At 40.9% G+C, this 58,721-nt stretch overlaps 1 protein-coding gene across 3 annotated transcripts; it reads right to left on the reverse strand.

Annotated features, from left to right (window-relative positions):
• Positions 1-27,577: 27,577 nt before the first annotated feature.
• Positions 27,578-57,093, reverse strand: LOC134226451 (tetratricopeptide repeat protein 1-like). 3 transcript variants are annotated; one of them, XM_062707229.1, is made up of 3 exons: positions 56,335-57,093; positions 55,692-55,876; positions 27,578-27,775 (listed from the first exon to the last, which is right to left on the reverse strand). In XM_062707229.1, exons 1-3 carry the CDS (start codon positions 56,913-56,915, stop codon positions 27,765-27,767), a joined length of 777 nt encoding a protein of 258 aa, XP_062563213.1. In that variant the 5' UTR covers positions 56,916-57,093; the 3' UTR covers positions 27,578-27,764. The 3 variants fall into 3 exon arrangements, with proteins under 3 accessions (XP_062563213.1, XP_062563211.1, XP_062563212.1); XM_062707227.1 differs by lacking the exon at positions 27,578-27,775 and having other exon boundaries at positions 55,441-55,876; positions 56,335-57,092; XM_062707228.1 differs by lacking the exon at positions 27,578-27,775 and having other exon boundaries at positions 55,441-55,855; positions 56,335-57,087.
• Positions 57,094-58,721: the final 1,628 nt, after the last annotated feature.

Below are 58,721 nucleotides of genomic sequence, written 5' to 3' on the forward strand. Positions count from 1 at the left end.
ATTCTATCCGAATCGGAGCGAGTTGGTGAAGATGATACTTGAATGAGCGAGTGGTTGATGGAAAACATAATTGAGCTTTGCCACCCTTGACGACCTAGAGGAGCATGTAAAAATTTTTCACGATGGATCTCCTACTATATGACCAATAGGAAGGATAACAGATATTCATGCTGGAGTATTTTTTATTTAAATCCTGTGTTAGTTTTAAATTTGATATATGTTGTTTTCATGATGATCCCACGTTGTACCTATTGAAAGTACTTCCAGAAGCAACTGATAATTAACTTTCTCTATAACAGTGCTTAGGAGAACAATTTAAATATTAACAGCAAAAATTTATCAATAATAACAAACAATTCATGCAATCACTTTGAAAAATACTGTATCCCAGTTTGTGTATGTACTACAATGTACATTATACATACATGCTTCTAAAATAGTAGCTGGTTTAACCCTTTCAAGACCAAATATTTATAAGCGGTATTACCCAGTAAATTTGATATATTCCATTTATTTTCTATATAATGGAGAAATGATAAATCAAGTTGAAAAATATTTTTTTTGGGATGCGCTAGGTCATCTAAACTATCGAACTTGCTATTTGCAGTTACCATGCTAGCTTTTTTCGTCACTCTAAGCTTGGATATGTATTCAATCATATCCATAACATATTCCTGAAGATCAAGGAACATGTTATTATGATTTTGGGTTATCCTGGCTCACACAAACCGTCCTTGATTCCAGAACTTGCGATCTACCGCCACGCAGAGGTGTGCGCCGCCGCCGACAGTTTTTGGCACGCCGCCGCCGCCGACATTTTTGCATCGGCGCGCCGCCGTTTAAAATTTGCAACGCCGCTGCACACTGGTTCAAAAGCCCCCAAAACGTGCGTTTTTTAGTTTTCGACCTGAAAACTACATTTTAGAGTCATGGTGTCTTCAGAAGAGTTGAACGATATTTCTTAGGCTTTCTTTTGATAAGAAAACATCAATGATCTATCCACCTTGAAGGGCGGTTTGGAATAAAAAATTTACGCAGATGTACAAAAGCAGTAGTTGTCCTCTGCAATGTTATAAAGAATGTGAATTGGAACATCTATTCTGAAGACACAATATTGGAATAACGGTTTTGTAACGAGTTAGAGCACGTTTTGTATGAATGACCCCCAAAAATCATATTTTGAGCATAACTTTTTTGAAAATGATTTTAGCAGTATGGTTTATTCTAGAAAGTTGTTCATAATGACAAAAAACATGTTTGTCTAGAAGACTACTTTGATCTATCTTGAAACCTGTCAAAAAAAACTTTGATCTATTTTTCTGAACCTGTCAAAGTTATTGAGCAATCTTTAGAAGAATAGTCAATTTTCACATCAACACACCATGAAGCCGAAAAGCTCTCCGTTAAAACTAAGTGAAAAAATTGCGAAGGAAATCCCGTTCAAATCCAAAAAAATCTTATAGAAATTGAACTTTTGAACGAATATTTCGCTCGGCAGAAAGCCACAAGTCTGGAAGTTGTTAGACCGAATATGTCGTTTAACCGAAAAGACCATTTTGTGGAACCCTACCTGAGCAAAGCTTGAGAGCAATTCAAATAACAAAACGTATAGCAGAAAAATCTTACTGTGACATCAAATCATAAACTATTCCTGCTGTCGATGAGAGCAAATTAAAAACTAATTTTGATATTGGTTTCCGATACCAAAATAAGTACACAGTTTGATGTCATATCATTCAATTTAGTAATCTACAACAAAATGAGATCAAAATATATAATCAATCATGATGATTCATGTTTGAAAGCAAATTATGAATCAGTTTGATGTCAAAATATGTTTTCCATATGCTCTCATTTGCTGAAAAACTCGTGAATATGTCCTTTGGCAGAAATATTAATTTTGTCGAAAGAGCCATTTGGCCGAAATGGACATTCGGTCGAAAGTGTTTTTCGGCTGAATTGGTCATTTTGGATATTTTCAAGACAATAACGGGAGAATCTCTTGAATTTCGCCTCTAAAATTTGATGAGCTTCCCCAGAAAGTTGTTCAAGCTTTTCCAGAACATATTTCGGACAGCAGAACAAAGGGAACCAAAGGGACAATCTTTATCTGGTGACTAAAATATCTTTCAAGTTTCGATAACTCTTTGGAATTACCAAGCGGAGCTCTTTGGATTTACCAAGGGAAATCGTTTGGGATTTACATGAGAATCTCTTTAGAGTTTTCATGGGGAGTTGTTCCAAATTTCTACAGGAAAATATTCAAAATATCCACGGAAAGTTTCTATTGAGTTTCTGTTTAATATTCTAGATTAATCTAGATTAATTAAAATGGTTAGTTTATTTAAATCATTTATTACAGTGATTATTTCGCAGAGAGAAGTTCATCACTAGACGGCTAGTTTGGCATAGCCAACTTTAAAACAACGGAAAAATGCTTTATTATTGAGGATTTTTTGGATTTCTTCAGAAAATTCTTTCTATTTTCGACTAGTCGACCCGGCAGACGTTGTCCTGCATAGTAGGCGAAAATGGGCCTTGCGAACTGCCCATACGAAATTCTCATACGATTCTTTATTTTAGTTTTTCACGATTTACTCAACTTCACTAATGATTCTCGACCGAGGAAATATCATATAAACCCGTCGGAAACGACAATGGTCATATTTGCTGAAGAAATGGAGAAAATCCATCCAACCGTTTTCGAGTTATGCGGATACGAACACAGACCATTTTATTTTTATTATATAGAAGATTAGTAACTCTAGGGAAATTCCATTGACCTGGTTATTTGGCCGAAAAAGCCGTTTTCCCTAACAGGTTGTCTGTCTGGAACGATCGTTGGCAAAAAAGGCCGTTTAGCAGAAATAGTTTTCGCTAAAATAAGCCATTTGGCCGAAAATATCATTTGGTCCATGACCCATGGTCAAAAACTGACCACTTGTTTGACGAAATGGCCTTTTTGTCAATTGACCATTGAACTAAATTCCGTAGTCTCTCTATTTTTTACTCGATACTGGCCTTTAGGCCAAAAGACATCTAGCCAGGTACCATTTAGCAACATTTGCCCTGACTTGTAAAAAGTTGTTTGTCATATGACCAAAAATGCCGTTTGGTAAGAATTGTCATTCGGCAGAATGACCTAAAAATGCCCTTTCTGCAACCTTATTGAAAAGTCTCGTTCCGCTGAATTGATCATTTTGCCAAAAAGACGTTAAGCCGAATAGGTCATTTGACAGAGAATGCCGTTCTACCGGAAGGGTTATTTTGCAAAAAGGACATTTTCGGGCCAAATTACCTTTCCTACCAAACGGCATTTTTGGTCAAATGATCTATTCGGTTGAACGATTTTTTTTCGGCCAAACTACCAGTTCGGTTGAATGTCCACTTCGGCTGTATGTCGTTTTTGGTCAAACTACATTTTTGGTCAAATCAGTTTTGACCTGATAACGGCTGCGGATAAACGTTCAATTCGGCTTAATGGGATCAAATAATTAGATGGCTTTTGGCTTAAATGCCAGTATCGACTTAAAAAATAGAGAGGTAACGAAATTCCGTTCGACGGTCGCTTGACAATAGGCCTTTTCAGCGTAAACGTCATTAGGCAAAACGGATGGATATTTAAGACTAAATTACCCGTTCAGTTTTTGACATTTGGCTGTATGACCTGTTGACCTAAACGATGTTTTAGGATAAATGGCCCATTGTGTCAAACGACCATTTCGGTCAAAAGTCATTTTGGTCTGATGAGATTTTTCGGCCAAATTACCGTCGCTTTCGGCCAACGAAATTTCTCAAGAATTTCTTATGGACGATACACTAGTCGTTCGATAATTGCAATATGTTATCGTTTCTGTTAGCGAATACCGTTCGATAAGTGCGACTCATTCTAGACGTTAAAAAATTATCAGACGACGTTAGAATAGAAGTGCACCTGGATTATGCAGCGCTTTGCAGTTATCATCGACTTTGACATTGTTTTGAAGCTCAGCTGTTCAATAACTCCAAAACTAATGTAATCGAACGTCTACTGTACAAAGAATTTCCTGTATAAATCCAATAATTTCGAACAATGTCCCGTTGAAGTCCAAAGATTTTTTTATAGAAATTTATATTTTGAATAACCTTCTTCTTCTTCTTCTTAGTGGCATTACATCCCCACACTGGAACAGAGCCGCCTCGCAGCTTAGTGTTCATTCAGCACTTCCACAGTTATTAACTGCGAGGTTTCTATGCCAGGTTACCATTTTTGCATTTGTATATCATGAGGCTAACACGATGCTACTTTTATGCCCAGGGAAGTCGAGACAATTTCCAATCCGAAAATTGCCTAGACCGGCACCGGGAATCGAACCCAGCCACCCTCAGCATGGTCTTGCTTTGTAGCCGCGTCTTATCGCACGGCTAAGGAGGGCCTCCGCGGAAATTCTAAAGAAGCTTCCGTTAAACTTACGGAGAATTTCTTGTGAACATTCCAGAGAATTTTCTTGAAAACTCCTTAGAGTCTCCCGCAGAAATTCTTAAGAATTTACTGTTTTAACGTTGGTCATGCCAAACGAGCCGTCTTTATTTAGAATAATAAAGCTGAGAAAGCCAACGGTAAAGCACCCATTCAACCAGCCGCGCTCCTTTAGAAGTTAAGAACATTCTTTTTTGTGAAAATCCTGAAGTTTCTCATGTAAATTACGACGAATTTTCTGCCGAAATTTCAAACAATTTTGTTTGGGAATTCCAAAGAGCTTCTCTTGGTAATTCCAAAGATTTCTAAAAACTTCAAAGTAGCTCCCGTGGAAACTCCGAAAATATTTTCCAAATTTAGGAAAAACTTATAGATGTTTCTGGAGAAATTCAATACATTTCTCATGCGGAATTCAAAAGATTCTTCCTTTAATGTCTTGAAAATATCCCAAAAAAATCAAAAAAACAAATCCTTGAAAAACGTTATGAAGAAATCGTCACACCGATTCACGCCGCCGCGCCGGCTAAATTGGCTTTCGGTGTGACGCCGAAAACGCTGCCGCCGCCGGCCAAAATTCGGACAAACGCCGCCGCCTATGAATACTTCTGAATTTCATTTCATTCATTTTCATTTATTTAGTTAACATCTAAACAGATAACACTGAATCAACAATTTGACGCCACAATGCACGGTTCGAGGCCGCATCTCTCCATCCTTGGATACGCCCCACGCTCGCCAAGTCGTTCTGCACCTGGTCTGCCCATCTCGCTCGCTGCGCTCCACGCCGTCTCGTACCTGCCGGATCGGAAGCGAACACCATCTTTGCAGGGTTGCTGTCCGGCATTCTTGCAACATGTCCTGCCCATCGTACCCTTCCGGCTTTAGCTACCTTCTGGATACTGGGTTCGCCGTAGAGTTGGGCGAGCTCATGGTTCATTCTTCGCCGCCACACACCGTCTTCTTGCACACCGCCAAAGATGGTCCTAAGCACCCGTCTCTCGAATACTCCGAGTGCTTGCAAGTCCTCCTCGAGCATTGTCCATGTTTCATGTCCGTAGAGGACAACCGGTCTTATAAGCGTCTTGTACATGACACATTTGGTGCGGTAGCGAATCTTTTTCGACCGCAGTTTCTTCTGGAGCCCGTAGTAGGCCCGACTTCCACAGATGATGCGCCTTCGTATTTCACGACTAACGTTGTTGTCAGCCGTTAGCAAGGATCCGAGGTAGACGAATTCCTCGACCACCTCGAAGGTATCCCCGTCTATCGTAACACTGCTTCCCAGGCGGGACCTGTCGCGCTCGGTTCCGCCCACAAGCATGTACTTTGTCTTTGACGCATTCACCACCAGTCCAACTTTTGTTGCTTCACGTTTCAGGCGGGTGTACAGTTCTGCCACCTTTGCAAATGTTCGGCCGACAATGTCCATGTCATCCGCGAAGCAAATAAATTAACTGGATCTGTTGAAAATCGTACCCCGGCTGTTACACCCGGCTCTCCGCATGACACCTTCTAGCGCAATGTTGAACAACAGGCACGAAAGTCCATCACCTTGTCTTAGTCCCCGGCGCGATTCGAACGAACTGGAGTGTTCGCCCGAAATCTTCACACAGTTTTGCACACCATCCACCGTTGCTTTGATCAGTCTGGTAAGCTTCCCAGGGAAGCTGTTCTCGTCCATAATTTTCCATAGCTCAACGCGGTCTATACTGTCGTATGCCGCCTTGAATCAACGAACAGATGGCGCGTTGGGACCTGGTATTCACGGCATTTTTGAAGGATTTGCCGTACAGTAAAGATATGGTCCGTTGTCGAGCGGCCGTCAACGAAGCCGGCTTGATAACTTCCCACGAACTCGTTCACTAATGGTGACAGACGACGGAAGATGATCTGGGATATCACTTTGTAGGCGGCATTAAGGATGGTGATCGCTCGAAAGTTCTCACACTCCAGCTTGTCGCCTTTCTTGTAGATGGGGCATATAACCCCTTCCTTCCACTCCTCCGGTAGCTGTTCGGTTTCCCAGATTCTGACTATCAGTTTGTGCAGGCAAGTGGCCAGCTTTTCCGGGCCCATCTTGATGAGCTCAGCTCCGATACCATCCTTACCAGCTGCTTTATTGGTCTTTAGCTGTTGAATGGCATCCTTAACTTCCCTCAAGGTGGGGGCTGGTTGGCTTCCATCGTCCGCTGAACTGACGTAGTCATCTCCTCCGCTGCCTTGACTTTCACTGCCTGTACTCTCAGCGCCATTCAGATGTTCCTCGTAGTGCTGCTTCCACCTTTCGATCACCACACGTTCGTCCGTCAAGATGCTCCCATCCTTATCCCGGCACATTTCGGCTCGCGGCATGAAGCCTTTGCGGGATGCGTTGAGCTTCTGATAGAACTTGCGTGTATCTTGAGAACGGCACAGCTGTTCCATCTCCTCGCACTCCGCTTCTTCCAGGCGGCGTTTCTTCTCCTGAAAAAGGCGGGTCTGCTGTCTCCGCTTCCGTCTATAACGTTCCACGTTCTGCCGGGTACCTTGCTGCAGCGCGACCGCCCGCGCTGCGTCCTTCTCCTCCAGAATCTGTCTGCACTCTTCGTCGAACCAATCGTTCCGTCGACTTCGACCCATATACCCGACGTTGTTCTCCGCTGCGTCGTTAATGGCTGCTTTAACTGTATTCCAGCAGTCCTCAAGGGCCCCATCGAGCTCACCCTTTTCCGGCAACGCTGCCTCGAGATGCTGCGCGTATGCAGTGGCGACATCAGGTTGCTTCAGTCGCTCTAGGTCGTACCGCGGCGGTCGTCGGTACCGAACATTGTTGATGACGGATAGTTTTGGGCGCAGTTTAACCATCACCAGATAGTGGTCAGAGTCGATGTTAGCGCCACGATATGTCCTGACGTCGATAATGTCGGAGAAGTGCCGTCCATCAATCAGAACGTGGTCGATTTGTGATTCTGTCTGCAGTGGTGATCTCCAGGTGTACCGATACGGGAGGCTGTGTTGGAAGTAGGTGCTACGAATGGCCATATTCTTGGAGGCGGCGAAATCAATTAGTCGTAGGCCGTTTTCGTTCGTCAGCCGGTGAGCGCTGAACTTTCCAATAGTCGGTCTAAACTCCTCCTCTTGGCCAACCTGAGCGTTCAAATCTCCTATGATGATTTTGACGTCGTGTCTTGGGCAGCTGTCGTACTCACGTTCCAGCTGCGCGTAGAATGCGTCCTTATCATCATCAGTGCTTCCGGAGTGTGGGCTATGGACGTTGATTATGCTGAAGTTGAAGAACCGGCCTTTGATCCTCAACCTGCACATTCTTTCATTGATCGGCCACCACCCGATCACGCGCCTTTGCATATCGCCCATCACTATGAAAGCTGTTCCCAGCTCGTGTGTGTTGCCGCAGCTCTGGTAGATGGTATGATTACCTCTAAACGTTCGCACCATTGATTCCTTCCAACAAACCTCCTGCAGCGCTACGATGCCGAATCCACGGTCCTTGAGCACATCGCCGAGTATGCGTGTGCTCCCGATGAAGTTGAGAGATTTGCAGTTCCACGAACCGAGTTTCCAATCGCTAGTCCCTTTTCGTCGCAGTGGTCTTCGCCGATGGTTCCGGTCCGTACTCTCTTGTTGATTGTTCGTTGCTTATGATTTTTTAAAGGCTGGCTTGCAGGGCCTGACACCAAACCCCCATAATTTCCGGAGGACCATTCCTCCTTATTTCCGGTGGACCATGGTGCACAGTTTCACTTAGAGTCCCTCGCTGCCACTCGGACGATGATCAGCCGCCCCTAACATGGAGAACAGACGCTGTTGTGAGCCGATCCTGACATGGAGAACAGACGCTCAATAAGATTTGCACCTCCGGAGAGGAGCAAATCCCCCCTTCCCTGTCAGCATACGACCATAGTTCCCACCGGGGTTGGTTACCCGATCTTCCCTAAGGTTGCTCGTATCCCGGCCAGCACCGCGGGGAGGTAGAGATAGGAGTTGCTGGGTAAGAGGCTAAGGACCGCGAGATGGGGTCTATTTTATTCCTTCAGGTACGCGAAGTACCAATGGTACGCTTTACCCAGCATTTGCCGTGCCGAATACCTCTGAATATACCTGCGAATACCTGCCGCGCATACCTCTACCGCCACGAGACTAGTTTTTTCGTCATTACAAGCTTTGATACGTATTCAACTATGGTAATAACGTATTTCTGAAGATCAAGAGACACGGCAAGATGCTGTTGGCATGACCTGGGTCATCCAAACCATCCTCAAGTCCAGAACTTGAGATCTACAGCCGCAAACCTAGCTTTTTTCGTCGCTCCAAGCTTGGATATGTATTCAACCATATCCATAAAATATTCCTGAAGATCAAAAGCCATGGTCAAATGGTTTTGGGATATCCTGGGCCATCCAAACCGTCCTTGAGTTTAGAGCTTGTGATCTACAGCCACGACGCTAGCTTTTTTCGTCTCCAGATGCTTGGATACACATTCAAACATTTCCATAATATATTTAAGAATATCAAGAGATATGCCAAAATAGTTTTAGGATATCCTGGGTCATCAAAACCATCCTTGAGTTCAGTACTTCTGATCTACAGCAACGACACTAGCTTTTTTCGTCATTCTAAGCTTGGATGTATTCAACTATGTTCATAACATATTTGTGAAAACAAAAAGATATGGTAAGTACAGAACTGGCTATTTATTTTACGATGTCTGTTGACCTCCCAGGAGATGTAATGCATACAATTGAATGCATGTTGAAGCTTTGAGTACAGAAAAACGATTTTCTTGCAGCTGTAGATCTCAAGTCCAGATCTCAAGAATATTTTGGATGACCCAGAATATCTCAAAACAATTTTACAATATCTGTTGACTTCTACGGAGATATAATGGATATAATTGAATGCATATCGAAGCTTTGATTACCGAAAAGAGCTTCTAAGCAGCTGTAAGTATCGAGTTCAAGGACAGTTTGGATGACTTAGAATATCTCAAAACAATCTTACGATATTCGTTTACCTCCCAGGAGGTGCAATGGATATAATTGAAAGCATATTAAAGCTTTGAGTATCAAAAAAGGATTTACTTGCAGCTGTAGATCTCAAGTTCCAAACTCAAGGACAGTTTGGATGACGCAAAATATCCCAGAACTATCTTACGAAACCTGTTGACCTCTCAGAAGATGTAATGGATATAAATGAATGCATACCGAAGCTTGGAGTACCGGAAAAAGCTTCTAAGCAGATGTAGATATCAAGTCCCGAACTCAAGAATAGTTTGGATAGCCCAGAATATCGCAGAACTACCTTGCGGTGTTTTTCTCATCATCTATAAGATGTAGTAATGAACACTGTTGATCACTCAAATAAACTTTAAGTAACGAATAAAAGCTTTTATGCAGTTGTAAATATCAAGTCCTGCACTCAAAGATAGTTTGGATGGCCTAGGACGTTCAAGGAAGATTGAAAATAGTTTATCGTATATCAAGGTAACTCTACGGATACTTTGAATAAAAATCTTATTTTGAAACAGTACAGATCGCTGTCAATATATCTAAGTATGTCTAGTATGTCATAAGGCCTTGATCGCCCATGCAATTTTGCTGAAGACACTGTTCACTTTTAACCATCGTGTGATTTTATTCATCCATTTTTCTGTTGGGTTCATATATGACCCCGTGGGCCTGAAAGGGTTAACGTGCTCATTATCTGGTGCATATAAATGGATATATTTCTGAAAATTCTTGAGATTCCTGGAAATTTTTTTTACAAATACCAGATTACTTCTACTACTATATCCTTTGACAGATTACGGTGGATATTTTTTCACCACTGTCCATTGTTGTGGAGTACTCTGAATGTAAAATTGTTTGCATTTCTTCGATAGCCAGATGGGGTGCGAAGAAATTTGCATTGAATAGGATCGTCCAGGGGATATATTTTGCCGAGCTTCAAGTGGATAAACCTTGGAATGAATTAAATATGATTCGTTTTATCGAAGAGATGAAGGCGGGGTTGGAGGTTATGGAAATTGTTTACCGCAATACCTAGCCATAAATTTGACTGCTGGACTTCTTTATCAACCACAGTCGCTGTGTCAACTCGAAAAGATTTTTAAAGTTTCGTTTCTTATGATTAATGCATTCAAAATGACGATTGCGGATGTTTACATAAATATTGGGTAGCAATCTGAATATCTGTTATCTGTAAAATCATACTCAAATGTCACTCATTGCTTTTCATGCAAAATCGTATCGTTTCACTCATTTACCATCCACACATGCAAGATTATTTATGGCTCTGTAAACAATTGCGAAAACATAAAAACCATGCAATGATCCAAACGGACAAGTCGAATAGTATACGATACCTTAGGCGATGCTACCGGCGACATTTGATTCGCGCTTATGTTTTGAAAAATTATTTTTTCGACACTGGTCATCAACTATCCTCCCGTTCTTCATCGGAAAAATCAAAAGCGATTGAATCGCTGCTGGCCGTGAATAAACTTCATAAGAAAAAATCGTGATGCGACCAGGTATACGATGAGTTTTGATAAGGAGTTTGAAATATTGGACGCACAAATGGCTCGTTGCTACTGATTATAATGTCGAATTCGTTTTTAAAAAGTTCCAACCTAGGTTGGAACCAGTTCCAACCTAAGTGCTGTCAAAGTGTTTTTTTATTCGCTCAGGTTGGAACTAGGTTCGCACTAGTTCCAACCCCAAAGCTGTCGGGTTCGCACTGTGTTGTTTCACGGTTTCGCACTGGGTTCACCAATACAACTGTACTTCAACTGTCAAAACCATATGAGTGGGTGGGACTGGGCGGAATAAACAAGCAGAAGGGAAAAACGAAACTATCTGTTATTCAAATAAAATGCGCGTTGAATTTTTTTTCTCAGCAATTTCGTTATATTTATTATTGTAGTTTTATATGAAATTAATCCGGTACTGTTGTCTAGATTCAGTTTAAAAAATAATTGTTATTATTACTAATTATTCATACGTTCATTCAGGGTTTTCCTCACAGATTGTGTCCTAAATTAGGTCGGTGGATGGAATTAGTTTGGAAATTCCCCTCGAAACCCGTTCACAAAATCTTAGCAGATTGTCAGACAAATATATTTGAGGAATACCGAATAGAATTCTTTCTTTAATAATATGCAGAATTTCTTTTGAAATTATTCCAAAAACTCTTTCGTGCGTTTCAGCATTTTATTCCAGTAATTCTTTCTTGAATTCTTGTCTTGATATCTTTCACGCATTCCTCCATATTTTTTTTCCAAGAGATCCCTTCGAGATGAATTCCTTTAAAAATCTTCTAGGAATATCTTTGAATACTGTTCCAGGATTTTCTTTGAAAGTTGCTCCAGGAATTAATTTGGAAAGTTCTTTGAGGAATTCCTCCGGAAGTTCCTTTAGGGATTCCTCCGGAAGATCCTTTAGGAACTCCTCTGGAAGTTTATGGAGGAATTCCTCCGGAAGGTCTTTAAGGAATTCCCCCGGAAGGTCTTTAAGGAATTTCTCCGGAAGTTCCTTGAAGAATTCCTCCGGAAGTTCCTTGAGGAATTCCTCCGGAAGTTCCTTGAGGAATTCCTCTGGAAGGGAAGTAGCTCTTTTGGAAGTTCTTGGAGGAGTTCTGCCGGAAGTTCTTCCAAGAAATCCTCCGCAAAATCCTCCAGGAATTCCCCCGATAGTCATTCACCAGTTTCACCCGAAGCTAAAACAGAAATTCTTACGGAAGCTCCTCCAGGAAGCAGGAAGTTTTTCGAAGAAATTCCTGAATGAATTAATGAAGAAATTCCTAATGAACTTTCGGATGAATTCCTGAAGGAACTTCCGGAGGAGTTCCTGATGGAGCTTCCGGAGGAACTTATTAGGATTTCCTGGAGCAACTTCCGGAGGAAATCCCGAAGGAACTTCTGGAGACAATCCTGAACGAACTTTCGGAGGAAATCCTGCAACCTTCGAATGAATCCTTCAAGGAACTTTCTGATGAATCCTTCATGGAACTTCCGGAAAAAATCCACAAGGAACTTTCGTAGGATTTCCTCAAGGAACATGTAGAGATGAAACCTGCGGGGGGGGGGGTTGTAGTGGGAAGTATTCCTGAAGGAACTTCCGGAGCAAAACGTTGTTATGTTTTCTATGTTGGACTATTGAAAGATAAGGAATTTCAGAAGGAAATCCTAGCATTAGGGTAGCTTCACAGCTCGGGAATTTGATCTGTGGATTTTCCCCCCCGTATTTTTACATATGTTTTCAGGATTTGGGCACGAAAAATCAAAATCCCGGCCCCATTGAAAATCCGGCGGAAAATATTCCCGAGGTGTGAGGCTACCTTTATCAGGAGGAATTTTTATTACATGCTTCTGAGTGTAAATAATTAAATACATATATCCGCCGCCCAAAAGTAAATTCCATTATCTGCAAAAACAGTTCACGCACTTGAACACTTTTATTTATCATGTACTGATAAGTCAAGGCCAACGCACTGCTAGTGCACTGGATGTCCTGGATCATATGTTTCAAATCAAAACAAACACGATGCTACGCACACCAACATAGCCAATGACAGATGGACCTGAAAATGTTTTTTTATTCAAGGTTCGGGTTGGCACTGACCCAGGTTTAAAAACGAATTCGACATAAGAAAACAATGCTTCTCCACCGAATTCTGATGCATCTCTTCCGTCTCGGTCATCTGTCTCAAGTTGACATTTGGCCTTAGTTTCGCGTACCCACTTGCAAATCGCAGATGGCGCTTCGAAATATCATCCTACACCGCCGCCACACCATGTTTTTTGTTGCAGCATTTATTGTCACCAAACAACGGACAGGAGCGTCATATGGATAGGGTTAATTGGTAATTGCAATCAATGAAAAGATTCCGAACAAAACATCCAATGCTTGAAATGTTGAAATTTTTCGCTTTGGAAAACGAAATTTGTTTAATAAACATTTTAGACAACGAGTTCCCACTGATCTATGCAATTTCAATAGTCGAATTTAAAAAGTTAAATTTAATAGATGAATAAATGATTATTCTTCGTCATAAAATGATAATATGTGAGAACAAAGGAACTTGCGGTTGATTTGATACTATCATCATGACTAGGTAGTTTCTTTTTAAAACACACGTAATGCTTCACATTTGGATCAGAATAAAACATGATTTCTTCGTGGTAATTTCTTAACGAAGGATAGTTTTGTAGAGTATTTAAATCGATGTGCCATTTTAATTAAATAAATAACCGCCACAGTTTATTTTCACTGCGCGTAATGATAAAATCAAACGGGTTTGTTAACTGCAGAAAATCGTCGGTGCATATTCTTAAATTAACCCCTCGATACGATAGTTTCAACTGCAACATCTTTTTTCTTTTATTATGCGATGTTGGGCACGAATTATTCGAAATTGGGCACGGAAAATCATAATCCCGGCCCCATTTAAAATACACGGGACGCGGGGACCAAAATCCGGCGGAAAGTTTTCCCGAGGTGTAAGGTTACTTTTACCTCAAAGAAAGCCTCTCGTTAGTCCGGCTAATTCAGATTTTTCCAGAATAAAAAGTACACTCATTTAAATATATTATCCTGTCTGTATTCGCAGTCCAGTTCACTCAATAATACTTCACATAAAATATTCTATCTGCGAAATCCTAATAAAGTTCCAAGCTATGCGACATTTGAGCGCTATCGATGAAAATGAACCGTCGGTAAAATTCGCTCCTTCGCTGGAGACGCGTAGTATATTGTAATGTTGGGGGAGAACAGTCTAACCTTTTTCGATCTTTTCACCAATATAAACAAGAATACCGAACCATTTCAACGTGCAGATACATAATTTCGGTCCTCACGTAGTGGATTGTGGCGTTAAATGCTTTGATGGCACGTGCTATTTGTACGGCGGATAAATTTTTTACATCTATGAAAGCCTTGTAAAATGATCACGAAAGTTGTCATTTTGTTGCTAGGCACAATATGTGATTAAGCGTAATGGCGTCTTCGAGACATTGTATCAGGAAGTCGATGCACTTTCTTGGAGGTATTCAGATTACTGATCAATCTCCTTAAAAGTGAGATGAAAAATTTATTTTTTTCACTTTACAACATGCAAGGTGTTCCTGAAAAATGTTGTCAAAGACACCAAGCTTGTAATTTCATTACTTTTGGAGATTCATTGCTTTAATGCCAACGAGCTTGTGATGGGAGATTGATTTCTGCTTTGCATAGTAGCATGCAGAAGAAGCATTTCTTACATTCGCCGACAAAAAAACGACATACCAAAACATGATCGATTTGAAAACGCGTATTTCCATTTGAATATCTCCAGGTCTGCTTTCGAATAATCTTTCGTGCAAAATTGATTTTTTTTTAGCTTAAAACAATGGCTAATAAATCCATAAGTAAACAAAGTATACGCCTCGTTTGCGTTTTGACGCTTCTTAAACCGAAATCATTTTTCGGCGAGTGAGCGAAGCGATGCGATTCTGTTCGAGAAACTCAAGCGCGATGCTCTCCCTACAGAATCGCAAGCGAGTTGGCTCGTGCATAGAGCCTCCATGATTGAGATTTGAGTATGATTCTACCAACACTGCTCGCTACCAATGTAGTAGATGTGATTCTTGAATTATGTTCCGCGAATCTGGTCAACTGCGAGGAATTTCAGCTCTCCTGTTCCTCGCGATCGGACCTCCGGAAGTGCTGCAATATCCACCCTTTTGCAGCTCTCGAGCAAGAAGGGCAACTCGTACAGGTTCCAACAGGGTAGTAACGTTTCAAATGTCAAGCTTCCAATCAGTTTCCGTTGAACATTACCGTGACCTTTGAAGATTGTTCCAATCCTGTATTTTCAATTACATTTTTCGGGATTGATTGTTGGTTGATATATCCTGACACATTTTTATACTGGGTAAGTGTAAAAGATAAAAACAATCAGCATTTTCTCTGCAAATCTCGGGTCACATATTATCAGGACTCTGTTTATTTCCATACAGCATTTCTGGTAGTGTGTTAAAAATGTTAAGAAGGCTCTCCTTCTCTTCTGTCTTTCACTTGTCCCTACTTAAATCTTAGCCGATCGTAGCAAAAAGTGTTTGATTAAAGAGAAGAATCTCCTAAACATTTGGCTGTGAAAACATTCAATACGTGCTACTAGAAGCGCTGTAAAACATACCAGTGCGTCCAGATATTCGGGTACTTGAGATTTATTACATTCATCTGACCTAAATTTCTTTGTTGTTTTAACCAAATAACACAACAAATAAGTTTCCACGGTAATTAAACCTCAGTAAGTAGCCTATTTCACCAGAAATGCTCATTAGGATGGTTCAGAAAATCTTTTTTTTTTCTACCATGTTCATCTTATTTTGGCTCATGTTCTGCGTGTCTTCCGTACAAGCACCAACCGTTTCAAGTTTGCATAGAAATTAGTATTGTTAGAAATTAGTATATCCGTCGAAATCTCGAAAATACTACCGTTGAAATTCTGAGTAAATTTTCTTAAAAATTTGGAAGATCTTTTTAGTTTTTGTAGAATTAAAAAAAAGGAAGACAGGATCACCGCCTTTGACCAGAGGTCGCACAGACTGAATACATAGCACTTAGCATTGACAACGGACAGGACATTCACACAGGACCCAGTGAGTCAGCGGAGCGTTTTCCGCTTCACGAAATGTTTTCTCCTTACTAGGACGGGAATCAAACTCACACTGGCTTGCAAATACGCTTAGACGACTGACGCCACTAACCACACGGGCACGAAGCCCAACAGGTGCAAATTCCACCTGCGGAAATTTCCAAACATTTCTTGTTGAAATCCACAGAATTTCACGTTGAAATCAAAGGTTTTGACGGGAAAGGGTCATTTATTGTTTGGCCGAATATGTCATTATTCTGAAACTCAACTGGCCGAAATAGACATATGGCCGATAATGTCGTTCGGCCGAACAGGTCATTTGGCTGAAAAGTCGTCTAATCGAATAGGTCATTTAGCCAAAAAGGCCTAGATGGTCGTTTGGCATAAAAGGGCCATTTGGCCGAAATGAACATATGGCCGAAAGTGTTGTTTGCCCGAGCTGCCGAAAAAATCGTTTGACCGAAAATGCTGCTTGGCCGGACGAGGTGACATAAGGTCGAAAACGGTTTGGCCAAAAATGTCATTTGGCTGAAAGCGACGTACGGGTGAAGATCATACGGCCGAACTGATAATTTGGCCGAAAAAGACGTTTACTCCTAAAGCATATCTGTTCCCCCATTCCGATTCCGGTAGAACTACAATATCCATGTATAATTTTTCGAATGGTTCACAAGCAGTGGTAGTAATTTTCATTGGTATTTTGTGTGATTTACCAATTTTATTCTTTTGACAAGAGGCACACTGCCGAACATAGTTGTCAATATCTCGTCTCATGTTTTGCCACACGAAAATTAATCCAATTCTTTTTCGCATCCGGCGTGCCCCGACGTGTCCTCCTAAGGGAGCATCATGTAATTCTACAAGTATTGTTTCAATCTCATTAGTATTAATTTGAATTCGTTCGGAATCTGCGTTATATAGGCTGAAAACTAAGCCATATTTGGTTGCTAGAAATTGTAATATTTCTAATATATCAAACTGTTTTATTTTTCGAAACGATGTGACATGAATTTTATTTGAAGCTTTAATCATAGTTCCATTATCGCTTAAACATTTATCTAATTTCTGGAAAAACTTTCTGCTGTTGATTACTGAATTACTTTTCCCGTCAACAATTATTCCAAATATGTTTTCCTGTGGAATCGATAGTATTCCGTTTTCGCTAAAGTCTTTTATTCCATGCGGTAAATTGGTGATTTGTGAAATTTCATTGTATTTTGATCTACTGTTCAAAATAACGATATTAATATCGGCTGAGTCATCCTTTAGTGATTTTGAAATTACTAATTGTTCTATGTCAATTGAATTTTCTTCGGATGATTCCAAATATTCTTCGTATGCGTTGGTCATATTGGAATCTTCAACGTCACAATTTTTGTCTATATCATATGATTGAGTCATATCATTATTAATTTGATTTTGATCCGTTACAATAGGCAAGTTTTTGTCGTTGTCTATGTTTGTATTAGGCGAATTATTATCTTTTATTGCATTTACTGGTTCAAACAAGTTGAGTTCCTGCTGTTTTTTAAGCTGCTGACGTGTAACAACAGCAATAATTTGTTCCTCTGATTCTGTGTTTTTGAGAGATTGATTTTCGGCAGTTGGAAGCCGAGATAAAAAATCTGCTACAATGTTCTCTTTTCCCTGTTTGTTTTTAATGTCACATTCTAATCCTTGTAATTTCAATCTTAAGCGTGTGAGAATTGGCGAAGTTTGTTTTAAATGCCATAATGAAATTAGCGGTCTATGATCCGTATAGACAATAAACCTCTGATGATATATGTAATGTCTGAAATGCTGAACTGCCCACACTATTGCGAGTAATTCTTTTTCGATTGTATGATACCTTTTTTCTGCTCCTATAAGACTCCTACTAGCATAAGCTATGGGTTTATCAATTTGATTTTTCATTCGATAGTACCGCACCAATGCCATGTTCGCTCGCGTCGGTAGTAATAACAAACGTGTCTTTATAATTTGGTCTGGATAAGAGTGAGTCCGATGTTAAAAAGTTTCTCAGTTCCTCAAATGCAGTCATCCGACCAAACAAATTTAACATTTTTCCTCAATAATTCATTCAAGGGTTTCCGTTTCTCGGCTATTCCAGGTATGAATTTGCCATAGAAGTTCACAGTTCCTAAAATGATCTTACTCCTTTCACTGTCTTGGGTACAGACATTTCTTTAATAACTTTAATATTATCATTTAATGGTCGTTTTCCATTTTTATCTACCATGTGTCCTAAGAATTTTAACTGAGTTTTCAGAATTTGACATTTCGTAGGCTCAATTTTCAAATTGTGCCTTCTAAGAACTTCAAGTATTTTAATAAGATTTTCGTTATGTTCCTCCATTGTTTTCCAAAACAATGATGTCGTCTAAATAAACAATAGCTTTGACATCTTTAATCTCGTAAATTATTGTGTTCATTAATCTTTGAAAGGTTGATGGACTGTTTATTAGTCCCATTGGCATCCTTGTGAATTCAAAATGTCCTCTTGGTGTTGAGAAAGCAGTTTTGGCTGCATCTTTAGGGTGAATTGGAACATGATAAAATTCTGACTTTAAGTCAATGGTTGAAAAATATGCACTATCCCCAAAATTGTCCATTGAAGTATTCAGTTTAGCTGACGCACGGTTGACGTTTATGTTTGGTGCTGCAGAAAATATTACTACCGCTACTTACAATTGGATGATAATTGGCGGATACATTTTTCTCAACTCTTGGATTCTGAAGTAAGGTCATAATCGGTCGACGGGAAACTAAGCCAATTGTGAAACTGAATTCGATCCAATGATCACTCAACCAGTTGGAAAACCGCCATTGGAGATGTTGGAAAAAAATAAACAATCTTATGGATATTCAATATATCAATCCGATTTTAAACGGCCCAGCAAAAAAAAAGTCAAACGATAAACCGATGCCGCGTCGCAAGTAATCAATCAGGGTGAACACGGTGAAGTAGCGATATCAAATGCCGTGACTGGGCAGTGGACGTTCGGTGTACTCTGGACGATCAATTCGTCAGGATTTTCCGTGGACCGTGATCTTCAACAATTACTGGAATCGTTAAAGTTTTTTTTAATTACACAATTCTAACTTTGAATTCAACAGTTTTCCCTAAAAACAATAATTATGATTAAATAATTATTTTATTAAATAAGCGTTTTTGATATTTTGTTAATTGTTTGGTTCCATTTTACTTTTTTTCATTTTCTTCAATTGCTTGAATGATATAAACATTGAAAAAACTTTTTTACCATGGAAAACATCTTATAATAACCAATCTAAACTTCTAATCTTGTAATTACCTAATTGTAGATTGTGATGAAATCTACAATAACCCTGAATATTATTTTCTCCAGAACTTAATCTAAGAGCAAAGGTTTATGCTATGCTATTCAATTGTTTTTGAATGCAGGACCTGTTCTTATCTCAACAACTCCCATATAAAATATTATTGTCTTATTTCCACACACTGAATTTATTTTATAATATTCGGTGATTCCAGCCGTACTTCCTGCATCAGAACAGTACGATAAATCTTTGGAAAATCAAATTTCACATCTAGGAAATTTGGTTACTGATCCGTATATATATTAAAATATCTGATAGGCTTTAATATTCTTTTATTTGTAGAGAACGTTACTTAATATGGTGAATTTCCATAAATAGTAAAATAATACCAGGCTCAATGTGAACGCACTGGAATTTTTGCTAAGATGCACCAATCAAACTGCAAGAGTAGCAGCCAATAACAGCTACCGCAGATACGAAACCGACGACAATCCCCACAGTCCCCAAAACGGCAACAGTTGGGCATTGCGGCCACAGTTTCGATGGAAGTAAAGGAGGATGAGAAGTAAAAAATCACGGAAACTTCGATGTCTTATTGGATATACTTGTTACGCCCTGTTCAAACCTGGAGCTATTGAAGCACTAAACTGGTGAGCACGTTCCAATTATTTACTTTAATTCCTTCAATCGCTATATAAAATCAAAAATTCCTGAAATTGATCACTAAATACGCACAGGGCATCGTTTGCTTCTATTGCCGCGGATATTGTGGGAGTCCCAGGTATCCGGTTCAAGCTTTAGCTAGCAACGGTGGCTCTTCTCGGCCTTCTATTCCCTGAGTAGCTAGTACGAATAAGGGCGTCCTTGTGAAGTTTTGCTGTACCTGTTATGAACAACTAGTACATCCCATTCCCTACACTCACTTAAGAAACTTGCCTTGCTTCAGAAGTGAATCCTTTTTGTAGTACTAGTCTTCGTAACAAGAAAGGGCACCATTACGGAGCATGAGATTTGATCAAATTATCCGTAGTACTACTTGACCAACACCCCCAGCTGGGTGAGGGGTAGAGGATGACTCACACACACACACAAAAGACGTTTACTCCTAAAGCTCATTTGTTCAAAAATAGCGTTGGGCCGAACGGGTCGACGTTTTTCGCCATATAATCCGATCAGCCGAATACCATTTTCGGCCCAATTGCCCTTCCTGCTAAACTATCGTTTCTGTTAAAAGGAAATTTTCGACGACAAGGCCTATTCGACCAAACGACCTGTTAGAATATATGGCTTTTTCAGCCAAATGACTAGTTTAGACAGCTTTCGGCTTAACGTATTATTCGGCCAAGTGGTATTCGGTCAAATGACTTTCCATCGAATGATTTTCAACCGATTCTCCCGTTAGTGTCTTAAAAACATCCTGAAAATAAAAATTTACGTTACGAACGCAATAAATAAATCGCCAACCCATCGCCGACCTAAATTATGACAAACGCCGCCGTCGACGATTTTCGGATCGGCGCTGACCTCTAACGGTAGTCAGAACCCTTGAACGGACCAACGGAATATTTTATTAGATTTTATATAACTAGAATAAAGATAATTTGAGCAAAAGTTTAATTTTCAGCGTCAACAACAAAAGGGCTTGATTATCCGGAGGGATCGCTTATCCGGAGTGAAATTTTTTTCAACACTCCGGATAATCAAGTCCGGCCTGTAATCATAAAAGCGCTGTTACTCAAATATTTATTATTCCATGAATAGAAACTGTACAATTCTACCGATTCGATGAATGGTTCATTTCTATTCGGGAAGTCAGTTCTCGTCTAAACCAGCTCAAATTTTCAAAAGAAAATCAGAACATGAGATAGAACCAGAAAATCGTGGTGTTACAAAAACGATTTTTGGGCCACCTTACTGCTCATATTTCAAACAGTAAAAAAACAGACTGTGCCTCTTGCTTCTTTATTATACGGTTATGGAAATACACATTGCTAACAAGCAGCACTAGGCACGAAGTTACCCGTGTAGCACTGATTTATTTACAGCAATATGATTTTATTTAGTCATCATGCGCACTACTCGCGACACAGTTGCGATATAAAAATAGGAGAAAATTCTATTGTCGCGATAGCTCACATAGGTGTTCAACTGGGAGCACAATATGCAAATGACTTCAAAAGTTTCAAGCGACGAACCCCTTGGTCGGAGAATCACAATTAAGGATCTGTCTCAGGAGAAGTATTGTTTAGTTATCGATCAACTCAGTGTAACTTCTGAACCCCTTGGCCGATTACAACCAAATTTGGAACACATATTCTTTATCTTAAGAAGCCGATGATAGGGGATTAGAGATAATATTTGGAAAACGGGGAAGGTTGTGAAGGGACTGATATTGTTCAGCTATTCTTTAAATTAAGGAGACGACGCTAGTGGGTTAGGTATGTAAAGGGGAGGGTGTGGGGGAGATGTATTGTTTAGTTATGATCAATTCAACCGTTCATCGAAATCATGGTTTGCCCAGTGAAAAGCAATGATTAGTGTGTTTCCTTCTAGATTGTGAATGTGATCCCTTCTTCAAAAATAGACATTTGCCCGGAATAAGGCATCGGTGGATGTTTTTCCTTCTCTAGATATAGACGTTTGCCCGGAATAAGGCGATAATGGGATTGATCCCTTCTTCAAAATCAGTAAATATTTTCAAATTAAATCTGCCTTCTTTTAATCAAATAATGAAGTATCAATAAGAAAACACAATTATTATCCTGTTGACCCAATGGTTTATTCTTTTTCCGATTATGAAAAAACTGCGAATCAAACTGGCAATTCCAAGCAAGGCCGGGTATATACAGCTAGTCAGACAGCTATAAAAAATATTTGATATGTTTCAAAAATACAAAATCTTGCTCTGCGAGAAAGGTTGTTTGACAATTATTAGAAACTGTAGTGGTGGAATCAAATGGGATGGTACTAACTCGGCTTATGACAACTCTAGGAATGTGTTTCAGAGGCTCCACTGGGAACACATAATTCTCAAGAATGCTATTAATTATGATCAATTAGATGAACCCAAGGATGAATCTGTGCAGACTTGCTCGATCTCGCCCAAGTCGTTTTTTTTCGAAGTCTCAATCTTTGTTTGCAGCGTCGCACTATAGATCGATTTCAGTTCAGGCTTGATGGCTTTCTTTAGAATGCATGAAAATGTTGCAATTTTACATATTTCCAACTTCCAACTTCCTCGTGAAATTGAACAATTTGAAAATCTTTCAAGTCGGTCAACCCGTTCATGGCTTCATAGGAAACGCAAACGCTATTTTACCTGATTCATATTTATTACCTCTATTGACTGGCCAGAGCCTTCAAAAAACCTTTATTTTCAAAACCCATTCGTCCATCGTACTTTTAATTTTGATATTTAACAAAATTTTTATCTTGGAAATTACATTCATATTAGTGTACCACTCCATCAATCAATTATAACAATCCCCATAATCACCCGATACATAACAATCCGTTAACGCAACTACCGAAATCAATGCGGGCCTGTTTTTGTAATGTATGAATGCGTATTGTGCACCTGAAGCGCGCCAGAGATAGCGTTAAGAAATATAAGTGCGCCAGAGTATTTTTATAAGAAGATTGTGTTATAGTTGTAGGGAAAGTAAACATTAAAATTTCAAATGTTGGTCTATACTCAGACGCCGCTGTTTGGGGTTAATCAACAACCAGAAGACAACAATGTGAGTAAATGTGTGGTTTAGTTCTATGCTTAAATGTGTTTATATAGCTACTCATAACAAGAAATATTACAAAAAAAAAACTGTCGATCAACTAATGAAAACGTACACATATACATCTGATTGAAATAAAAATAATAAAAAAGTATCCAAACGTGAAACGAATTTAGTTGGATGAAACCAAAACCAGAATATACATAGGTAAATTAATCTACTAAGTGAGGAACGTGACACACCTAGATTAGCGCATTCTGTTAGTTACACACGTAAGTTGCCAACGCAAGTTGAGAAAGAGCTTTTTACGCTAAGGTAACATAAGCTTTACAAACCGGTGCACGCGAGATGTGACAACAAGAAGCAAAGCGTTCCGTTCGTCTATTTTCTTTCTTTCGATTCCATAGCTTGTTAATTTTCAACCAATTTGTCTTCAAACTTTGGTCGAATCGGCCAATCATGATGATTGTAGTGTTGGCTGCTGTTGGTGGGAAAGCGGACTGGTGAAAAGCCAGCATCGCGATTATCAAGGAACTGTTAAGAATTGTTTCTAATATTTGTCTGAATTTATTTACGTTATGATCCTTTTTGACGAACTTTAACTGTCCCCAAGGGTCATGTATACTGCCGCTAACCGCAAGTCAGACTTATCTGGATATGGGCGCCATATACAGATAAGTCTGACTTGCGGTTAGCGGCAGTATAGAGCATTTTGGCGAGTTGAAACACTGGAAACAATTTCCCACAAATAACCACAAATTTATTAAAAGAAAATCTAGGAGGATCCCCAATCGGCACGATGCTGAATGAAAATTTTCCATTTCAGGCAGAATAACGAGAAGAAATTGTAGTCGGAATTTCCGAAGGAATTCAGGGCGGTATTTCCAAAAGAACTATGGACGGAATAACCGAAGGCGAAGTCTCCGAAGGAATTCCTGGCGGAATCTCCATTTTGGGTGAATTCGCAAAAGAAATTCCGGGCGGAGTCTTTGAAGGAATTGTGGGCGGATTCTCCGAAAAAAAAAATTGGGTGGATTCTCCGAAGAAATTCCGGGCGGATTCTACGAAAAAAAAATTGGGTAGATTCTTCGAAGAAATTCCGGGCGGAATTCCAATGAAATTTTGAGCGAAATCTTCGTACTAATTCTGGGCTAAATTTCAGAAGGAATTTGGAATGGATTATCCGAAGAATTCCAGGCGAAATCTCCGAAAGAATTCCGGGCTGAATCCCCGAAGATTTTTCGATTGGAATTTCCAAAGGAATGCCGGGCAGTATATCCGAAGGAAATCCGAGGAAATCCGTAAGTATTCCAAATAGAATCACCGTAGGAATTCTCAAAAGGGATTCCGGGCGGTTTCTCGGAAAAAAAAAGTTCGGGTGAATTCTCCAACGAAGATGCACCGAGGAATTTTGGGCGGATCCTATGAAGGAATTCTGGACTGATTTTCCGAAAGAATTTCGGGCGGATTTTCCTAAAGAATTCCGTTGAATTCTCTGAAGGAATTCTGGGTCGATTTTATGAAGGAATTCTGGTGGATTTTTCGGCGGAATCCCGGGAAGATTCTCCTCAGAAATGCCAGGCGGATTCTCGAAGGAATTCATTGCGGTATTTCTGAAGGAATTCCAGGTGGAATCTGTCAACCAATTCAGGGCTAAATCTTTCAAGGAATTCTGAGCAGATTCTCCGGAAAAATCCGGGAGAACTCTCCGAAGGAATTCCAAGCGGAATGTCTGATGGAACTTCTGCAGGAATCTCCGAAGAAATTCCAGGTGAAGAGGATTTTCCGGAGGAGTTTCGGGCGGAATCTCTGAAGGAATTATGGGTGGAGTCTCCGAGAGAATTCTGGGCGGAATCTCCAGAAGAATGCCGGGCAGAATCTCAGTTAGAACTCATGCGGAATCTCCAGAGGAACTCCCGGAGGAATCTTCGGAGCAATTCCGGGAGTAATATCTGGAGCACTTCCGGGAGGAATTTGCTGAGGATTTGCGAGATGTATCTCAGGAGAAATACCGGAAGAAATCTGCAGTTGATTTTCGGGAGAAATCTCCGGGGAAAATCTGGGAGGAATCTCTGGAGGAATTCGGGGTGGATTATCTAAAGGAACTCCGGGTGGATTTTTCGAAGAAATTTTGGGCGAATTATCCGGAAGCATTTTCGAGCAGATTCTCCGAAATAATTTCGGAAAGAACTCTGGGCGGATTCTCCAAAGAAATTCCGAGTGGGTTCCCAGAAGGAATTCTGGGCGGATTCTCCGAAGGAGTTCAGAGCGAAATCTCTGAAGGAATCATGGGTGGAGTCTACGCTAGAATTCTAGGCGGAATCTCTAGAAGAATTCGGGGCAGAATTTCCGGAAGAATCTCCAAAGAAATTCCGGGAGGAATATCCGGAGGAATTCCGGGAATAGCCTCCGGAGCGATTCTGGAAGAAAGCTTTGGAACAACTTCGGAAGGAATACCGGAAGGAATATCCGGAAGAATACTAGGAGGAGTCTTCGGAAGAAATCGAGGAGGAATTCTGAGCTGAGGAAATTCCGGGCTGCATCTCCGAAAAAAAAATCCGGGCGGGATATCCGAAGATATTTTTGGCTAAATTTCCGAAGGAATTATTGGCGGAATTTCCGGGTGAATCTCCGGAAGAAATCTGAGAAGGAATTCTGAGAGGTATCTATAGACGAATTCCTGGAGGAAATTTCGGCGGAATTCCGGAAGGAATTTCCATAGAAATTCCGGGAGGAATCTCCAAAATGAGTCCGGGAGAAATTACGGGAGGAATATCCGAGTAATTCCGGGAGGAATGTCCGAAGAATTCCGGGAGGAATGTCCGAGGAATTCCGGAAGTAATGTCCGAAAAATTCCGGGATGAATATCCGGTAGGAATCTCCTGAGAAATTCCTGGAAGAATTTCCTGAGGAATTCCTGGAGGAATGTTCGGCGGAATTCCGGAAGGAATCTCCATAGGAATTCCGGGAGAAATCTCCAGAGTAATTCCGGGGGAACCATTCTAGTAATTCCGGGAGGAATGCCCAAGTATTGCCGAAGAATTCCGGGATGAATCTCCGGAGGAATCTCCGGTAGGAATCTCCGGTAGGAATCTCCTGAGAAATTCCGAGAGTAATCTCCTGAGAAATTCCGAGAAGAATCTCCTGAGGAGTTCCGGGAAGAATTTCCTGAAAAATTCAGGGAGGAATCCCCGGAGAAAATTCGGTGGGAATCTCCAGAGAAATTCCTTGAAGAATTTCATGAGGAATTCCGGGAGGAATCTCCGTAGAAATTTCGGAAGAAATCTACGGATGTCCGGAAGACAAACTCCGAAATAATTCCGGAAGAAATCTCAGGAGGAATTCCGCAATTAATCTCCGGAGTAATTACACGAATACAAATTTCATCCATTTGCTTCAAAAATAAACATGTTTATTTGCAAACTGATAATATGTTTGAATCAAACATATTTATTTTTGAAATAAAATTAAATGCCTGTTTGTTTTATGCATAAACTAGCGGGCAGTTCCTCGCACGCTCTTGCAAAAATAAACTCGAGTTCGGATCGTATCCGATCGAAAGTCAGCAGAAGTACAAAAAGGTAAGTGAAAGAAATATGAACGTTTGCAATTGTGAAGTCTGTTAGTCAAATGCTACCAGAATATGAAAATTGGAACAATTGATAAAAAAAAATATTATGAGTGGTCGAACCGAAACAATAGGGCACTGCACAGAAAGATCTCTTTCTCTTTTATTCTTTATAAAAATTGACATTTATTGGCCTTGTTGTTTTCTAATTTCTTTGCGGCGAGAAAGAAATAAAGCAGTCCATGCAGTGCCCTGTATCCATGTTTGTTTTAAAAAAATAGCTGGTTAAAACAACTTGAAAAGCACATTTGATTAAAAAAAATCGTTCATTTCAAATGCTATAATATGTTTGATTCAAACATATTTATTTTTGATGCCAGAACAAACTGAACTTATGTTTGGGTTTACCTAAAATATGTTTGTTTTTACCGTAGTTTTTTTTGCGTGTACGGAAGAAATCTTCGCAAAAATTCCGGGAGGTATCTCCGGTGGAATCTCGAACAAATAGAAATTCAGGGCTGATTCGAGTTTCTGCAATAAATATTGTAGATCCAGTTGAAAACCGAACTAAGCTCTCGCGACAATCGCATTTTCTCCCATTTCCGGATGTCGTAACTGCATTGTGAGTGGTGCGCATCTATGCCATAGCCGTGCGCCATCGTGCGCACCACTAGCGACAATAGTTTATCTGAAGACGGCTCCGAAAAGTTTGACAACTTTTTATTTACAGGACCAGTCTAATGAATAGTCGATAGAAATAATTTTAATATTTTTTAAATGAGTGTAATACTAATAAAGTCTTACATAAAATATTTTAGGATTTGCTTAAATAGTTCTATTAGCAGAGTGGAATATTTCCACTGGGAATAGTTAACTTCTCGTCAATCTATAATATAATATTTATTGTTGTTTCAGAATTTTTACAATGTGTGATTACAATGATTTTGAAAACATAAACTTTTGGCTGGCAATCTCACAAATTTACACTTTTTTACAGAACTCACGCATTCTACACACCAAACTTTTCTGCTAACAGCAACCAACGACGATAGTTGTCCTCATTTTTCCTCGATTAGTTGTTCTCTATAATGTAAAAGTGGTTAAGTGTTGTGACGAACAAACTGTTGAAAATAGACAGTAGACTCAGTCTTTAATTTGAAATATTTTACATTCAAATTGTGAATGCATAATTTTAAGCGGAGTAAGCACGTTTAAGGACAATCCTTCCGGAAACCAAAATTAAATGCACTCGCGATTTTAAGAACACACTATTCAAAACGGAAGCAACGCACAACTGTCATTTTTATTATTTCACGCATTCTGCGACGCTGCAAAGCTGAAATAATGAAAATGACAGTTGTGCGTTGCTACCGTATTAAGCCCTTGAAAACGCAAGTGAATTTAGTTTTGGATTTCAGGAGGCTTGTTCTTAAATTTAAGTGTTTTCGGATCGGTAACATTCCAGTTTGGTTCATATTGAATGTTGTATGAAAATAAATACAAATCAAAATCTCTCGATGTGACTGTTTAATTGTTAATAGAAATCGATTCGAGTTTGAGTTTCGACATGTATATGACTGTTTAATTCAAAAGGTAGAGGGAAATTGGCAGCACAACCGAAGGCAAACTATTCTAGACGATAAGGTATTAAGAAAATCAACATCTCTCAAGCATAATATTCATCTATCAATGCTAACCTGAATGGATGAATGCGTTTATAATGATATCGACTAAGTATAATAAGAAACTAGTTTTATCTGTACCACGGACATATGAGTGTTCTAAATATTGAAACAGCCACGGAAAACGTATATCTATGGAAATTGATGTTTGTTTTATCCCAACTTATGGACCATTGTTAGATACTTTGTTGTTTAAAAAAACACGGGACAAAAAATAACGACATCGTTGAAATAATAAATTTGGCAAAAAAACACCCGACAATGTTTATTAGACCAATCAATGGAAACGAGAGATCTTTATCATACAAATCAAACGGAAACGAAAGTAATATTTAAGATAACGCACACTATGCACAAAAATCCCTTCAAGAAAGAGAAGAAATCAGATAACAATATCTTTATAAAAGATCGAAAGACAAGGAAATGACAAAAAGAGGAAAGTATATTTTTATATAAGAAATAAATATCTAATATGGAGATTATAAGTATAACCTTTCACAATAGAAAAGGAAAGAAATTAATTTAATTATTTCATGAGAAAAAACTAGTTGTATTGAAATTGAAACAAATGAAACGAGCAACTCATAATTGTGATAAGAATAGGCCATTATAAGAATTAAAAGAAATATTTTACCAAAAATATATTCTTGACATTGTGAATTACCGAAAAATAAAAATACACTGTTAGCAAACCATTCAACACACTGAAACAAGAGAGAATTTTAAAAACATAATCTGGTAAAGTAAATAAATTTTAACAAATAAAATTATACAAAATACCTAAAAAAAGAACATGACGAGGGGAGGTATAAGTAAAAGTAAACCGTATTTTATACTTGGTAACTATATTATTATCGATACCTTATTATATATACAGAAGAAAAACGTCAACAGAAACTGATATTTATGAACGTATAACAAATCACAACTTTTAATATTTAATCGCTTGTGAAACCCAGAGAATAAACAGACATCGAAATCTCAAGCCGATGTGAACCATACACACTTTTTGAGCTATTCCCATTCTGAATAGAAATCCCAAAACACAACAAAAAAACGATAACCATAGTTTGAACCACATTTTGTCAACGAAATCGCTGCCAAGATGATAATACCATCGGAAGATTATAGAAACCTAGGCGAAACCATAACCCACTACCGTCTTCAAACAACTTTTGGAAACTTTCTTTAAAAGCGAGACAAAGCTCTTTCTGATATTATTTTGTTTTCAAGGAGTGAATAAAAATCATGCATTGCCATCCATTCATCAATCCAGCTTCTTGATTCTATGGATAATAGTTGTTAAAATAAAAAAAAAATAAAAAAGTAAAATAAAATAAACAAACAAAACTCACATTGCCGAACGAGCAATACGTAAGCAACGGACCGACGTCAATCGGAATAAAAACATCAAAATATGGAACCTACCATCCATCACCATGAAATGGCGAAAAACCGAACGTTGTGAGATTTTTACGTTGGACGTTCTGGATTAGACGAAGAAAATATACAAACATACTAACACAGAAACACACGCACGCATACATATGAGGAGAAAGCAATACGAAGGAGAAACCGGAAGTGCACCAAGCCGGGAGAACATTTTGAAGCCCAACCGGAACTATAGCAAACTGTTGATCAGTTTAGGTTGTTTTTTTACAGAAGGACGAAGCATTTCTATATCATTTACCGATACTGTAGGCTAAACTAGGTTTTAATCGATCGTTACGAGCATAGAATATCTTAGGAAATATGTATATTATTGAGTCACGAAATGTGCTTTCAAAAACTCTGTTTTATGTAAACGTCAGATTATGATTTGTTTATGAGAGGGAAGTTAGACTTTTCCCGAGCAAAGCTTGAGAGCAAATCGATAAATAATTCTGATGTTGACGCTTATTTCTTAGATTACTTAGATTGACATCCTTTTGGTCGTTTTAACGGTTAAAATAATAAAATGTACAGAAAAAAATCTTACTGTGACGTCAAATTGAAAACTATTTCTGCTGTCGATGAGAGCAAACTGATTTCGATATCGGTTTTCGATAACAAAATAAGTAATCAGTTTAATATCAGTTCATATAATTCAGAAATCAACAGAAACTAAAATCAAAATAAGTAAACAATCGCGAAGATCAAAATTTGAATACAAATCACGATTTAAATTTGATATCGATGTCAAAATATATCTTCATTTTGCTCTCATTTTGATTTCAGACTTTGCTCGGGTTATGACTCAGATTTAGAGTGTAACTAACCGGTAATGAGAACGTTGCTTCAAATCGTTCACATCACTATTAATAATCGTTGTCGAGGTACTGTTCTTTGGAAGTTGCTATGCTGATATTTAAGGTGAAGGTGGGTTGAGTACCAAAACAAATGTTCGGTGCCATATTGACTGCCATCGTGGTACTCTTCCAACTATGTCCTTAACACTCGAGCACGCACGCTGTTGTATTTTGTACAACACTAACTAAAAACTTTGCTCGCGGAACGAGCGCTCCAGAGCGCATCACAACCGAATTACTTGGTTTTTAGTACAAGGTTAGCATCTGTAGGTTTGGGATCGTAAACTAATTACGTAAACATTTTTTTCTGAGGTTTTCGGAACCCCGCTCTTCCCATGAAAGATTTCGCCCATACGAATAATTATTATTTTTTGCTTCTACGGATCGTAAGAAAATGAGAGCCCCCCATAAGTGCTTACGCAATAAGTGAACGAGTCCTTTCTAGTAAAGAACGGAGAAGGGCCGTTTGGCCGAATACCGTTCGGCCGAATGTCATTTTCCTGAATGCCACTAGGCCGAATATACTATTTAGCCGAATAGGACATTAGAAAAGTGAGAAATGAGGTTTGAAAAGTGAGACTTCTTACTCCTTATTTTCCACTTCTTCAAGGATTGCATCATTATTGGGTGTGTGCGCGTACATCGTGGTGTGTGGACTTCTCCTTTTCGCCTAACTGCGTTTTCTCGGTCCAGTCCAGCCCAGGACTGGGTTTTACATGTATGATCATTGAGCAACATTGCTGCTCGTGGCGCGAAAGATAGCACACACAAATTCAGGCTACTATGTTGCACTGCACATTTCAGTGATGCCCTCTAAGAAGTTTAACGATCATGACAAAAGATTCGTAACCTGTCTTAAAATCGATTACTAATTATTGCGACGGTTAATCAACATGCGGTTTTCGTTGGGTGAAAGCTGTTGAGTATCCCTTTTAGCTATGTAGGTTTTCTTTTAACCTGCGCTTAATGGGGAAACGTCATCAACAGTATAATGAAAAAATAAATTTCCTCATACTAATTTGCATGCAAAATTGAAACGGCTTGGGCTAAATCAGTTTTAATCCAATTGAGCTCAAATTTTCAGAGGACACTCAGAACATGGTAAAGAATCAGATGAGCACCGTGGAGCAAAATCGATTTTTTGAACCACCCTAATGATCAACACTGCCATCCTTATTTGGTAATCACCTCTAATCACCCTTCGAATCGATGCCCTACATTCTGATTACGTGCCCGGTCCATCGTAGTTCTTGCAAAAGCTAATGCAACTCGTGGTTCATTCGCCTCCGTCTGCATGCCACCATAGACGTCACGTGGCACTTTCCTTCCGAAAACTCCAAGTTGGCGTTGATCCTCCACGAGCATTGTACAGGTCTACCGATCCCTAGAAGGCTACCGGTATGATGCTAAAAACTATATTCTATCGGACCGTCATACGGAGTCCAAAGTATGTATAATTTCCCATCACGATGTATCTTCGAATTTCTTTACTGGTATCGTTTGCGGTCATCAAGTACACGAGTTCCTCAAACACCTCGAATTCATCACCAGCGATACAAACGATGGATGGCTAACAAAGTCTTCTCTTATTTATCTTCCTATCATGTACTCATGTACCGTTCCACTTAGCTCCCATCTGCAGTTACTACCAATGACGGATCGAATATCTCTTCAGCCATCTTCAAGAGAAACGCGCACAGCTGCTTGGGTTAGTCTTCCGTCCTGTATCCAGCCAATGTTGAGCCACGGTGTTCGACTTCGTACAAATCTTAAAGACCCATCAGTTTTATATAATATTTTAAGACATGGAAAATGTGATGATGGATTACATTATCACCCGCTATCCGACTTTCAGTTTGCCTATCAATTTGGAAGAGTCGACAGTTACTGTACTCCATTCATTGGTAACGTAAGTGGAATAAAAGTATCGAATCAAAAGCATTAGCACCTTGTTCTTAGACATCGAAGGTGCATTTGTTAATGCTTCCTATGGGGTTTGAGTGAGTTACCATCAGCATGTGTTTATAGATTCGCACCTTAACGTGTCAATTGGCGATTCAAACCGTTTACTGATGAAAATCTGCAAAGCTATTCAAGGAATTTCCGTAGCGTCTCTCACGAAAATTCCTAAGCGTTTCCTTAGGAAGTTTCAAAGCGTTTCTTGAAAATATTTCGAAGAGCGTTTTGTGAGGCAATTCCGAAGAGTAATCCGAAGAAAAATTTTTGGCGTTTAGCGAGGAAATTTCAAGCGTTTCTCGAGGAAATTCCGAATCGTCTTCTTCTTCTTCTTATTATTGGCATTATATCCCCACACTGGGACAGAGCCGCCTCGCAGCTTAGTGTTCATTAAGCACTTCCACAGTTATTAACTGCGAGGTTTCTAAGCCAGGTTACCATTTTTGCATTCGTATATCATGAGGCTAGCACGATTATACTTTTATATTTTATTTCCAATCCGAAAATTGCCTAGACCGGCACCGGGAATCTAACCCAACCACCCTCAGCATGGTCTTGCTTTGTAGCCGCGCGTCTAACCGCACGGCTAAGGAGGGCCCAAATCCGAATCGTTTGCCCATGAAATTCCGGAGAGTTTCCTTGAGGAAATTTTGCAGCGTTTCCAGAAAAAAATCTAAAGAGTTTCCTCAGGAAATTTCGAAGTTTTCGGAAGAAATTTTGAAGCTTTTCCCCAGGAAATTCCGAAGAGTTATTTAATGTTCACTAAGAGAATTCAAAAGAGTTTCCCGATGAATTTTCGGACAATTGGAATTAGGAATCATTAGCTAAGTAAATTTTGAAGAATTTCCTGAGAAAAATCCGAAAATTCACTCACTAATTACGATCGATTGAATGTTAAAAACAAAATCACAAAATTGTGTTACGAATGCAAGTATCATATTAGAAACATGAATTTGGGTCCCTAATACGTTTTCAGCAGCAACTTCCAAAAGCAAGACTCGACCAACTGCAGCTACAATTCACGGTTCAAAATCTGCTCCATTTTTTATGGAAGTAATAAAAAACAAACAATAAAAACGATAAATTTAGAATATATGTACTGATAAAAAGTCTATAAATCACATCAGATAGCCGGTGTAACACAAAGCGCAAAAATAATTAGGTTTTAGAAACATACAAAAAAGATCAGCAGCTCTACAATTCGTCACAGTGTCACACATAACCATGCTTGTGAATCAGAAAAGAAAAAATGCATAAACAAAAATAACTGCATGTACGACATCAAACATCCTCGGCGAGTCAGTTTCGGTACCAAAGATTGTACCGTCGATATCTGACGAAATCGTTCCGAGGCCAGTAACTAATCCGTTATTATCTGTGTTTATGTTTAGATGTAATCAAACAGCCAAACGATATAACCGAAGCAAGGCATATTATACTAAATAGGGCTGATCTGTTGCTGCAAATCCCAACACCCAAGACAGGCGGGACAGAGAAAGAGATAGCAAAAAAAAAAGAGCGGAGCACCGATCACAACAACACCGACAGGTAACCGGTCAAAGGGTTCAATGCTGGTTATGCCTTCCGACAGGCGACATGGACATGAACCTACCCACCACCTAAGCATAGTGCGGAACCTCGCAGCTTGAAAAAGGTCTCTGAGCTCGGTTGTTAGAAGCGCGACCCAAGCCTGTGTGATATGCGTGCCCTTGATCGGATCACGCCGCGCCGCCTCTGTCATTACCGAGCAGTACTCTCTGACGCATGCGGAGGCGCGGCGCGGCCTGTTGTGCCGCACTCGTCTACTGCTTCAAGAGCACCTTCTGTGCCCGAAACATACACATAAAAGCATACAATGAAGATCACAAATGTACGGGAGTTGCATGCGACCCATAGGAAAAACAACAAGCAGGAAAACAGGTTTTGAGTTTAGGTTAATGTTAAGGAACAAATTGATGAATCGAAGCTTGCATGCATAATGTAAGTTCCGGACGAAAGTAAATCTGTACACATAGAAAAAGGCTTTTGAAAGAAGTACGATCAATGTCTTGTAATGCAAAGACGACTAATGCCATGTCTGACAAACAGAGCCAAGATTTATTTAATCTCCATGATTTTTAATCTCTCAGTACTAATCTGTTTTTGTTTATATTTATTTATTTTTTATTGTTCTTCCATTATAATCGCCTCTGGCAGTTTGGAATTTTCTACCATATTATTTATTTATTCAGAGTAAGGCCGGAGTGACCTTTGCAGTACATAAAAGTCGTCTCCATTCAGCTCGGTCCATGGCTGCACATCACCAAATCACCTTCTCATCGCTTGATTTGCTGCGCACTTCGCCTTCTTGTGCCCATCAGATCGCCATCGAGAACCATTTCCACCGGGTAATTGTTCGACTTTCTGGCTGCGTGCCCGCCAACTCGTGGTCCATTCGCTTCCACCTTGTATCGTCCTCCATCTACATCCCACCATAGACGGTACGTAGCACTTTCCTTTCCATAACTCCAAGTGGGCGCTGGTCTTCCACGAGCATTATCTAAGTCTACCGGTAGAATGAACGGTTCGGAGAAGAACTATATTCTATAGAACCGTCATGCGAAGTCCAAAGCACGTATTATTTCCAGTCACGACGCGTCTCCGGATTTATCTGCTAGAATCGTTTTTGGTCGTCAAGTACACGAATTCCTTAAACACTTCGCATTCGCCACCACCGATACCAACGATGATGGATGGCTAACAAAGTCTTCTCTTATTTTTATTCCTATTATGTACTTTGTCTTAAACGTGGTGATGTCTAGTCCGATCCACTAAGCTTCCCTTTTCAGGTACTACCAATGACAGATCAAATATCTATCCGACCATCCTCAAGAGAAGCGTGCCTAGCTGCTCTTCCGTTCGGAATGACACTTCTAGCTGCTCCACATTGTCTTGGGCTAGCCTTCCGTTCTGTAGCCGCCCAATGTTTAGCCACAGTGTTTGACTTCATACAAATCTTATAGACTCATTAGTTTTACACCGTTTTTTAGATTCACACCTTAGGGTGTTAATTGGTGAGCAGCAAGCCATAACTCGGTATCTTATCGTAGGATCGCGTGGGGTGAAAACGCATCCACGTGGAGCTTCTAACATCTTATTTCGCTCTGGCCATTTGGGGCCGCAGATTTTGGCGATTCGTGCACGCTTTTTTTATCCTGACAATGATTTCATACGGTGAGTTGAATTCAAGTGGTTAATGTTCGAAGAATACAATATTTTGAAAATACTTATAAATGAAAAATCAGAAGGCGCGTCTGGAAGACCAATCGAAAAAATGTGTGTGATTTCGATAACCACAAAGCGCGTCTCGGAGCCCGCCAGAAAATGGTTTGTGGTTTGAAAAATCACAAGCCGCGACTCCCAGCAAACACAAAATCGTATATCATAGCGAATATGTGTACAAAATGGAAGCCAACGTGCAATTTGCATGCAGTCAAAAAGAGCCTTGCGTCTCCACCTTGTACATTTATTCGCTAGCATATGCGTCTTCGTGTTGGCTGGACTGGAAGACCACTGCAAAATGGTTTGTGGTTTACAAAATCACAAAGAGCGTTTGAAAGACCGCTAGGAAAATTGTTTGTAGCTTCGAAAACCATAAGGCGTGTCGGCCACAAAACGGTTTGCAGTGGTGTAAAGGGGCCGATTTGAAATATCTTTATCATGAGCGACGTCCAGCTATCGCTTTATAACCTGTTGCCAAGTTAATTTCGATTGACTTTTTTTTTATTTGTTTATTGAGACTGCACCTGCATGGATCTGCTTCTGCTGCGATGTCCCGCTGGGTTCCAGTCACGATTCTATCCTTTGGTGACTGCGATTCTGTCGCCGTTGGTATGTGAGGCCGCCAGCCCCGAATTATGTACCGCAGGCATCTGTTGTTAAACACCTGCAGCCGTTGAGTGTTCTCCACTGATACGCACCATGTTTCGCTGGCGTATAGCAGCACAGATTTCACGTTAGAGTTGAAAATTTCAATTTTGGTGCGTTTACTAACCTGCCGTATTTACATCTAACGATTTGGTTTATAACTAAACCTCCCGAATATGAGCACTCGCCAAGGTCATTGAGCTCATCCTGAATATCATAGCACCGCACCGTTGAGCTAGGAGTGCAACGCCATCCGCCAATTCGAAGCTAGTCAGGTACTCCTTGGTTATAGACTGCCATATCAGTCCGCGGTTTAGTTCACGGCCAATCACACCTACCAGAATTTCGTCGATTACGAGGAGAAATAGTAGCGGTCCTCACACCTTATCCATCCTTGCCACACACCGACTATAACCCGGATGGAGTAGGACAAGACATCGGAACAGGCTGATAATTCTCTCTCTGCGTCTCAGAGTGATGTGATCTCACTCGTGATTGAGACGGTCAAAAACTTTTTCATAGTCAATGAATACCAAGTAAAGGAACACTTGGAATTCGTTGACCTGCTTCAGAATCATACGGAGCGTGACAATATGGTCCACACAGGATCTTGCTGCCGCTGGAGAGTCGCATCGATCTTCTCCTGAATCCGTGCTAGGATAATTTTGCATAGAACTTCAGAACATAATGCTTCGCCAGTTGTCGCATACAATCAGGTCACCCTTTTTGGGCACCTTCACTAAGATACCCTGCATCCAGTCCACCGAGAAAGTGGTGGTGTCCCAGATATTACGAAATAGACGATGCAGTAGTTGAGCGGATGTCATGGGGTCAGCTTTGACCGTCTCGGCTGTTATGCGATCGACCCTGGGGCTTTGCTCGATTTCATGCTTTGGATGGCTGTTTGAATCTCTAACAGTGATGGAGCTTCGATATTGACGTGTGTTACACGTTGGATCATAAGCAGATATGTCGAGGTAGTGGTTCCCTAGATGGCACTCGAAAAAATTGCTCAAAGTGCTCGAACCAGCGTTTCAGCTGGTCAGTTGAGTTGGTCAATAACTGACCATTCACGTCTTTCACAAGTATCGTTGCAGTCATCTTCGCCCAGGTTAAGCGTCGTGAGATATCGTAGAGGAGGCGAATGTCCCCGGTTGCTGCGGCTCTCTCTCCTTCGTTGGCCAGAGAGTCCACCCACACTCGCTTGTTCCCTCGACATGAATGTTTCACTTCCTTCTCCAGAACCGAGTATCGTTGACGGGCTACGACTTTGGCTCCTCTGGTTTTTGTTCGCTCTATCGGTCCTCTATCTTCCTCGTGGTCTCATAGGTGACCCATTGTTTTCTCTGGGTGCGCAGTTCGCCCAGATTATTCTCGCTGGTGGCGATGAAGACATTCTTGATTGCGGTTCATTAGTCTTCCACCCTACCACCTTTCGGAATATCTGTAGCACGCATCTCCAGTTCTTCCACGAAGGACCGTCTCACCGTGGCATCTTCGAGTCGGCGCGTGTTGAACCATCCCCAGCCAACACAAAATTGCATATGCTTGTGAATAAGTGTACAAGGTGGAGGCGATATAGGCTCTTTCCTTCATTTGACTGCATGCAAAGTGTACGTATATGGCTTACACTTTGTTCACTTATTTGCTACGATACACGATCTTGTGTTTGATGGTCACCCAACTCTCTCCTTCTGGCGACGAATGCGCGCAATGTGCAGGCGTATTTTTTCGATGAGAAGGTATTGATCATATTGGCACTATGTTTATTCCGTACATCAAGAAGGCTCCGTTTCCATTTTCGGCTGACGCAGATGTGGTCGATTTGATTATCTATAAAGCCGTCACGGGAGACTCACGTGACCTTGTTAACTGTTTGTTTTTTCAAACGTTCGTCTTTAAAACAGGGAACTTTTGTTTTAAACCCCGTCTAACAGAGGCACTGAAGAGTACGAGTTGCATTGTTAAGTTGAGATCGGTTCAGTATGATTTCATGTTATTCACCTTGACCAAAGTGTACAGATTTACTTTCAACCCCACCGTACTTGGCATAAAATAAGCATACATAATGCATAAATACTTGAATATATGCGAAACTATCAACATCCATCAGCACCCACTTGACTTCATCGTATTTCATACAGCATACCACCTATATATGCAGTCCCATTACTCGGGAGACATTGGATGCAACATAATCGATAATTGTGCAATCATTTGTAAGGGAAATCGAAAACCGAAAACGAGTAGAAGATTTTGTAATCATCAATCAGTGTGAACAATGTCTAAGCATTGCAATAGAACCTCCGTCACTATTAGGGAAAGAACAATTGTCAATCATCAGTGGTTCACATAGTTTTACTGATTTTGATCTTACAGGTACTATTGGTGTGGCACAATAATACTAGAGATCACAAAATATTTGAAGCCATATTGTTGTGTATTGTAAGATAAGAAACAGTAAAAGCAGATAAGTGACAGGTAAAAGTAAAAATAAAAGCAGTGATGGATAAATTATTATTTGCACCGGCGATATTGTAGCAACCAGTTAGTAGAAAACGGACAAGGGATTACAGAATTAGAAGCGAGGGGATTAGCGGACTGCTTATTTAGATAGCGCAATGGGATGCTTTGAACGAGAGAATTGAACTTTTCCTTCGTAATATTCGAAATCTGTTGAAACGAAATGTGCAACAAGAATCACAAAATATCCTGAAGTAAAACGGTGTACAAAACAACCAAATTTTAATACTATCAAAACCAAAAAAAAATCAAGTAGACACGTGTCGTGACCCGACAGCAACACGAACGATCCTTGCTAACTAGAAGAGAGGAATAGCAGTTGTCGCAAGCAACAAATAATTTGAACAAAATCTTTCCTTCAGATTTTAAAATGAAATTACTAAAAGAAGTCACAGAATATCAAATGAATAATATGCTACGAAAATAAATTTATCCAGCCGTTTTATGTGAAAAACCAGAAATGAAATTTCTTACCTAGTATTACAAAAAAAGACAAAATAATTGGAAATTTTTCTAGACTGAGAGTTGAGAGAGAAAGAGCCAGGGTCGAGAAAAGTCCAGGAGACACAGAAAGAGCAGTTGAAAAACGAATGAGTTGAGTAAGATGCACGAGAATGTTTGAAATGCTGTAAGCAAGCGAAAATGCACACACCTGAACTAATGAAACAGAACAAAACGGAAAAAAACACACTCAAACAAAAAAAACACAAGCATAGCTAAGAAAATTAAATTAAAAAAAACTGTTGAAATCATAACATAATCCTGAGTGAGTGGGAATAGCGAAACAAAGGATAAACAAACAGACAAACATTAACAAAACAGAGCATTGTTTTAAGTGTAATGAAACAAATAATAAAAATGAACAATAAATCATGAAACACAAACGAGTGATGTTTTATTGGCTGAGAAACTCCAGCAAAAATTCCAAGTGATTGGTCAACCACAAACTTAATCGCCGTGAGCCTCTAGGTCTGCCTCTGCTGCGATTTTTTATTAATTTATTTTCCGAATAATCCCGAAGTGGCATGCGAAGTATGCACTGCACAAAAATCTTCTCCATTCAGCTCGGTCCATGGCGTGATTCATTCACCTCCTTTACGTACCGTCCGTCATCTGCACCCCACCATAGATGATACGCAGCACTTTTCTATCGAAAACTCCAAGTGCGCGTTGGTGCTCCACGAGCATCGTCCAGGTCAGGATGCATTTATTGGGGGGTGTTCTGACTTGTCAATATCCCCAACTCAGCCATCTTGAATTTTTGTATGGAATTTATGCTCGTTTGTTCACGTTTTGCACTGAAAATGTATGTTTCCCCCCCGCGCTAGTTATTCCCATCTACTGACGAAGTCATATAACCTGTACATAAAAAAATCTTGATCCAGGTATTGTGTCCGTAGAGAACTACCGGTCTAATGAGCGTTTTGTAGATAGTCGTTTAGTACGGCGGCGAACTCTATTCAATTGGAGCGTTTTGCGGAGTCCAAAGTACGTACGATTTCCTGCCATGGTGCGTCTCCGAATTTCTCTGCTGGTATCGTTATCGGAAACTTCGCAGTTAATAACTGTGGAAGTGCTTAATGAACTTTAAGCTGCGAAGCGGCTCTTTCTCAGTGTGGGGATGTAATGCCAATAAGAAGAAAAAGAATATACTCGTGGTGGGTGGCTTACGCTGTCCTCTCTTGAGCATCTATCTATCATGTACTTCGTCTTCGACGTGTTGATGACTAGTCCAATTAGTTTAGCATCCCTTTCCTTCCCTTCCTCCATCTTCTCAAAATTACGTGCCATAATATCAATGTCGTCGACGAAGCCAAATAACTAAACGGACTTCGTGAAAATCGTACCTCTCCTGTCAATCCCAGCCCCTCGTATTACTAACTCCAAAGTTCTGTTGAATAGCAGGCACGAAAGACCATCACCTTGCCGTAACCCTCTGCGCGTTTCGAAGGGACTCGAGAATGTCCCGGAAATTCGAACTACGCACATCACCCGATCCATCGTCGCCTTGGTCAACCGTATCAGTTAATCCGGAAATCCGTATTCATGAATTAGCTGCCATAGGTGGTCCCGATCGATTGTATCATATGCGGCTTTGAAGTCAATGGATAGATGATGTGTGGACAAAGGACACATTGTATTCGCGGCATTTTTGTCGCGAGTTCGCCCACGAACTCTCTTGCAATTGGTGTTAGTCGGCGGCATAAAATTTGGGAGAGTACCTTGTAGGCGGCGTCCAACAATGTGATTGCACGGTAGAATCCAGCTTATCACCCTTTATGTAGATGGGACACACGACACCTTCCATCCAATCCTGCGGCAGAACCATACTCCCAAGCCGAACTTCCCAGTGCAGCGCTCAAGGCAGTGCCTCAGCACTGTTGTTAAACAGCTCTCCTGGAAGTTGGTCAATCCAAGGGCTTTGTTGTTTTTCAACCGGCCGATGTCCTCCTGGTTTTCCTGGAGATCCGGAGCCGGAAAACGTATGCGACTTGTACGCGTGCTCCCAGGTTTATTTACCATACCGCCACCGCTGTCTGTCACATACTGCAACGAGGTAGTGGCCGGATTCAATATTCGCACCAGTGTTGTCCTACACTCATGGCAAAAAATTCTGCTCTTTGATTTTACTCCATCTAAACGATTTTTTAGTCTCAACTAAGTAAGTTCAACTAATAGAAGGATATTTGAATTTTCTAAATGTCATGGCAAACTGTCAAAAAAATGCACTCCAGAGCCACAGGAGCGCGCGCACTGAAAATACACTGCACAGATAGAAAAATCCACTGAAATTTACGCTAAAAATCATGCACATAAATGGAACGCCATTATTAGCGTAATTCCACACGGGATATAGCCTAAATGTATACAATATTTGACGTTAATCGTCAATATTGCATACAAGTTGTAAGCAATCTTGTTAGGAAGAGGACCATTTCAGCGTAGAATAGCGTAAATTCCCGCATGTCAAGTTTTACGTGCTGTTTATTTTTCATTATTTTTTTCTGTGTGGAGTGTTTTCACTGGAGTGTATTTTCAGCGCGCGCGCTCCTGTGGCTCTGGAGTGCAGTTTTTTGACAGTTTGCCATGACATTTAGAAAATCCAAATATCCTTCTATTAGTTAAACTTACTTAGGGTCTGTCTCATTTGGAGAATTAAACTTAAAAGTGACAGTTCGAAAATTAAAAAATCACCCCGTTATAAGAATGGCTGGTGCTACCCAGCAATTCCAATAGGACATCGATGGAAAATGATTCGATATCTGTCAAAAGTAATCTTGCTCTGCGAGCAGGGTTATTTGGTAATTATTGAAATGTCACTTTTAAGTTTAATTTCAGTTTAATTATCCAATTGAGACAGACCCTTAGTTAAGACTATAAATTCGTTTCGATGGAGTAAAATCAAAGAGCAGAATTTTTTGCCTTGAGTGTAGGACAACACTGATTCGCACTGTGTTAAGTGCGGACATTCGTGATGTTTGAGAAGAATTTACAGTCGATTAGAACGTGGTCGATTTGGTTTTCCGTTTCTTGATTAGGTCATTTTCATGTAACCTTGTGGGTATTCTTGCGGGGAAAGAAAGAGCTTCGGACTACCATTCCGTACGAGGCTGCAAAGTTTATGCATCGTTGGCCGTTGTTGTTCGATACGGTATGCAGACTATCCGATCCGATGACCGGTCTATACATTTCCTCCCTGCCTATCTAAGCGTTTATGTCACCGATGACGATTTTGACGTCCCGCAATGGGCATCCATCGTATGTCTGCTACAGCTCTGCATAGAACGCTTCTTAGAAGAAGGTAGCCGCTCGAAGCCCGCTTTTCCACACTTTCTGTCCTGTCCAGCAGACTTCCTGCAGCGCTACGACGCACATAGGAGTAAATAAGCCAATTCTTGGCCAAAACAATTTTTTGCGGTTATTTGGGCCTGATATTCCTAGAATGAAGTAATAATTGCCAATTATGCAGGAAAATGCAATTTTTTGGCCAAATCTATCCACCTAACAGTGTAAAACCAGATAAAAATGTTAAAATACATATGTTTTCAAAAAAAAACCTCGCGTTTTATGTAAAATCTCTAACTTCCGTTACGCGAACGATTCTAAAATGGCTATATTTCCCAAAGTAGCAAGAAACCCGTAGTTTAAGCTTTATCCTTAAATGGATTTTCTAACATTTACATAGAAAAAAACATCTAACTTATTTTAACCCATGCCCAAGATTCCAAAAGAAAAATGGTTGTATAAATTCGCATGCACAAAAGTAAACACTGTTTTTTGCTTGAACACTCTTTTCTCCTTAACTTAAACCCTAACCTTCAAAATTAGGGTCTGAAAAGGTGAAGCCTGTAGTAAAAATATAAATCACCTGTGTTCTATATACCATGGCTTGAAACAACATCGATTACCATGTCCGAGTCGAAGCCCACAAAATATCATAGCTAGTCATGACAATATATGACCATAATTAGGCACCGTTCATAAATTATAATCATTTCAATGAAAACGGGTTCATCCTAAATAATAGGTTGTAACAGATTTCTCTACAATGCAGAATTTATAGATAAGCGATTTCAATATAAGGTTTCCAAGAAGATATCAACGCAACTCATGGGAGACCCATTATTCTATTTGTGTCTTGACAAAATGCATGCTAAATAGCATGCTTTTTACTTTTTTTTTCCTGGATTCGTTATATGTGGTAATTTATGAACAAATGTTAAATTTTGTTTTAAAATGATTAAAAATCGCATTTTATTCAATTAGCTAAAATCTAATTTGCGGACGTTTGCGGACAAGTTTTCACGTGGAATGCTTAGTCCATTTCTTGAAGTTACACCCAAGTGTTTTATCTTTGCCGGATCTTGCCGTATAGATTAACTTTTCCTCTGAAGAAAAACATAAAAAATAGAAAAAAAATAGTGATTTTCAAGTGGTCATCACCTGAAACATAAAATTTATAATTTGACCATAAACATGAACAAAATGGAGACATACAACTATAATCTACTCGTTGTGTACTAATAATAGCTTGTGGATAACATTTATGTTGTGTAAAATCAGGTTTTCCAATACTCCACAAATAAAGTAGAAAAAATCCAATTCAATACCTCATTTTTGAGCCCTAATTAAATTTTTTAACAAAATTTTGGGACACTTCTGAAACAGCCATAGTATGCAGAATGTTTTTAAGTATCTAAAAAATATATAAGAATGTATAAATGTTGAAATTTTTTTATTTGGGTTTTGGCCACGAATTTGTTCTAGTTACTCTTCTGTGCGACGTCGAAGTTGCGGGAATGTAGTTCATCGTATAGATTATCCTGACGCAACCTGCGAAACCTAGTGACTTGCAGTTCCATGACCAAGTCCTGGTGTTAGGTGGGACGCTAAACAGACCTGACACAACGGCCCTCCGACGAGACAGGAGGTTTGCGCAGGCCCAATAATCCGCCTTTAGAAGAAACCATTACGAACAACATAGAAGATAATACTACTCGAAATACAGTCGGCAACGACCTAGGCCTCTGCTGCGATTGCTTAATAAGGCAATCCATAAGACAGCTCTGATCAGCTGCCGATTTTTGTTTACCTTGATTTTTGGACAGATTCTGACCGGACTAACACAACAATTAAAAGAAAATTGAGCTGAAAAAAAGCTTGAAAAAAAAGAGCTGTATTGACAAGCAGTGAGTTGCCTTCTACTGCATTGCATACACACTTTATTTTGATTTCGATTATCAGTCTCATCACTGAATTTCCTTATGGATGGCATAATTGCGCGCCAGAGGGATAGGTACCAACATAGGATTTCATAAAAATAAAAAAAAATAAAAAAGAAAGCAAAACATAGTTTTAGCAGGTATTTCTATCTTTGCCTTTTTTTCGCTCAATACATAGATTTTAGTTGTAAGAAGTAACCAAAGATACTCCACCAACATTGTATACGAACTAGTAAAGGGGTTTTGGTTTTGGCGGTGAAGGATCTACCATGGTCACATTGTCAGCTACAGGCAAATCCTGACCCAATGAATACCTCTCTCAATATTCAACTCCGTGGTACTTATGAGGGTGTCACTGGGTGGGGGCCTCTCATTAACCCATTTCGGTCTGACCTAGAAATGGAAATTGAAATAACCCAGGGAAGAAGCGTCATCATCTTCAAGTCGAGTCAAGTACGAGACACTGAAGACGACCACACAGTTGTGGTCGAAATACATATCTGCAAAGATATCGAAAATTAACTGGTGGAATTAAATGGAGAGTACTTAATTCGTCTTAGACGGTTGAATACATTCCACTAAAAGAGCTAAATATATTTTTCTGAGCGTCATCATGCCTATTTTTTAGTATATAACTTGATTTGACCAGGGTACCAATCCGGCCGGGTTTATTAAGGGGGGTCCTGGGTCAGGTGCAGTCAAAAATGGGTCCTTTTTTAACCATTGAGAAATGAACGAAAGTGCCTAGAATGTTGATGCAAACGTGCTCAATCATCATTGACCAGCATCAGAAGTTAGTTTTGATACAATTGAATCACCAGGACATGGTTCCGGATGTTCCGGGAACCTGGTTACCTGCGGTAGTGGACACTTTTCAAGTGGTGTAAAACCCAGTCTTGCGACATATCAAACTTCATGGTTTTGGAAGACAATCTCAATAGATGAGTTTTTGAGAGGTTTTGGACACATTGGCCACAGCCGGAAGTGTTCCCGGGGAATTTCGATTAGCACCGAAACCCATCTTGCGACACATCAAACTCCATGATTTTGAAGTCGGGGCCTCTCGTTGAGTAAGTACTACATAAACACTTCCTTCCACTTCCAAGTTACGGTGAAGATAAGCGTGGCTTCATGCTTTTGTGATTTTTATCCTATATCGAAATTAATGACCACACTCACCTTGATATCTGATATCAATCTGAATAAGGATGTCAAAAGAAAAACATCAGTATCACTAGTGCCCAATCTACGAAGTGCACCGTATCTATGCCATGCTATGATATGAATGTGGAGTAAAATATAACGCGCCCCCATCGCAGAATTTTAGTTGCCTCACATGTTGTCATAAAAATTCTGTGCATAGGGTATATGGATCAAACCTTGGCCATATACCATATTAAGCACATTTATGGTTATAAATCTTCATATATTACAGTTCCAACCACTTTTGACTTTGACGCCAAACAGCAACAAACGACGATGAATGTCCACAATATTTCATTTAAACCAGCAAAAGTCTCGAGTGAAATGGACAAAACGTTGGCCCATTGTCCCCCAAAACAGCTATCAGATGGATGTTTTTTTCAGCCCACTTGGGACGAAGGATTGTTGCTTCCAAACTTACGAAAGATGGGTTGCTGTTTATATTACAAGCCATGTTGCTTGCGTTGAATAAAGGCAGCATACAAAATCCAAAACCAAAAACCAAATCAAAACATCTTATTGAGCGTAGATTCTAATTGGTTGTATGTAAGATACTACCACACATACTGTAAGAGTGCGTGCTAGATTCCCCCAATGCTCATCGCACCCTTCCAGCTTTAGCTACCTTCTGGATGCTGGGTTCGCCGTAGAAATGGGTGACATTATGCTCCATTCTTCGCCGTCACCTACACACCATCTTCTTGCACACCACCAATGTTGGTCCTAAGCACCCGTCTCTCTAATACTCCAAGTACTAGCAAGTCCTCCTCGAGCCTGGTCTAAGTTTCATGGCCGTAGGCGACTACACTTCCGAGAATCTCATCTTTGATGGGTTTTTTATCCATATGGGGAAATATGCGATTCGCGGCAGTACAGGTTTTATGAGCGTTTTGTGCATGACATATTTGATGCAGTTGTGAATCTTTTTTTTCTTTTTTTTTTTTTTTTTTATAGCTTTATTAAGGAGACTTGCAGCCCCAGGCTGGCTCGCCTCCGGAAAGTTGTGAATCTTTTTTAACCGCAGTTTTTTTTTTTCTGGAGCCCATAGTAGACCCGACTTCCACATATGAAGAGAAAAAACTTTCGGAACCGGTTACAAGTAGAAAATTGTGGATCTGAATATTCCCATTTCCCACTCTCCCGTCCATGGTGTCTGAAGCATCATCAAATTTTATATGGTATATTTTTATGGTTTCATTAGACTGCAACTACCTATAATCAAATTTTGAGTACGGATTGTTAAAATATTGAAAACAATGAATTAACTATTGATTTACAATCAAAAACTTTGTTTTTCGTTTTCCACTAATTTTACCCATGCCATACAACTTTTGTTCTAGCATTTTTCTCAAAGATGATTCCTATTGAAATCTTTGAAAAAAGTCATGGGCGGAAAATGGTTTCACTAGTCAGTTGACTAAAATCCGAAAGTCGCTTTTGTTCTAATGGTTTATACCGGGGTAGCGGTAAAGGCTGCCTTAAGGCCACCTTACACCTCGGGAAAATTTTCCGCCGGATTTTGGTCCCCGTGCATTTTAAATGGAGCCAGGATTTTTAATTTCCGTGCTCAAATCCAGAAAACATCGCATTTGCAAAAATGCATGGGGAAAAAATCCGCGGACCAAATTCCCGAGGTGTTTTTTTTTACAAGGGAGAATGCATTTACACACTAACCCAGTACACGTGCATTGTAGTTGCCAAACTACCACACGGAAGTGTACTGGAGTGTCGGACTCGACCATACCGGTAATACCGACTAAACTCCCTTGGGCTCCACCATCGTTTCCCCCAGGAACTACCTCCCAGTACTACTTCTGGGGATGGCAGTACTAAACGTACTCGCTCATTATCGCTCACACAGGCACCCGTCCCATGCAGAGACTGACTTGGGTGCTCGCACCCCATTCACACCATTTGAGTCTTACTTGGATGTTCTCCCAGGCGCTCCGCTGCCATGCCTCGAGGTGTCAATAGCGGTAACTGCCTGGGCCTACAGATATTACGCTACGACACTCCTGCCTCAGCACGAGCAGATCAATCACACCACTGCCGAAGCAGACCACACGCTACCCTGCCGAAGCAGGGACACTCCCCATGCACCACATGTGCACAACTGTAGGTGTGTGGGTACAACCCACTGCTACCCTGCCGCCGAAGCAGCTTCTCCAAAGACCATTCGCTCCATGTGACCCTTATTCGTGCTCACTCTAACACTCCACTGCCATGCCTCGAGGTGTCGATAGCTACCTCGACTCCTACCTCAGCATGTGCAGTCCATACTCAGACTTCTGCTGCGCTTCGAGGTGACAATAGCGGCGACACGCTATGACACTCCTGCCTCAGCACAACCAGATCACTCACTCCCTGCCGAAGCAGCTCACGCGCTACCCTACCGAAGTAGGGACACTCCCCAACTCACTCTAACACTCCACTGCCATGCCTCGAGGTGTTTTTTTTTTCTTCCTAAACAATCTGCTCAACAGACATCCTGGGTTGACCAGGAAGTGCTGGGTTAGGGGCCACCTCCAATGAGGGAGGCAGGGCTGCATCCCCGACCAGCTAAACCGTTTCCATTGCCGCCAAGCCCATCGTCCCTTCGGTACAACCAGAAAGTAATGCTTCAAAGGGGGGGCAGTGCATGACGCACCCTCGAGGTTAGCTGCGTGTCCTTGCAGCATCGAACATCGTGACTCGCTTTTAGAAGAACACCATGGTATCGTGCCAGCGCATTGCCGGCTTTCCAGGTGGCCATAACACGCCTTATGTTCTCGGAAGGTGGGGAGGGTCGACTTCGCGCCTGCTTCTCTCTGCACGACTGGTATCAAGTATGATGATGCCGCGTGCACCCCAAATTGACCTTTCTGCGATAGGGCCTATTCGCCAGCACACAGAGGGACTTGCCGACGCGAGGCCTACGCCTGCCACAGCCTTGACGAGGACCCCTTTCCGTCCTCGGGCTCGGAACCCGCCCGGTTGACCGACGCCGCGAAAGCGACGATACCATGTTGTTCTTCGCGCGGCCACTTGTTCGATAAAAGGATCGAGTTCGACCACAGAGCATGACCACCGGTATGACCCATGAAGCCGACTCCGATCCCTTGGACCACCTCTTATTTGCGCCTGAACTAGCCATCCTTGAGTCCACGCGCCACCTTCTGTGTAGCTCCGAGACGATTTGGGCGAAAGCCGATAAAACAGCGTTCCAACCAACTTCGTCTTTACACATCCTCCGAACTAGGTTGTCCGGGGTAGTGTCCAGACCACATGTGGCAAGCATGTGGTCGCGCATTGCGCGAAAACGTGAGCACACGAACAACACGTGTTCCGCCGTTTCCTCTAAACCTGCGCACACCAAACACTCGGGCGAAGCCGAGCAAGCCAGCTGCGTTACCTGGATTGTGATTTTGCACCACGCTTAAACGCCGGGCACATCGAGCCCCCCCATGGGGTGCTTGCTGTTCACAGCTTTGCTGGAACAAATCAAACAATTGGGAGGGTTCGTGCAGCATTGTGCCTTATGTCCTCCAATCCGCAGCGTCGGCAGAGATTGCTTCTGTCAGGGCCTTTGCAGTCCCATTGCTTGTGCCCCGGTTCCAGGCACTTGAAGCAAACTTCGGGTTGCTCGTATATGCGCACAGGGCATACCGACCATCCCACCTTGACGCTCCCTAACTTGACTACCTTGGAGGCGTCCGCTGCAGATAGCCGAACCAATGCTACCTGCGTCCCTGCCGGACCTTTCCGTAGCCGAACGGCTGCGGTGGGCGTCTCCACTTCACACTGTCGCCGCAGTGCCGTGACGAGCTCTTCGACTTCAGTGATCTCGTCCAGGTCTTTAACCCTTAGATTCACCTCCGTCGTGAGTGCCCTCACCTTGACCGTCTCGCCTAGGACCTCCTCCGCCAACTTCTTGTAGGCGGCGCCCTTTTGCGAGACGCCCCGCTTCAGCTCGAGTATCATCTCGCCCATCTGGGTACGTCTTATTCGACGTACGTCGGCGCCGAGTTCACCGAGCTTGACGTCACTCCTCATCGCCTTCAAAACATCCGAGTACTTAGCCTCGTCCGCCGTGATGACTAGGGCATCGCCCCTGGAGCGATTGGCGCCTACCCTAGACTTCTTGCTACCCTCATTCGCCTGGGCCTTCTTTTCGGCCCTTGACGTCTTCGGTTTCCTCTTGTTCTTGACCAGGGTCCAGGAGGCGTCATTCCCCTCTATTTCCCTGGGCTGGTGCGGCTGAGAACTTTCAGCCTGCCGTAACCCCTTACCACCGTCTTTCCTGAGTGGACGGACCTTCCCAGGTCCTTCCTCCCCCGGTTTTGGAGGTATCTGGCCGGGGTTCAGCTTCCCAGTCCCACTACCCTTGTTCGGGTAGTAACCCTCCGCGTTTTGGAGCGGCCCCAGGGAGCTCATCCCCTGGAGACTGTCTCCCCGTTTTTGTGTCTGCTCCGTTGGAGTAGTCACCCCGACGTACCCGCAAATACTTGAGCCTCAGTCTGGGTAGACTTTGGCACCACCGTCTTAGCTGGCACGCCTTCGGTCGACTCGACCTTGCCCGAGTCCGCGAATCCTTGGGCCTCAGTCTGGGTAGACCTCGACTCCACCGATTTCACGGGTTTACACTTGGCCGTCCCGACCGCCCTCTCCAGCTTGGCGTCCAGCATCGACTTTCGAAGTTTCTGCAAGCTCCTCTTGAGGTCCTTGCTGATATTATGCTTCGATGACGCAAAGTCGATGATATCGTCCAGCTGTTCCGTCGCCACCTCGAAGGCCGAAAACCCATCGCGTTTGCGGTTCATCGCCTTCACAAGGTCCTTGGTCCTTGCTGATATTATGCTTCGATGACGCAAAGTCGATGATATCGTCCAGCTGTTCCGTCGCCACCTCGAAGGCCGAAAACCCATCGCGTTTGCGGTTCATCGCCTTCACAAGCCATGGGCCGTCAATAACCCCTTCCGGCGTTTTTATAGCCGAGAGGAAGGTTGAGTGACCCACGCTGGCGCTGCGCACTGAGCTGCCGACTATTGCCTCTGGCCTCCTAGGCGGAGACCTGAACAACCCACCTCTTGCGAAGGGGTTGTCGCCTACACTACTACCACTAATTGAAGAATTGACTTGGTTTTCCATTTTGGTCCCACGAGTTGCTCGGGAGGTCCACCACGCCAGAGCCCAGCATAACGTAACGCGGTAAGGGACAATTACTGTGGAGGGTGCCCAGGTACCCCACAGGCTCCGTTAAAGGCCTAGCTTATTATTTCACCTCCCTGGCCATGCATCCCCTCGGCACGGGTCGCTTGACGCCTTGGGATTAGGGGTTAGGGACGATGGTCCCAGTCTAACTCGCAGTGGCCATGGGGAGGGGTCGTCAAGCCCTTGGACAAAGTCCCTGCTGCCTCGAGGTGTCGATAGCGGTATGTAGGGTCCAATCAACGATACTACGCTACGACACTCCTACCTCAGCATGTTCAGTCCATACTCAGACTTCTGCTGCGCTTCGAGATGACAATAGCGGCGACACGCTATGACACTCCTGCCTCAGCACAAACAGATCACTCACTCCCTGCCGAAGCAGCTCACGCGCTACCCTACCGAAGTAGGGACACTCCCCATGCCAATTGGCACTCCCTGGGCTTGTGCTTTTGAAGCGGCACACAGTCGCTTTGATAGAGTCTGATTACGGGCACTTGTGGTTTTTTGGGAGGGATTTTAGCAGAGCCCACTGCTAAATCCCACCACGCCCTAGGCAGTTCTCCCTGACTCACAGACAGCTGGGGAGGGGTCGTCAAGCCCTTGGACATGGTCCATGCTGTCCCTGCTGTCCCTGCTGCCCCAAAATTCCCGAGGTGTGCCCCATTTAAAATGTACGGGGATCAAATTCCGTCGGAAATTTTTTCCGAGGTGTAAAGGCTACCTTACACCTCGGGAAAATTTTCCGCCGGATTTTGGTCCCCAGGCATTTTAAACGGGGCCGGGATTTTGTTTTTCCGTGCCAAAATCCCGAAAACATCGCATATGCAAAAATACATGGGGAAAAAATCCGCGGACCAAATTCCCGAGGTGTGAGGCTACCTTAAGGCAGCCTTGAAGGTCAGAATGCCGGATTTTGGTCCCCGGGCATTTTAAATGGGGCCGGGATTTTGTTTTTCCGTGCCCAAATCCCGAAAACATCACATATGCAAAAATACATGGGGAAAAAATCCGCGGACCAAGGTAGCCTCACACCTCGGGAAAATTTTCCGTCGGATTTTTGTGCATTTTAAATGGGGACGAGATTTTGATTGTCCGTGCCCAAATCCCAAAAAACATCACATTTTTTGCATATGCGATGTTTTTGGGATTTGGGCACGGACAATCAAAATCTCGTCCCCATTTAAAATGCACGTGGGCAGTGATAATGAGCCATGTGCGCGTCTTACCACACGGCTAAGGAGGGCCCCATAATAAAGCTATCTATCTGTGTGTAATTCAATATTGGGAATAAAAACAATATTAATTGCAGAATTCAAATGTGACCCATCTTGCCCTTCTGTTTGACCCATCTTACCTCGACATTTTTTGATTTACAGAAAAATAGACTTTTAATCTAATGACTCAAAATTTTATTTTATTTTATTTTATTTTATTTTATTGATGTATAAGGGGGCCGGGGGCCAAGTCACCGATGTGAATTTGAAATTCATATCGTCCATGATACACCAGGGACTAAAGGATAAGGCTTCACAACATCTTTACCCATGGGGGTTTTAAGTTTTGCGGGATATACTGCTAGTATATCACTGCCTTAGGAGTATGGGCAGGTTGGGGATATTTTTATGATGAATATTAAAGCTGTGGAGAGATGTCGGTTATAATATTTGATTATATGTATTAACTTTGATTCCAATTATAAATCACAAAGAGCTTCCCTTATATTTAGGCGGTTAAACAAATGTGTTTGTTAGTATGTCGTGTTGATATCTGTATTCTTCCAGTTAAAGTTGTCTGATGTTACAAAATTTAGTTGTCCAGCAAGGTAACCCTTACAAATCCTTACTCCTAAATGATCAGTCTATTCGTCATTAATCTGCTGTTAAGGCCTGATCTAAACAGTTCTTATAAAAGCCTCTTTCAATATTGTTCGGAGTATTCAGTGTGAGTGGTATTGTTTCGAAGTAGTTTTCTCATCAATAGCGTTTAAGTAATGTCCCCATCAAACAAATAAAGGTTTAAAAGTTTGTTCAAAATCTTAATTTTCAATCGCGAGTCAGTGTTAATACAATTATGTTGATGTGTATATGATATAGGAATTGCGACACATCTCGTTAAGTTTGAATTGCTGACTATATTTCAAATAAACACCTTTCATGAAAACGTATTTTGAAACTAAAATATCGTATTACAATTTGATGAATATCAATAATCGTCCAAAGTTTTGAAAATTATCTAGTGAAAACAGTCGAAACTGAATCGAAAAGCCAAAATGGGCCACAGTTCAGAACCGTTCACCAAACAATCTTCAAAAATTTGAGCCTGCTATTTTAACAACTACATATTTTGAAGAACCATGTTCCAAGAAAACGCCTGATACTATCTTTGTGGACTTATGACGGCCTTGCATAGCATCATCATTGTCTCGGAACTAGATTCAGTCAGTAAAAATTTCAAACCATTTCGTGAGCTTCCATTTGATGATGGGCTTAAAAAGACATTGATTGATCCTGCTCACGACCTTAGGTGGTCAAACTATTAGTCATGTAGATAAAAGGATAGTGGATGAAATCATCATATGGTCTATTCTCATGCACATAGGTGGCTAAGGTCTCAGTTAAACGTGACTCTATCTCTTGTTTTACCGTCTAGCGCTGATCATGAGTTCATTCCCATTCCCGGTCATTTACTGTGTTATAAGGTAGTCAACTAATTTTATTTGTCTTTCAGAATACACTTAGTCACGTCTCCTATGTCCTTCAATCTTTCTTTACATTGGAGTATGTATTATTTTTTCCTAACCCGAAAAAATGAAGAGCGAAACAGGTTTGTTTATACGTTGATCCATGCAGTGAAAGTAAGAGTAAAATAACAAAGATTACTGAGAAGAAATAACGGATACAATCACCATATATAATGCAAAATTAGTAAATCTACAGTATCTACTTTCACTACTTACTGTATACTGAACTATGAACTACAATTGGTGCAATGGATGATCGTTTGCTTCCCAGTCTTTTGTGTTAGTATTTTGTTAGTTAAGACTGGTACTAGACCCTGCCGGAACCTCCGCAGCATATACTCAAGAAAATGTTGTTAGATCATGCGACACCTTCTCTAAGTATTTGCAAGGAGGTATGATATATCAAGTGTTTAATTATTTTCTATATATTGGCAAAAAATACTCGACGCGTTTCTGTTAAATTGAAATGTTACCGGGTTTAAAGTACGTACTTCAGTACTGCTTAATAGTGTAACCATACTCGGATGCAATTAAATTCATCTCGTTTTCGTCTAACGGTAATGTGTTGAGTACTAATAATACTAGCAATGTGTACTATAAAAGAACAAATTATTTCACAATTTTAACAATATGCAGACACTTGACTTATCAACGTTGACCCCATCATCCATGGACAGGGACTTTTAATCTAATGACTCAAAATGAAACAAAAAAGTGGAGTTTTTGTTATTTCATACCCCTGGCTTACAGATTATAAGCTATTTTTTATAGATCCACGTTGAAAAGTTGAATGAAAATGTTTCTGTTTTGTTTTGAGACATTTAGGCGACCGTCTTGTCCCATTCTATCCTACCCTAAATAAAAAAAGATTTCCATATCATTCCAACAAACATTTGTGGTGGGCAAAGCACTTGTACAGTAAAAAAATTCTTCAGCTGAAAACTAACTTATTTAGCTAAAATTGTGTGTTAGGATATCATTTGTAATTCTATATTCTCAATATTAAAATGGATTTGTTTCGAGTACTATTATACATTTCATTTCATAATTCGTAAAATTCATTTAAAAGAATAATGCGTAACAGCCCTGCGTAACGCACAAAGTAAAATCATAGATACTCTTGAAGGCAAAGTATGCAATGAAGCACTAGCCCAAGATGAATACACAGCTAGGTGTTTCAACCCGCCCAATTTATGGAAGAGAAGAAAACGGGGGTGAAAAATTCATTTTCGGTGCAAAACATAAACAAACCGGCTGGCTCTCCCATACTAAAATCCAAGATGGCTGAATCGTGAATTTGGCAAATTGGAACACCTAGTGGTGTATTCATCTTGGACTAGCCATTCAAATGAATGTAAAGAACAAATCCTAGTAAAAACCACGAAAATTGAAAAAAATATAGTTCGAAGAGAATCTTAGGATTTCAATCATCGAGTTGCAAAAAAAAACTTATTATTTTGTTCTAATTCAATGATGAACAGTTGAAGGACCTTATGATATTCACTACGAAGATACATTTTTGCGAATAATAAATTACTTGTCTTGATTCGTACGGTTTATATTATTAAGCCATCGAAGGCATCAAAAACTAGATTGTTCACAGGCATCCCCATCAAATCACACACCCAATTTACATATCACAAGAAGATTGAAGTTTGATTGAACACTATTTTCCGCTTTTGAAGTTAATGGAGTAGGACCCGGTGGACGGATCCTGCTGCATCTCGAAGTTTTGCGTCGACAACCCGAACGGCCGCAGGATCATATTGCCGAGGTCTTTCAACTTACCCATCATTTCCTCCTTGAGACGTTCGTTGCGCTCCTGAATCTTTGGTGCCAGTCTGACTTGGGCTGCCTTAGCTTCTTCATTGGACGGATCCAGTTCCAAAATCTTTTTGAAATCTTCCATACTTTCGTCCAACTTGTCGGCTTCCTCGTATAGCGTTGCCCGTCTGGAAGTGGATTCAATAGCGCTTGAAGGAAACGATGTACGACCGATTGTAGATGGAGTGCGATGAACATGATGGGTGAGCATGATTACATATTATGTAGGGTCGATACACCAAATAAAATCAAGTTCCTTCATCTCTCATTTCAAACTCCAATATATTTATAATACTACTCCCTTTGTATGTTATGTATAAACACATGGTCGGGGTTCTACCAAATCACACAGAGTGCCAACAAAAAATTATTAATTTTAGCCAATTTAATTAATCGCGAATCGTATCGGAGGACGCTGAACCCCGTCATAAATAAATGTACCCATGAATATTTATATGAAAAAAAAATACGTTTTCCTTGTACGAACAAAATACAACAAGTCAGTCAAAAAGCTGCTTGGTGCGGTGTGGCAAAGCCCCGACCACATAACAACCAATGGTGCATCTATCCTAGCTAGCAATGAGACAACAAAAACTACAAATCTTACCTCACCAAAGCCTTCAGGTACTTAGGGTTGTGTTCTATGGCTTTGGTGCAATCATCGATGGCCGAGGGTTTGAAGTTGAGTTTAGTTTTCGCCGCCGCTCGATTGGCAAACAAAATGGATCGTTCCGCCGAATACTGCATTGGGCAAATCTTCAGCGCCTCCGTGTACACGTTGGCCGATTTGTCATAGTCGCCCTGCTTGAATAGTTCGTTGCCTTGTGCTTTGAGCTCATCCGCTTTCGCCTTGTTGGCCAACTTTTCCTCCTCGGACAGACCCTTTTCCCAGTCCCTCTGCGACTCGTCATCGATGAAATCATCTTCGTCCTCATTGCACTTCGTCTTCCTGCCTTCCTTACCTAACGTGTCCTCGTCGCTGCCGGAATCGCTACGACAGTCTACGAATTTATCCGTCTGTTCCGACGAGGACGACGTATTATGGTGCGTTGAATTTTCGATGGACACTCCCATTACTTGATCAATGACCTCGTTCACGACTTTTTCATTAATTTCCTTGCTGGATGCATCCTCGAAGTGCTCTTCATCGCTCGCGGATGTATCCACTTGTCTGGATGTCGATCCCATTATTTAGGATTTAATATTGTTTGGGAAACAAAACACGAACTCTATAGCGTTTTTATGTTTCTAATGCTGCATCTAATTCACTTTGGTTTTTGAATTATTCCTAACTGGATTAATTTTTCTTTTGCAAATTTTAAAGAACTCATTCAGCACAAAAGCAATAAATTCCACAGCTGTTTTTATTTTTAGGTGTTCGTCAAATGACGTTTCTACACACACAACAAAATATACACACAAAAAAACCCACAAACTGCCAAAGCCAACCCAGAGAAGCTTCTTGCTAGCAAAAAGTTAGATGTTAGACACTATTAGGCATAGGTTAGGTATACAGTATCCCCCCGCTTATCCGGACCTCGCTAGTCCGACGACTGGTTAGGGCTCATTCACAAATTACATAACGCTTCAAGGGGTGGGTGGGTACACAATATTGCGTTACAAATTGTTAGGCTTTGTGTAGGGGGTGAGTGGGTTTGTTCATTTCTGTTACGAGTAACATTTATGATAGTAAAATAATTTTGAAAAAAACTAAATTACTAATTAAGGTCTGAGGGAAGCTCTCTCGCGGTAGAGCGCTATTTTCGTACTAAAATGTCTATAACTCGGAATTGGAAAAGAATTTCGCTTATCCCAACTGACAATCTCTTTGAAATTTATCAAGGAATGTTCCTACAAAATTTCATGGACCTACTTTTTCCCAAATTTGAATTAATCTCTAAATACTGAACTATTGTAAAACTGAAATTTTCGCTTCTCAGTACCTCTCTCCGATGATTTGAGGCACAAAGGAAGCGAATTTCGCAAAACCCAACTGACAAAAGTTTTGAATTTTTCCAACGATCATTTTGATGTAATAAAAAGTATATGTCAAGACAAAATTTTCAAAACGACTTATCTGCTTTTGTAAACAAAGATTCAAACGACGATTTGACGAATCTGATAGCTCTCCCACGCAAACTAACACCATCAACAGGTAGCGGAATCCTTCACCTACCTATTGATGGTGTTGGTTTGTGTGGGAGAATTCGTCAAATCGTCGTTTGAATCTTTGTTTACAAAAGCAGATAAGTCGTTTTGAAAATTTTGTCTTGATGTCACCGCAATAAATTTGGCAGGAAGCTCTTTTTACTTTTGGTTTTTATCTTGGTTTTTATGGTTTTTACTTCAACCAAGTTTTTTAAATTCCATACAAAAGTTACCATTTTGGGAGAGCAGCCAACAGCATATTTTCTTGTGGCGCACGGCAGGAAAGGAGCGATGAGAGCGGTAGAAAGTACGTCAACTTTGTATCTAGCGTGACACTAGAAAAAAGCGTATTCCTATTTGTGAACACGAGGATACCAAATATATAAAAATCAATTATAGGAATGAGATGAGATAAACAATTGAAAATAAATAAGACAAATAAGACAAATAAGACAAATAAAACAAATAAGCAAAATAGAACAAATAAGACAAATAAAGCAAATAAGACAAACAAGACAAATTCCTAAGGAAGTTCCTCCGGGAATTCCTCCGGAAGTTCCTCCAGGAATTCCTCCGGAAGTTCCTCCAAGAATTCCTCCGGAAGTTCCTCCAGGAATTCCTCCGGAAGTTCCTCCAGGAATTCCCCTGGAAGTTCCTCCAGGAATTCCTCCGGAAGTTCCTCCAGGAATTCCTCCGGAAGATCCTCCAGGAATTCCTCCGGAAGTTCCTCCAGGAATTCCTCCGGTAGTTCCTCCAGGAATTCCTCCGGAAGTTCCTCCAGGAATTCCTCCGGAAGTTCCTCCAGGAATTCCTCCGGAAGTTCTTCCAGGAATTCCCCTGGAAGTT

This window comes from Armigeres subalbatus, chromosome 3, assembly GCF_024139115.2.
Source record: "Armigeres subalbatus isolate Guangzhou_Male chromosome 3, GZ_Asu_2, whole genome shotgun sequence".
NCBI classification, from domain to species: Eukaryota; Metazoa; Arthropoda; class Insecta; order Diptera; family Culicidae; genus Armigeres; species Armigeres subalbatus.

Excerpts from the sequence above, each read along its gene's own strand:
- LOC134226451 (XM_062707227.1), bottom strand. The coding sequence starts at position 56,915 with ATGGGATCGACATCCAGACAAGTGGATACATCCGCGAGCGATGAAGAG. Across the intron at positions 55,877-56,334 it reads TACCTGAAGGCTTTGGTGAG|CGCTATTGAATCCACTTCCA; the intron begins GTAAGATTTGTA and ends GTTTCCTTCAAG.